At 47.0% G+C, this 60,262-nt stretch overlaps 5 protein-coding genes across 8 annotated transcripts; 4 read left to right on the top strand and 1 right to left on the bottom strand.

The window, feature by feature from the left end:
* Nucleotides 1-284: 284 nt before the first annotated feature.
* PUSL1 (pseudouridine synthase like 1) lies at nucleotides 285-28,576 on the top strand. 2 transcript variants are annotated; one of them, XM_074924886.1, is made up of 8 exons: nucleotides 285-409; nucleotides 1,583-1,640; nucleotides 8,799-8,986; nucleotides 15,739-15,888; nucleotides 18,094-18,267; nucleotides 22,841-22,895; nucleotides 26,771-26,933; nucleotides 28,018-28,576. In XM_074924886.1, the coding sequence occupies exons 1-8, from the start codon at nucleotides 390-392 to the stop codon at nucleotides 28,047-28,049; spliced, it is 840 nt and encodes a 279-aa protein (XP_074780987.1). In that variant the 5' UTR covers nucleotides 285-389; the 3' UTR covers nucleotides 28,050-28,576. The 2 variants fall into 2 exon arrangements, with proteins under 2 accessions (XP_074780987.1, XP_074780986.1); XM_074924885.1 differs by having other exon boundaries at nucleotides 285-448.
* Nucleotides 28,577-28,761: 185 nt separating this feature from the next.
* On the top strand, nucleotides 28,762-36,261 carry LOC141969295 (lysophosphatidic acid receptor 6-like). The gene is made up of 5 exons (XM_074924910.1): nucleotides 28,762-29,022; nucleotides 29,428-29,559; nucleotides 30,000-30,144; nucleotides 33,246-34,495; nucleotides 35,219-36,261. Exon 4 carries the CDS (start codon nucleotides 33,424-33,426, stop codon nucleotides 34,492-34,494), a length of 1,071 nt encoding a protein of 356 aa, XP_074781011.1. The 5' UTR covers nucleotides 28,762-29,022; nucleotides 29,428-29,559; nucleotides 30,000-30,144; nucleotides 33,246-33,423; the 3' UTR covers nucleotide 34,495; nucleotides 35,219-36,261.
* Nucleotides 36,262-36,711: 450 nt separating this feature from the next.
* INTS11 (integrator complex subunit 11) lies at nucleotides 36,712-49,004 on the bottom strand. 3 transcript variants are annotated; one of them, XM_074924906.1, is made up of 18 exons: nucleotides 48,897-49,004; nucleotides 48,516-48,693; nucleotides 47,537-47,634; nucleotides 46,543-46,616; nucleotides 46,099-46,327; nucleotides 45,882-45,980; nucleotides 45,749-45,783; nucleotides 44,943-45,081; nucleotides 43,699-43,763; nucleotides 42,860-43,049; nucleotides 42,078-42,161; nucleotides 41,656-41,745; nucleotides 40,912-41,074; nucleotides 40,139-40,246; nucleotides 39,513-39,574; nucleotides 38,539-38,681; nucleotides 37,719-37,848; nucleotides 36,712-36,900 (listed from the first exon to the last, which is right to left on the bottom strand). In XM_074924906.1, exons 2-18 carry the CDS (start codon nucleotides 48,541-48,543, stop codon nucleotides 36,835-36,837), a joined length of 1,803 nt encoding a protein of 600 aa, XP_074781007.1. In that variant the 5' UTR covers nucleotides 48,544-48,693; nucleotides 48,897-49,004; the 3' UTR covers nucleotides 36,712-36,834. The 3 variants fall into 3 exon arrangements, with proteins under 3 accessions (XP_074781007.1, XP_074781008.1, XP_074781010.1); XM_074924907.1 differs by having other exon boundaries at nucleotides 48,904-48,983; XM_074924909.1 differs by having other exon boundaries at nucleotides 48,912-48,972.
* A 77-nt stretch (nucleotides 49,005-49,081) lies between these two features.
* On the top strand, nucleotides 49,082-51,011 carry CPTP (ceramide-1-phosphate transfer protein). The gene is made up of 2 exons (XM_074924931.1): nucleotides 49,082-49,207; nucleotides 49,284-51,011. The coding sequence occupies exons 1-2, from the start codon at nucleotides 49,095-49,097 to the stop codon at nucleotides 49,804-49,806; spliced, it is 636 nt and encodes a 211-aa protein (XP_074781032.1). The 5' UTR covers nucleotides 49,082-49,094; the 3' UTR covers nucleotides 49,807-51,011.
* A 2,424-nt stretch (nucleotides 51,012-53,435) lies between these two features.
* Nucleotides 53,436-59,912, top strand: TAS1R3 (taste 1 receptor member 3). The gene is made up of 6 exons (XM_074924930.1): nucleotides 53,436-53,676; nucleotides 54,885-55,185; nucleotides 55,870-56,649; nucleotides 57,021-57,224; nucleotides 57,533-57,653; nucleotides 58,216-59,912. The coding sequence occupies exons 1-6, from the start codon at nucleotides 53,498-53,500 to the stop codon at nucleotides 59,100-59,102; spliced, it is 2,472 nt and encodes an 823-aa protein (XP_074781031.1). The 5' UTR covers nucleotides 53,436-53,497; the 3' UTR covers nucleotides 59,103-59,912.
* The last annotated feature ends 350 nt before the right edge of the window (nucleotides 59,913-60,262 follow it).

Raw genomic sequence — 60,262 nt, 5'->3', positions numbered from 1 at the left:
AAAACCTCCGGCAGGGGGTGAGGTGTCCCCGGGCCGGGAGAAGGGAGGCGCAGAGCCCCGGGCCGACTCTCCCGGGCCAAACGCCGCCCCGGAGCCCCGCGCAGGGCTCTGAACCGCTGCCGCTGGCCTCCCCCCGCGGGCCGGCGAGCCCCGGGCCCTGAGGCCCCGCCGCCACCACCGGGGCCCCGGTCGCCGCCTCAGCAAGGCCGCGGCCCTTGGCGGGCCCGCCCAGCGCGGCGGCGGCGGCGGAAGCGGGCGGCGCTGGGCGGGCCGCCGGCGGGAAGGGGCTGAGGGGCGGCGGAGGGGAGCGCACAGGGGCGGGAAGGCCGCTGGTGGCCGCCCCGCGGAGCCGGAGCTCGACCCTCGCCGCAGGGGCGTAGGCGGCAAGGATGGTGTCTCCCCCAGCCCGGTACCTAGTGTTGTTTCAGTACTTGGGCAGTAGATATAGGTAGGTGCCTCGGCCGCCCCGCCAGCCATGTGCGGCGGAAGGAAACCGGCCCCGAGGGGGCTTCGCCGTGGGTGGGGACGGGAGAGCTACGAGGAGGCGGCTGAGGGGAGGGATGGGCGAGTGCGGTGGTTTGGGGAGGGAAAAACCCCTTGATGAGTAGGTGAGAGCGGACAGGGGGCTGGGCTCTGCTTTCTTGTTGTGTAGAAGCGATAGGAAGGGGACGGCTTGGGCAGGAGATGCATAAAATGGGCAGAGAGAAAGCAAAGGAGGGGGAAGGCGGCGAGCTTGTGGTCTGAGGCCGGAGGGGAACCAGCCCCTGTGCTCCCTGCAGCGGTGGTACCTGCGCTGCTGGAGGGAGGAAGGCAGAGTGATCTGTGGGCTGAGGCCTGCAGGACAGGAGCTGAAGTTGGGTGTCCCCAGGCCTTAAACACCCCACGTTTGTAGCTCTGCTTGTTTACATTAAAAAGAAAGTGTGTGGGAGAATTTGTGCGGCTCCAGCTCCTGGAATTGTGCCTATCTTCATGAGGCTTTTACAGAGTAAAACCGTCATACGCCAAAGCGCACAGTTCTGCAGTGCACGGGCTGTATCGCTGTGGGTACTGACCTCAGTTACTCTGAGTAGTTACTGGTAGGTTAGGTTTAGCCTTGGGATATATCTCTCAGAACTTCATCAGCATTTGTGAATGGCTGTGACTTCTGTAGTAGAGAAGGAAGCTCATCACAAACCACCTTCATGATCTTTTAGTCCCTTCATGACCTCCACAGGGCCTGGAAGAAAGGGGCCTGCAACTGGCAACCAACTTCTGGCCCTGAAACAGTTTCTTCTGCAAACTCTTTTCTAGTGTGCCTTATCTTCCCATCAGCCTCCACCTGAAGGGCTAGTCCAGAGAGTAACATTTGAAGGATGTTTTTTATTTCCAGCCTCCTTTCTTGTAAATAACCACTGCATCTATTTTCCTGTCCATTCATCAAAGTGTTTGGTCCCTGCAAATTCTGTAAAAAGATTCAGGTTGCTCAATAGCTGGCCATTTGATGACTGTCCCCCATTAACGTCTGGCTGTTTTGGTGGACTCTGTGTCAAGTCCTTGGGTCTTGACACATATCAATAACTATTGTATTTGTTTTGCTCTGCAGTGGAGTTATGGAGACTTCGAATGATCAGTCAGTGATTGGAGTCCAGAACTATTTGGAGGTAGGTCCTTGCTAATCATAGTCATTAAAACAGAACTTCAAGGGTCACATTGTTGAGCTACAGATATTATCAAGGATAAATAATATTTTTAGATTGACAATAAAAGACACTTGCACATACACTATAATGTTCAAAACAATCAAAGTGCTTTAGAAATTATATCAGTATACAGGTGGAAGAAATAGATCAGGGTGAGGTCGGAGACGTTGAGATCCTGATCCTGAAAAAGATGTGAACCCTCTAATGAGACTTGAAAGTGGGGCGTCTGAGTTCAGAACTGTGATTCTGAGAGCCTCAGCTCAGGTGCTGCCCCACATGAAGGTACTTAAGCAGGTGAGCTTCATTACACTTCTGGCTTTGCCTCCACTCATTCTTAGAACTGCCTCTGCACTGAGCAGGCTTAGCTGCTTTGCTTCTAGTTCACGTCTAAGTCTGTTATAGATTTAGAAACTAGATGCTGCACTCTCTGGGGAGAGCATGCCTCTGATAGACATTTTTGGAACAAAGCACAGCAGGATATCCATTGTTCCAGAAAAAAAACCCAAACCAATGCTTAGTTTCCATTCTTCTGGAGTTGTTCTAATATGCTGGGGAAAAAAAGGTATGAGCCTGTTGTCACTGTTGTTCTTGTGCTGCCCCAGAACATTTCCCAGAACATAAGGATGGCTTCTAGGACCCAACTGTTGTTTGGGCTTGGAGTGAGTGCGCAACAGGAATGCAAAAGGCCCACTATTAGACCAGCGAGTAGAAAGTGGGTCACTTGCATAGAGGAAATACTCAGCACACCTGGATGTTTGTGTAACCCAATTGTAGTTTAATTACAAGCTGCTGTTGAGCTGCACATTTGATCCGTGCTGGTGAATCCCATGTTCCTGTGGAGGGCAGGACTTGAAAGGAAGCTATGTCATTTTTCTCTCTTAGAAGCATCATGTAATAGTTCAAAATGCCCGTCTAGGAGATAAGAGATTGTTGAAGAGATTGAAACCGCTGTAAGTCAGCTCACACCTTTGTATTAATAGCCAGCCGCCTTGTTACTCATCTCTCATTTTTGGGCTGTCCGACCTGAGGTCACCAACCGTGGCAGTTTGAAGGTTGTGTGCCCACCGTGCTTGTTTGTGATAGCCTGTGCTCTGCCTGAATTACCTACATTAGCTGAACTACATCTCGGGAAGGACAAGAGCTGGTCCAGGAGCTGTCCCACCCAGCCATGCTGTGACCATGGCCAAGACGTTTCCATGCTGTGTCTTGGTTTACTGAGGAGGGTGATTAGTTCCTGCGTGCTCTCGCGAAGGAGGCCGCAGAAGGAAACCGTGATGAATTCTGGTTTGAATAAGAGTTCTCAGGGTGTATTTGTATGGCTTCTTGCCTGACACCATTGTGGAGAAAGTGTATAAATATTGTGCAGATCTTGAAAGAAGAGCCCCAAAGGACTTTCTATCTCATTTATCTAATCCTCTGAACCATCCACGTCTCAGCCCCAGGCGCCGGACTTTGGGTGAGCCCAGCAGTTGTTTTACATTATCCAAGGAACTTTGTTTTAACAGGCGAATGGGTAGGATGGGTGATTAAAGGAGAAAAGAAGAAGAAAAAAAAGAAAAAGATAAACTTATTTGGTGTTGTCTTTTCTCAGTATCAGCACTTTGCAGGCCAGTTCTGGGATATGTGCTTTGCTTTCATGTGGTGGTATTGATGCTGGGCACTGCTGAGCAGGGCTGTGTCTATTAGAACCACATGGGAAGTCTTAAAGCAGCTTTAATAGAAAACTTCTGGGGCCTGTAGGAATTTATCTTCCTTCCTCCATTTCTGTGCAGCCTTGAACTTCACAACTTTCCAAAGCCAGGAAGGCAACTGAAGGGAAGGGCAAAATTAAATCTGTAATGAGATCCTTATTGTATGCTAAATATGTTCAGACATTTGTTTGCCGTTACAGGCAAGCGGATGACCTGTGAGGTGTAGACCTTGTGTTTCAACAGCTGTGTAATGGACTGGTTTGTGAGTGTGTACTGCAGCCTGCTGTGTGATAAAAGGTGAAAGTGCTGGACTGGGGCTGAGCAGAAGGCCTGTCTGAAACCCCTTGTCCCTGTAAAGCACTGTGTCACCCAGGACATGGAAGCTTTTGTAGTCCTCAGTACTGCTATGTAACAGAGCCCTGGGACCGTCTGGAGGAAATGGAGACTTGTTTTAGTTGGGGGACAGATGTAGATATTTGAAGGAGCTTTTAATATATCTTTGAGGGGGGTGGGCTTTGCAGGCAACACCTAATTTTTTTCCTTGGAGACAACGTATTTGTCTTGAAGCACTTGGAAGCCCAGCTTGCCAGTGATGGGTCCAGAACAAAATTCCAGACCTGGGTTGCCCAGATGGGGAAGTTTGAGTCCTGTGACTTGGCTTCCCTCCAGTTCCACGTGAAAACTTAACCAGATGCAGGACTTCATCCTCTCGTCTGCATTCTTACAAATGTCCCTCCCGTGGAGGGAGGAAGGTCTCCTGTGTAGCACCTTTTGCTAAAGTGAGTGGCTGTTGCTTGTGCTAACAGGCACCCTATGCAAGGCCTGCTAGGACCTACAGAATTAAGTTCCCTTTCATGTTTGGCTTGAACCATGTCCTGAGTGTGCTGTTTCCCATTGTGCTGGTGAATGCTGCCCAAAATTAATCTTCCCCACACGAAGCTATGTTTTGGCCAGCAGCCTTGTGCTAAGGCCAGATATTATTCCTCATGAAAGGAAAAGGGGGAATAGAAGAGTAGAGCAAGAGAACATACACAAACTCCTTACTATGCAAGGCAGCTTTGGTACAGCCTCCTGCTCTTGTCCGCACCCCCCCACCCCCCCAAAGAAAAGGAAGAAAGGAAAATGGACCAAGAGAAATGTCATCTTCAATCTCTGTTTGGATAATAATTTCAGCAGCACGAGAGACTGCTTTGGAAACCCTTTCCTCTAGCAGAAGCCACTTTCTCAGCTTTTTCTTTCAGGCTTTCACTTCAACTTTTATCTATTCCACTAAAAATGAGTTAAGATTTTTAATTAATTTCAGTTGACATAGCACCCATTGAGCCAGTGAGGCTGCGATGACTTGCAACCAGAAGCTTGCACGTTATTATTTATTAGAGCACAGCAAGTTATAAATTGTGCAGCATCCCAGGCAACACAGTACAATCCCTTGTGTCTGTGCAACTAACACCATTGTGCATGATGAAACCAGTAAGCAATCCAGCTGCTGTGAAAAAGAAATACACTTATTTTTCCCAAAACATTCCTAATGCACCGTTTCTCTTGAATGCACCTATCCACACTTGATTTTGCGAGTTCCTAGATGCCCTGTCGAGGTAGATGGCTGAGTATCTTGAGGATTTTTTTATTTAGACTTCAAGGAGAGAAGTGGATGAACTTCTGCTTCCTCTATAGGTGGTATACATTAATGGGCCTCTTCATCTTGCCTCTCCAGCATTTGTACAGAGTGAGAACTGAGCTGTGAGTAATAACAGCAATCTGGAGTGTGGATCCATATCATTCTGGCACACAACAGTGGAAATTTCTGCATAATTCAAAATATGGTAGTGAATGAAACCTGTTAGCAGAACAGACCTGCTGAATGCAAGTAATACTTTCCCCTGTATGGCTGGTGTGCGGGGTGTTAGAGATATGAACTGACACCCTGGGGTACTTGTTGCTGCTCAAAGAATATGGTCATCTGAAAAGACTAGGACTTGGGAAGTAGAGGCTAGATGAAAATGGGTGAGATCTGGTTCAGTGAAAGGCCTCCAGCAGGTGCCAAGCCAAGATTTCAGTGTTTGTAATGAAGGATATTTACGTGCTCTGTGGCTTAACGAAGGGAGCAGAGACCTGTGAGCTCTGAGCACGAGGGAGGACAACCCAGCTCCTTTACTCCTGGATCTTCTCTGTTGCTTTTCAGCTGGGTGCCCACGGGTAAAGTGCTTCTGCCTCAGTTTTCCCCCATAGGTATCCATGGATGATACCCAACAGGGTAGGGATCTGGATTAATAGCAGTAAAGCCGTTTGGGCTCCTTAGATGAAAGACCTGCTTATTTTAGGGACTTGTTTTTTCTGAAAGGGCAGGAAAAACTGGTTGCTATCCAAGCAGTTACTAAATGTAAATAATGCACCTTTTTTGAAATTCAGTGTGGGTGATATTAACAGATTAAAGTATACAGGCACCAGAAGAGGAAACTCTCAGCTGCCTACAGGCTCGAAGGATGTCTGAATGGTGCAGATAGGAGACATTTGCATAGGTGAAAGGGTCATTCCTGAACTGCCTGTGAAGAAGTTCAGCTTTTCAGAAATTCTTTCTTTAAGGAGATTAATTAGGATGTGGGGTATAAATGAAATATTAAAACTGGAAGCAGCAGTTGATAGTTTATTATCAACTGTGTGCCTGTTAGGCTGGAGGAAGAATTGACAAAGAAAGCTTTCAGCTTTCAAAAGTGAGATTTGTTGTTGATGGTGGTCACATTCCTCCTTGGATGCCCAGCACATACATCCTTCGATCATTTCTCCAGAGGTGTGCCTGGGAGAAAATGGTGCTGGAGAAGGGCAGCTGTGAAAATACCATTTGTTGAACCTGTCATTCAGTCCTGCACCTTTGTGGATTCATTGGCTCACTTGAGCAGGGGATGCAATCAGATTTGCCTTGGAGTCTGCAATCCTCTCTTCCTCTCCAGTCTGCCCTCCAACAGGGCTCAACTCCTGCTGGCAGAGGAGAAGAGATCCAAACAGTGTGTTCTCATCATCCAGCTTTGTTCAGATGCAGTGAGTGAAATGGGATGCAGTGTGGGATCCAAAGGAGTGCTGCATCCAAACTTCTCCAAGCCCATAGGAAGAAAGGAGGATGTTTTCTCCTGTTCTCCCTCTTCCCCCCTCTCAGCTGTGTTCCCACTGGCTGGATTTTGCCTGGTGAGAAAGGAGGGGAAGAAGAGGTTGGAGGAAGAGAGTAGCCTGCAAAACCCAAACCTATCTTTGCAGAAACTTTGCTCTTAAAATGCAGCTTCAGCTTTAAGACAAATTGCTGAGGCACAAGCCAAGGTCTACTGCAGAAAACTATTTAATTTCTGTCTGCTTCTTTCTGCTTAAGGGTGATAAATAAAGATTTTCATTGTTAATTGTAACCACATGTGAACTCCAGATAGAAGGATTAGGAAGGGGAAAAGGCTAGGGTCATTTTTGTTCTGTTTCCCAAGCCTTCCCCTGCAGCTTGGTTACGTTTTTTCCTTGCTTCCCTGTGCATTTTGATGGTACATTTCTGAGAGCCCAGAATCCTGTCTGCTCAAATAGTACAAGTCTGGAAGGTATTTGTGAGTCAGCAGTTCAAACTTTATTGACTCTTGGTACCAAATTAAAATCTAATAAAGACCACTGCTGGGTTCACTATGCAGAAGTGGAGATGGGAAAGAGAAGGAAATTTCTAGTTATTCATCTGGTTTTCTGCTTTGTTGTTGTTTTCCAGTCTTTCAGATATGCTTCACTCATCCCCTGCAACAAATTACATTGGATTTTTTTGTCTAAAGGCCTGTCCTCACAAAGAAAATGGTGTATTTTGCAGTGTTCCAGCAACCTGCTTTAAGACCTACTATGGTTTTAACATCGCATTAGAAACCATGGTATTCCAGTAACTTCTTGACCTACCAATGTTTGTCCCTTACCAAAACCCACCCTGGCTTCGCTAAACTTGGGCCAGTCTAGACAGGCCCTTAAATATATAGCATCTAATTAACCATGTTAGCATCTCTTTTACTCTCTTTCGTGTGTGCATCTTTATTAAAAGACACCAAATTAATGACTCATTTAGCAGGGTTTTATTTACTTTCCCAGCAGGAACCTGTAGTAATTCACCCAGTTGGTTTTCCAGCCCTTTGTTAGTGGGCAGAACGGAAAGGCAGAAACAGGGTGGGGACAAAAGCCAACTGTGTGGAGAGGAGCAGCTGGGAAAGGGGAACAACAGTCCTAGCTGCAGGTGGATTCTCCAGCAAATCCATGCCAAAATCCATATGCAGAACCTAGAGGATCTCAATTGTGGTCCTTCCCCTTGCGTTAAGAATAGTAAGTTTGAGTTTGCTACAGTACGGTTTGCTAACTAATTTTTAAAGTACATCTCAGCTGCAGAGTAATTTTAGGGCCTTTTGGATCTGAGAAGCTTGAACTTGACTGTAAAACTTGAACGCTGTGATGATGTAAGTAATGTTTGTCGTTTTCTGCTTTAGTCTTGCTATGGCAGAGGTCTTAGCGTGAGACATTCTCTGAATATTAAGGCAACTCTAGCTCCTGAAGAAAACAGTCTCTCAAGAATTAGCCAAGTTCTGCATTAATGCAACTGTGGAAGAAGCAAATATAAGGAGATTTCATCTCCTGGCTCTCGGTGGTGTGTGTTTGTCCTGTGGTTGTCTGTACCTGCTGGGATAGCTCAGTGTCAGCTCCTCAACTACTGGTGTGTTTTAAGAGAACTGTGTCTTGATTCTTCGATCCATTTATATTTCTCAGGGGGGGACTAATAAATGCATTACATCAGTGCTGTGCTACTCCCCGTCTGGTCCCCTGGCTCCTCCTCTGCTCTCAACAATTAGTGGAAGCTTGTTGCCCTCTGTAGCCCTGCTCCCATTGTGGATGGAAAAGAGCTTCCGCCTGTAGCAAAAAGCTGCAGGATTTTACACCATTCTGGCCTGCACTGGAAGCAAAGGATGCAGCCTGATGTCATACAGACATCCTTGCGTGCTGTTTCCATCCCTTTAAGGCTGGGGTTCTGCAGCTCTTTAAGAGCTGCTGAAGTAACGGAGTCCAGTTCTTAGCAGTAAATTGCAGTGTCTGGTTTAAATGGATAATTCTCTGTCCTCTTTCCCACTCACTCAATGCTAAAAAACAAAGGATAAGGAGATGAATTTTATTTTTACTTTGTTTTGTACATGTCAGGAGGCTCACATGGCGTTTTGGATGTTCTGTTTGAGATAGTTTCAGGACAAAAAGTGGGAAGCCACCGTCCTCCCCCACAGGTTCCTCCCCATCCCTTTCTTTGCAGCCCACAGTAAAACTCCCAATTATTTCTCTGTATGAGCAATAAGGAGACCTGTGGTTAGCAAGGAGGAGGATGTTTTTTCCTAGCTAGCTCAAAGTGAGTCCGCTCTTCATGATTCCATCTTGTGTTGGCTTTCAGAAGGCAGCGCAGAACCTAAAGCCCATTGTTCCCATCAAGTTCCACATCTCCAGCCGGACAGATACTGGTGTCCACGCACTCTGCAACTCCGCTCACCTTGACATCCAGAGGCCACCGGGGAAGCCAGCTTTTAATGAGAAACAGCTCATCTACAGTCTTAATTACCACCTGAGGCCTGAGCCAATCCGGTGAGTTTGGTGACAAGTCGATATCTTTTATTTTGCCCATGTTGGAGAGTGGAGACAATGCAGCAGTGATGTCCCATCATCACCCGCAAGACATACTTTCCCCTGTTATACGTGTTGGCAAACCACTCCCTTGCATGTGTGTTTCTGCTACTACCTGCCACGTTAAAGATGAGTCTTGTTGCCCCATTGTTGTTGTTAGGAGATCTGTGCTGGTACCCCTACAACAAGAGGAGTTGTGAGAGACTGGTGTCACCATGTAAGCACTGAATCCTCTGGGATGACTCTAGTTTCACACGTGAGCCAGAGTGTAATTTTCACTTCTGCTTTATTCCCCAAATTCCCTGTCTTTCTTTCTTTATTGAATTAGCAAAACCTTGTCTGCAGTATTGCCTCTCACCTATAACTATGCAAAAAGATGAAGAACAAGCAAACAAAATTGCTGTTAGTGTTAGCATAGTCAACTCCTCCCTTCCCGTATGATCAGCCTCCTTTCTTCCCTGCCAGACCAAGGCTACCACTTGACATGGTTTAGGGAAGTTACATCAAAAGCCTCAATTTAATATTTTTGTAGCAAGACTTGATACTTTACTCAATGGGATAGATCAAGTCCTTTCCATACTCTACCAGACTGCTAATGGTTAGGGAGAGTTGCATATAAATGTAGCAAGGAACTTGATACAGCAATCTACAGAGAGCAGAACAGCCATTTCTTCTCCCTACTTCCTTCTTCTTGTTAGAGTTATTACTTCTTGCAGAATTTCAGAGTGGGCTTATTTTGCATGTGAGTTAGGTCTAAATGCCCACCCTCAAAGTCAGAAAAAAATTATCATTAAACCAACAGTTTCTGTTAGGAATTTACATCAATTACATGAGTAATTACTATACCCTGTGATTTCTTCAAAAGATGGATTGAATTTCATGTCCTTTGCTTTTCTTCCCAAGCTGTTGTGCAGTTTCTCTGTCAGCTGTCAAACAGTTTCTGTGTTCTTCTCCAGACATGGGTGCGTTTTTATGGTTAAAGTGTAAATTGAATGAAACGGGGTTTTTAGATTAAAAGCCAAATCTGTGCTACGTCACAGAACCAACATGCCATTTGCCAGCAGCTGCTTTGCTGCGCTCTAGTCTTTCTTCTGTTCCTTTGTCTTATTTGCATAAACTAGAAACTCTTCAAGGCTCAGACTGTCTTTATCTGTACAACATTTGGCACGATAGGACTTGAATCTCTGTGCAGCACCCTGCTGAAGAGTGTGTCAAAGCACTTCAGAGTGTTGTGCAAGAAGATAGGTAATTTATAGGAGGTATTTCCGTGAGCAGAAGTTTGATGCAAGACGCCAACTGGTAATTACTCAGAGGCCCAGGTTGCTCTCTTTCATGTTACTGCAGTCTTTCTGATATCTGGTGGCATGAACATAAAGGAGGATTATGGAGTCAAATTCCCCATGCCAGAGCAAGAGCTCAGGACAAAAAAGCATATATGTAGTATACTCCTCCTTCCCACTTCACCCAGTCTGTTTGATTTTCTAATCTCTTCTTTGAGAAACAGAGCCTGACCCAAATGCTGACATAGCAAGGCCTGGGATTTGAGGACTGACATCATAGTTGGATCTCTTCTTGGTTTTGTAAGGGAGGATTCTAGTTCTCCAGGACTTGGGGAACAGTGACTCCAGTTCTAAATGTGCTCAAATAGTTTGGGGTCTCAGGAAGAGATGGGTGATGGTGTTCCTTTTTTTGCAGGAGGTCTTTCATGCGTGTTCCACATGCTGTATAAAGCAAAGAGTGCGTTAGTACGAGGTGGCTGAAGCTGTGGCATGCTCTGCAGAAAGTCTTGATCTGCAGTTCAATCAGCTGTTTTGACTTTTTCAAAGCCTATTGCAAACACCCAAACCTTAAGCAAGGGAAGGAATGCAAGGAAAGCAGTCCCAGGTGACAGAGACTTCTCTAGCTTTGATTACACTGGTGGCCATTCAGTACCTCTGGAAACCAGCCCCCCAGCAGTAGCTTGCTTGGAGTAACCTTAGTGCTGTGTTGTTCAGTAGTCCCTGACACAACTTGCTCCAGACCTGTTGACTCTGTGAATCGGGGATGGGCTGGATGGGTCAGCTTCTGGTCCAGTGGCTGTTCCCCAGACCATGCGCTTTGTTGCTGCAAGGAGCAGTATTAGGTGGAGGGACTCTGCCTCCAGAGTGCTGCTATATCATGTCTAGAGGGCATGTTGATTCCAGGGATCAACTTCCAACTGATGCTGACAGTCAGGAGTGTGTTGTGAGACAGCGGTGACTTGATGTTTGCTGCTGTAACAAGGTACCTGGTGACTGGGACCCCACCTATGTGCCTTCTGTAGGCCTGTGCCAAAGAAGCGTTGAGTGTCTGTAGCTCTCATGGCCTCAGGATTGGGTTTTTGCAGTGTTTTCTTGCAGTGTTTCTGGAGTTGTATGTCAGTGGTGCTTTGCATTTATTTAAATACAGCGGGACCTTTTATCTGTGGGCTCTCAGCTCAGTCACTGACTGGAGCAGAAGCTGCAGCAGCTTGCTTGGAGCCAGCTGCATTCCTTTATCTCCAAACAAGCTCCAGGGGAGCCATCAGAGGGTGAAGGGGAAGAGGAAGTAAAATCCTTGGAATCCGAGCTCAGGAAAAGAGGGCAGGAAGACACCGAGAGCATCTTATTACTAGAGGCACATAGTTCCTGTTAGTGGCTGGTTATTATGTTAACTGACTTCTTTCCCTGGATGTTTACAGTTCCTTTGACAGCCCTCAGACAGTTTTGGGAAGAGCACAAGGCCACCCCGCTTTTCCCCTTTGATCCTAACGGTCTTCTGCCTGCCCACATTAGCTTAGCTGTTGCTGTCCCTCCATGAGACCCTCTTGCAAGGCCTTGGGGTGGGTGAGCTCAGTCTAAGGGCAGTGTGAGATGACTGTTAAGCTGCTTGGGCTTGATACAGAGCGTGGCTGCCATTAGAAATGCATGACTGTCGGTCCCCAGAAATCTGTAAGGGAAATTTCTCTTCCTCCCACACCTTATTTGCGAAAATGTGTTTTAGCAGTTTGCAGGGTTGGTCGAGTCTTTCTCGGAAAGCAAAGGTTTCACAGTGGGTACTGGAAGGAAAAGCAAATACTGATTTCACTGCTCTTACTCCACAGCCCACGGACAGCCGTCTGGTAGCAAGTCAGATCCTGCATCCCAAACCCGAGACTGCGTGTTAGCCCAGTAATATTGGATTGACAGTTCTAGCTTACAAATCCAGTTCTTCCGTTGGCCTCTTAAAGTAGCAGCTAGATTCCTCCGCAGTGAGAGGCCAGAACACAAAACATATCTCCCAAGCTAAGCTGTGTGCTTAACATCTGTGAACTACTGTCCCTTGATAGTTTTCACCTTCTTTGACATCTGTGTAAAGAGTCTAATGCAGCTGCTGTGGGATGGGACTGGAGATGATTTCTTTCCAGACTGCTGTGTCAATTTAAAAAAAGATTCTGAAATAGAATTTGACTTATGTGGAGTTTTGGTGGTTATTTTTGCTTGGACTGAAAACTAGGTCAGAACCTATGCACCCTGGAAATCAAATCCTTTCTGGATATTCTAGCAGTAACAGGGAACATGAAGTAGGTCATAGTTTTCATGTCCTTCCTTAAAAGGCTAAAGCAGCTGTTTGGGAGTCAAAACTAGCTGATTTTGCAGCCAGAGGGTACCACTGCAATAATCAATCTGTTCTATGTGTCACCAGCCACTGAATCTCAGTCTCTCCCCCCTGAGTTTAGGTTTGTAACCTGTGAGCTGTGTTGTCTAGCTTTAATGGACTAAGTTGTCCTAGAGAGCTGAAACCACTGTTGTGACCCTGCCACTTCCAATACTAGTAGCCATACAGACACACAGTTAGAGCTGGCTTTGTGATGCCTTGACTGATCAGTCCAAGAGCAAACAGGATTGCTGCTGAAGAAAGATTTAAGTTAGTGTCTCCCAAAGGAGGGAGCAGCGGGATCTCACAGACGGGAAAAGCTTTTTGTCTCGCGCTAAGATCTGACGGGTACATATCAGGAGGTGATGTCTTCTGGTAGAATGTCGTACAGTCCTGATCCGTTAGAGTTTGTCAGGGTGCAGTCAGCTCTACTTCTCCTTCCTCCCTTGGACTGAACCTGTTAAAAATGGTTCAGCTGCTTTCCATTAAGGAGCTTGGTGACAGGCATGAGTCTTAAGCGTATTCAGCAACCATCCCTCCCTCTGTAAATATTACTTTGCCAAGAAGAAATCTCTCCTGATGCTGAAGAAAGTCAGCACTTTCATGTGGTTGCAAGCAGGGGGTGATGGAGAGAGGGATCTTTGTGAGAACACATTATTGTCGATAGAGCTTGGAAGGGAAACAAGATTCCAAGCTGGCTGACTGTATCATCAGCAATAATAACCTTCTTTGTAGCATGATGTGTCTCTTCTATCAACCGATCTGTCTTCTAGATTTGCAAAGCATATTTGAAAGGATCTTGTCCGCAAAGATCAGAGTGTATTTGATAGATGGGGTGACTTTAGGAGGACTTTGCTGTGGTAATACAGTACACTCACACCTTCTATTACTGTTTTCAGTTTGGTAAGCACACAGTAAAAGATGTCTGAGTGACAAGACAGAGGTGGGATTCCTCCCACCTCCTGCAAATTGGCATTTAGTTTCTGTTGTCCATGGAGAGAGAGGGATGTGCTTCTGGAGAATGTCCTGTTATCTAATACACTGCCATTTCTAGGTAGATGTCTTCAGGATTTTTTACCTTCAACCTCCTCTGACATTTAGACTCTGTTGAAAAGGTAAAGAATGCCATGAGTCTTTATTTACCAGCAGTCTTTCAAAAAATGGGATCTTAACCAGGCCTGAAATGCAGCTGCTGGAATAAATGCTGGAAAGACATTCCCAGCTAGAAAGAGCCTGTGATAGCAATTACATTTGCTGGAAGAGGCAGGAAAGGATGCCTGCGCTGAAGAATCATGTGAGCATAAATAGGCTCTTCTGAAAGAATCACTCAATCAGAGGGAATAAAAGGATAGTTATTCAATAAAAATCACTGAGTGTTAACAAGAGAAGCTCAAGATAGATGAAATGCTTGTGGAGGCATGTAGACAGAGGAAGATAAATGTAATAATTGTATTATTGTCTTTAGAAGAGGCTGGAGGTCCTAGGTTCAAACTCCCGTGCAGGCCTGGAGGATGTAGTTTGCATTTCTATTAGGAGTTTATAGCAGTGGAGCAATCTCCTGGGTTTGTTATTGAAAATATGTGTGGAGGCCTGTGGCTCAGCTTTAATTTCTTCTTCTGTGGTCTGAGCCTTTGAGTCAAGGGATGTGAGCCAGAGGCACTTGAGCTGGCAAAAATCCTTGAAGCACCAACCTTTTTTTAAAGTAAATAAATAGGTTTGTCTATTACTGAGTCCCAAATGGTATCATGTTTTTTGGCTGCCCTGCGTCCCTTCACTATGCCAAACTCCAAAGACAGAAAGGCACACATCAGGAGAAAAACTCCCTTCTAAGGAGAAGGTATCCTCTAAAGTAACACCTGCAGAGAGGTTATGCCTGTGTAATAGTGACTCCCTGCTGTCTGGTGTGTAGCCAGTACTCTGGGGTAAGGGGAAATCAAATCCAGTAAAAACTGCTGCTGACGTGTTCAAATCAGTGATAACACTTTGGGGGAGGTGCAGAAACACAGGGAAGCTCTGTTTTCTCCCTTGACAGAGAGAAGGATGTTCCCCTCTTGACAGCCTTTGTACTGTCCCTTCCGGCAACCAAGCTGTCTGTGTTTGATGGTAACGGTGGCATTGGCTTAGAGAAACAAGGCGACTTCTCTCTGTCGCCGATAGAAGAAAACAGGAGTTCAGCTGCCTTCTGGCTGCTGCTTGAGTTAACTGCCCGGAGTCAGTGGAAGACGAGTAGACATGAACATTCCCAAAAGCTGTTTTCTGCACACGTGAAATGCGTGGGTTTCCAGGAGGTCTCCTGCATGCAGCATTCTCCTGTTTTCAGATGGACTCAATCTAGGTGGTGGTGGGATGCACCTTTCTTACCATTGCTGCAGCAAAGTCCTGTTTGTCTTGGAGGCTGTGGGGGGACATGGGAGGGAAGTGACTTAGTTTCAGCTGTCTCCATCTGCTACAATGATCTGCAAGGCTGCTTTTGAGAGTGAGCACGGAGGTATCTGTTGTTGGGGGAGTCCTTCCCACTTGTGTTTGGGAGCGTGGTTCTGCAAAAGCAGAAGGACGTGGTGTTTGTAAGGTGTGCTCCTCAGCTGGGGATGGAGTCAGCTTGCTGAAATTGCTGCCTCTCCCTTTAGGCCTGGCTAGGAGCCCACGTGCCCTCAGCTATACAGTACAATTTGATGGACTGGGTGAGGTGTTTGGCTTCACTATGCGACAAAGAAAACGTACTATCAGTTGCCATTTCTCAGCTGAAGGACTGATCCATCTTAGCCTCTTGTGATGGTGTGAGCATCCCCAAACAGGTTGATAGGAGACCCACAGTCATTTTCTCTGTGTATTTGGTGACAGGTGATGCTGAGGCTCTTCTGCCTTCTTCCAGTTGACAGGTGCCTGTGGCAGCCCACAGGTGCAAATCCTTGGTCACTGGTTAGTGACTGTCAGGAGAGAATGATAATTAATTATCAGTGCAGTTTCTCAAAGAACCCATTGCGTGTTTCAGTTCCCATCTATGTGGTAACCAGGCAAAAGCTTTTGAATTATGACATGGCATTTTTCTCCACCTCACTCGTTGTCTTCTGTCCTAACAGCATTTTGAATGCCTATCGAGTGACCAATAGCTTCCACGCACGTTTCTCTGCGCTGTCAAGAACCTACGTTTATCGGGTGTTGATGGGCTGCGCTCATCACTCCGAAGTACCCGTGTTTGAAAAGGATCTCTGCTGGGCTCCTGCGGGTGGGTAAGTGTGTTCCATTAAACCCCACCCCGGGGAGCTACCTCCGCACTCTGGAAAGGCTTGGCTTTTTGGGGGAGAGTAGGGAGGGGGCAGTTTCCACATGTGAGACCAGATTTCCCGTTCGTATTGACAAGATTTCCCTGTTGACATCAGTGCAACTGCACTACGTCATGTTCATCAAGACCTGAGACTTACAGCTCTCTTTAATGGTGCTGTCAGTTGTACCTGTGATAAATGTGCTTAGCACTGCCAAAATACTCAGTGACTCTGGGGAGGGTCCATCACCAGCTCTGTGTGTCCCTCCCGGTGGAAGTGATGGATGTTTCCTCAGGTGACCTTGCCAATTCATACAGCAAACCCCTTTGGACAGCTGACTGAGGGAACAGTGCTCTGATATGATGCAGACAGACAGAATTGCATTGCACAGCAGATCTCGGAGTTCTAGGTGTGACCGTGCAGGCAAACAAGAATGACGACTGAGAATTCTTTTTTTATTTTTTCCCCTAGTGCTGTTTCTGATAGTGACTGCATGTAAATCTGCTCTCTCATTCCCATTCTGCGTGCCTGTAAGGGTTTGAATAGCGAGAGCCAATGACTCTGAGCAACCCTACAATAACAAACCAGTGTATCTAGCTCAGTATTCACTAGCTGCTGAGTCATAACAAATCAGTGCTTGTATATGCAAGGGAAGAAAAACAAATTCAGTGCCATTTGAATAAAAAACAAAAACTTAGGACATAATAAACAGTGGGTGAGGAAAAAACAAACAAAACCCAGAAGATAATTTGATCTTGTCCTTTTAGTTTATATTGCACTGAGATAAACATACATTCAAGAAAACTGGAGTTTTCCACAATGTTATAGAAAAACAGATTTGTAGCCAGTTGTGGTAATTTCATCACCACTATTGGAATAACAATTGTGGGTAATGGAAAAAAATGTAATCTCAACTGTCCTAGCAGAGGAATAAAGATGACATTGTCCTGACATTAAATTGCCGACTTTCTTTTCTGTGGGCTGTGGAAGGGAAAATAAATATGAAATTGCAAAATTAGATGTTACGTGTGCAGTGTGCCTTAATCTCGGGCTTTGTGAAATAGCATTTAATTTAGTCCAGACACTGCGGTTAATTTTCTCAAATGGCAATACCACATAAAGGATAGGGTGAGCATATTAGAAATTCTGAATGGGAGGTGTCTTACGAAAAGGTGGGATACTTGGGCTGCCAGGAGTGGAGAAGCTCACAGTGTGTGCACTACTGAGCACATCTGGTGATAAAACACATAATACACATTAAACTTCTGTAGGCGCTTGAATTACCAGCCAGGTGTCAGTGTGAGCGGGATTCTGTAAGTGCTAGTCATTTTTTCTTGAACACAGTGAAAAAATTCAATGATTTTGGAAAACCTCATCTTGATTTTTCTTGTTTTCTTCAGAAACATTTTGACTTCTGTTAAAATCTAAAAAAACTTAAGCCATAGATCACACATAACTTGCTCAGGATTTTCTTGTGAAAAGTTTACAAAAATAGAATAGAAATAAGCAAATATATCAGTAAATCTCTCTAAATTCCTTTGACTGAGAATATTTTGAACAGACCCAGATACTTCAACTGAAGAAATCTGAATGACATTTGACGTTCTGAGTGGTACCCTTGGCCCTTTCTTCTCTATCTCCACCTTGGGTTTACGCTGGCTTCATCTCTGTCAGTTTGCTCACTCATTCCATTTCTGCTACTTCCTCATTTCATATTCTGGCTGTTGCAAATCCAAGGTTTGGAAAATCATCACAGCGTTTGATATTTTCTTACCTGCCAACATCATTCTCAGTTTATAAGATCCAGATACCGCAAAGGATTTTGGTTCTCTTGCCCTACGCTCTAGCCAGCAATTTGAATGGAGTTATTCGAATTGAACTGTTCTAAGAAGCACAGCAGGATAAAGGTTGTGTAAAAGTGTGTGCTTGCCAACCCCTCATCTAGCCTGGGAGTTTGAATACCTTCAGACCTCGGGTCACTTGGCATCTTGGTTTGTGGTTTGGGCCATTACAAGACAAACTTCATCTTGCAAAATGTGTTTCCACAATGCTGAAATGTTGACTCTGCGTGCCAGGTTTCAGCCTCTCGTCAATTAATCGGACTTTGACCTACCTAACGAACTTGGTCCCACCTGATGCCCTTTACCTTTTGCTCTGCATGTTTCATTTCAGCCAGCTGAATGTGCCTGCCATGCGGGATGCAGCGCAGTTCCTGCTGGGAACCCACGACTTCAGCACCTTTCGCTCGCTGAACGCCGAAACACCTTTTCATTCTCCAGTCAGGACCATCTTCCAGGTAGACATCCAACCCACTTCTGGCTTCCTGTCCCACCACTATGAACAGAGGTGAGTGCCCAGATACGCGGGCGAGGAGCTGCTCTGTGCTTGCTTTGTCTGAAAAGCTGCTTTCCAGCACTGCTTTGAGAGCTGACCTCCTGCTCGCTGTGCATCGCCTTCGCGGGCCTGTGATGGTGTCAGCAGGGTTCTGCCCAGTGACAGCTTAGAAAGGACATTTCTTTCCCTCTCCTCCCCAGTGTCCTCAGGGAGAAAGATGAGCAGCAATGAGGGCAGGGAAACTGGTCCAGTTGTTTGTACATTAAAAGGCAGGATGTTATAAACTGGTGTATGGAATCTGGCACAGAGCAATTCCTGTGAGGTGCTTCCAGCATTTACACTCATTTTGGTTGCTGAAGACCAGCTCTGCCAGGGGATGGGATTTTTTTTTTTTTTTTTTTTTTCCCCTCCTGCTGCTGTTCTAGCTTTGCCTAAAGGCTGCAACTAGAAGGAAAAAAACCCCACCCAACACCAAGGTCACTGCTGTAGCTATGCAGATCTGCTGGGTTCACATCAGTAACTCCTACTGTCTTCCCAGGGGGTGCTGATGACAGAAAGTCCAGTATTCCTCAGTCATTACATAAACAAAAGATTGTTGAGTGTCAGGTTCTTTCAGGACCAGGTCTTTCAAGTATTGAAATTAAGTGGCTGAATATATTCTCTCTGTAGCAGAAACTGAAGTTTTTCCCAGAAAGATCATGGGTATTTATCATCTGAACATGGCTTTTGCATTCACGCTGGCTTCTCTCACAGATACGTGGCTGTTGTGTTTCAGCTTGAAAGCAAACCTTGCTGTTGTCTGTCTCCAAACCACATTTTCCTGCTTTATGATTAGGAGAAAACCCTTTTTGTAGTTTTCCCCAATGACCCTCCATCAGGTTTGAACCCTTACCGAGCTGTCTGTAACAATAAGTGCCATGCTGTACACTTCAGCAGTTTGCAGATAGCCCACTGTTTCTTCACCACATCTTAGAACGGTGTGTTTTGCCAGCAGTAGTGTAAGATAAAAACTGAAAAGGAGCTGAAAAACCAGAGAGAGATCTGTATGCTCTTTTATCTGTATGCCCTGGTCTTTCAGTTCCTCCCATCTCTGACTCCTGCTGTTCCCGTTCAGCGTTGGTGCCTGGCAGCACAGAGCCACGTTAGAAAGAGCCACCCGCTTGGGTATGGCACTTCCACTGCTTCTCTCTGCTGTCTGAGCCCAAGGGCGTGGGTGGTTAGTGCCAGATGTAAATGCCTAACTTCCCACCTTCTTGCAGCTGAGAAACACCATCCCATGGGAAAAGGAAGGCTGGAGAGGAAGGTGGGTGCTGTCATGTGGCTGCATTCCTGATCTTTATTACTGGGTTATCGTTGCTGAATGGAGAGTGTGGCCTCCCTCCATCAAGCGTGCTTATGCTTGGGGACACAAGTGACAGTGAAATGCTTCAGCCACAAGATTATCTTGTCCTTTATGATTTGGTGGCACTGTAAGTGGCAGCATCCTGAGCTAACCTGAAAATAACTGTTGACAGTCTTGTCGACATCACCTGTGAGTGCATATGGACCAAGTTACCTTCCAAATCCAGACCTGCGACTGACACTTGACTGAGATTTAATATGGATCAGATCAGAATTGCCATTCTTTGCATAACTTGCTGCATAAACCCATCCCACATGAGGCCAGAAACAGCTCATGAGAACGAGCAAACCTAAAAACTGGATCAAAAGCATCAAGCTAATTGCTGATGGAATATTTTTGCTTTTGGTGACACATGTGGTCAAACTTGTGTTTTCTAGCAAGTCATTTTTATAATTTGTCAATATTAATTAATTTAACAAATGTTTAGGCTGAAGGGGGTGGCTTTGAGAAGCTTTGTTTCAACGCATTAAAATGGCATTTAACTATCTTAGAATACTTTGTTAGTGATAAGCACCACCATGAGTTTTCTGATCTAGAGAAAATAGTTGTGGGGTTTGGGTTTTTTAATTACAGTGTCCTAGTTACTTTTAATCTGTAAAACTCTCCCAATGGGAACAGTTGCAGTCATGGAGCTCGGTGGTTGGTTGCCCATTCTGCAAATAAGACAGCAAACAGGCCTGAAGTGCATCTCTATTTCTTCACTACAGAGGCAGAATGAACTGTTCCTGCAATGAAAGGGCTGGGATAGCAGTAAAAGCTTATAAATAGATATTTTTCTTAATTTCTTTTTTTCTTTAGCCTAATCTAAGGACGCTTATTTTCTGTTTCAGAGGGAGGAATCCACAGAATGATAAACCATGCTCTCTTAGTCAGATAATGCAGCTTTTCTTTCTTGTTCTTTCCTTCCTTTCTGAACTTAAAGCAATCTTCTGAATTGACCACTTGTCTGTTTAAAAGGCTAACTGTTAAAGTGATTCCTCCCATCAAAATTAGTTGCTCAGCAACAGTGGCAGTGGAGTTGGTGTCCCATCCTGAATGCTAAGGATGTGTTCAGAGACTTAGCCCCATCACTTATTCCTAGGGCGTGATTGCTCTGTCGACTGTTTTCAAGCAGAATATGTATTATTCATTGCAAGGTGCTGGCTTCTGCTGCTAAGTAGAAAAGGACAGCTGGATTTTTTTGCTGGTAAGCGAAATTATCTGTGAGATTGACAAGAAAAACAACGTTTCCCATTTAAAGAAAAATATCTTGCTCTCTTTCAAAGTTTACAAGATATTTTTCCTAAGTAACCCATCTTTTGTAGCTCAATATATCTTGTCAAGACAACTGCGATGACAGAATCCTGCCTAAAGAAGGTGCATTCAGTTTGATGAGAGGGGGATTTGTCCCTATTGAAAAAAAAATTGTCTCTTTTGTTTAGGTAAAGATGCAGTGGGTAGGGACAGACGTGTCTGCATGCCACCACCTCGGGAAGGGGGAGAGCAGGCTGTAAGTGAGCGATAGAAACATTGTCATTTCCTGACACGAAGAGGAATCCGGGGGCAGGAGCTGCCTTTGCATACATCAACATACATGATCGGGAGGGCTAAAAGCAGTCATTTCCCTGTAAATACTGTGAGAAAACAGCTTGTGGCTGCTCCCTGTGATGACATTTTCCTGCTGGCCCTGCCCCGATGCCCCATGTGGGCCGGTGAATCGCGTTGGCCCTGCTTCACCTCTCTTCCGTGGTTCCCAAGAGCTGTCCCCTCTCCCAGGGAATGGGCAGCCCCTTTCCTGGTGCTCCAGTGTTTCCAGCAACCCCCCCCGACAGATCTGTGCTCTTCTCATAGCTGATTCGAGTCTCCACAGGCCTTTGATAGCCAGTTACTGGGCTCACTGCAAGGGAGGAGAGGGTTTGCATGTAAAAATCTGCTTTTCAGGGTTATGCATGGTAAGCTTTGTCTCTCCTTGCTGTAGGAAAGCTGTGGGATGTAAGAAGCATTTATAATTAGTGACTTTGTTTATTTTTTGTGGTTATTTTATTGTTCCTTTTATCAATGTGACTTCTAGGATTGCTTGGTAGCATGAAAGTTTGGGGATTTCAGGTACCGAAGTGAAAACCTGCTCATTTTTGTGCTCTGATGGCATATCTGATGTATGATACGTGTGTGTGTGTTTATATATATATATCTAACATGCATATCAGACTTTTGATTTGTAGGAGGGAAACATGCATATAGGTTCTTCCTTGCAGGACTGTTCCTGAGAACAGGTTTGCGTTGGGTTTTAGTGTTACAGCTGGTACTGGAACATCAGCAAAACCACACAAAAAAAAATGTAGAAAGCAACTTGGAAAGATCTAGCAGAGGATGCAGGGGTCAGTGAAGTGTTGGAATAGTTAACCTCAGCTGAGTTCTTATAAGGAATATTGGTTACTACCATAAAGCTTTCTGGAAAATGGTATCTGTGTGAACAGACAGATTTGGCGAGGGGAAAGGATGTCTTTTTGCTGAGTAGCATCCATCCATCCATCCATCCATCCATCCATCCATCCATCCATCCCCAAATACTCACCTGCTGTTTCCTGCTCTGCTCGCTCTAAGCCTCGAGTGCTTCGTTGCCTGCCGTTGCTGTGTTCTGGTGCTGGATTCCTCAGGCCTGGCCGTGTCCTGACTTGCTTGTCCTGGCCTTCCCAGTAGCACGTGGGTGCCGCAGTAGGCACTGCTGAGTGTTGAAATTCATTCTGCAAAGCCTCAATAAGGACCACGTGGCGCTCTCAAGCCAGCTCCAAATGAAATGGTAGAGTTGTTTTGTTATGGCTGGTTGTTTCTTCTTTTCTCCAGGAGACACCAGACTGTGTTCCTCAAATCAGTAGCTCCTTAGCAGACTGCTAAGCTGCACCTTGGTTTATGTTGCCCTTTCCCTTTTATTTGAATGGTGTAAGGCAGCCGGAAGATCAAGCCCCATAAAACTAGGTACATACAAAACAGACAGGAATTGTTTCACCCCAGAAAATCTCTGCATCTGTGTAGCAAATGAGCAGTCTGGTGTTCAAAAGCTCATGGGGCTGTTTCAGGTTAATTGGAGGCTCTGCAGCCTCTTGTTCATTCTGCTCATGTTCACCTGTGATCTATATTTGTGGGTAGAAGAGCCATTTGAAAGGTGATTTTTAAAGGCTTTTTTTTTTTTGTTCCTTTCTCTAGGGGACTGGAGTTTTGGGAGTTGAAGTTCAGGAGCAGATCATTTCTCTACCGACAGGTACTGTTTGGTGCTGCCTTCAGCGCATACTTTGCCTCCAAGAACCAGTATCTTTATTGCTAGAACTATTGACCAGTTTAGCAGCGTTGCATGTAGTGCCATCTCTGTGGCAGAGCTGGTGTTACAGCTGTGTCACACACACAGGGACAGAGAGGTGAGGTTCTGTATTTTTTGTTTGATCTGGTAGAACCAGAATTTCTCAACTTCGTGTCTAAAATGAATGGCCAAAGTCACAGAATTGTGTGGGAGGATGGAAAGTTTTGTTTTCCACAATCTTTGTCTTTGCAGTCTGAGTGGTAAAAACCAACAGACATATGTTCTTGCTCTGCTGAATGGCACTGGGCCCAGCAAAGACTGCCTGGAATTTTACTTTCTGGCTTTGGAGCATGAAGTAATTCTCAGTGTTGCACAAAGGAGAGATGGGAAGACCTGATTCAGCTATGCAGGCATGACTGCAGGATTTTTCCCTCTGCCATGCTGTCTAGTCTCCACTGGGTTTTCTTTGAAATAACTCCAGTGGGGTTTTTGCTGCTATCCTCAGGGGAGACAGCTCTCTCCACAACTTAATGGATCACCTCATTAGGAAAGAGTTAGCTGTTCTCATTCTGCCTATCCTGGCCATGGTCACACTCTGGAGACAGAGAATAGGCAAGAGAGGGCTTGTTTTTTGGAGGAGAGAGGGGGTGTTTTGTGGGAACAGCAAGCAGCTATTTTTTATTCTGTTTTGACAAACCAAATTTGTTTTTATCCTGTGCCAAGTTATGCTCTGTAAGCTCTCTGACAGTGGGTGTCTGGATATGAGCAAGGGAAGAACAACAACATGCTTGAGAAGGGCTTGATATACAGCAGGGGTTTGCTTCATCAGATGCTCTTGTGACACGGAGAAAATGCTGGTGACCCATTTAGTGCATTGGAACGGAAAGGCTACTCGGTGATGCTGTGCAAGATGAAGAGTTACCCATAATATTCGGCCCAATGCCCTCTCTGCCTTGCAGTGAGCGGGCAGGCTGTGGTGGAGCAGGAACAGGCTGTACTCGCTGAGCTTGTGCTCTTCTACCTGAGCATCTGCTTCTGCCCTCTATTGTAAAGAGGAGACTGGGCCAGCTGGCCCTCAGATCTCACCTCGTATCCCTCTGTGATAGGTATTGACACTTTTTATTAGAGAAAAGGGTTAAACAGCCCCAGAAACTGTACATGTATATTTTTGCTGAAGACCATGCAGAAGCGGGCAGACACCAAGCACACGGCTCTTTCAGATGGGCACTATTAGTCCACATTTACACTAGCTAACTCTCAGCGTGGAGACATCAAAGCTAAAGTCACAGCATACAATGACCTCTAGTGAGGGATAGATAAAATAACATACGTCAGGGATCTGTGCTGCTTCTCTGTGCAGCTGCTCAAAGGCAGGCTCCTGGCACTCCGCGGGGCAGTTTAAGATCAGAGCACACAGGCAGAGACAGTGCTTGCCCTTGGATAAATATATCTTGCCTTGCTGGACCTGTCTCGTTAACGGTGATAAACATGATTAGGTTGCTTAGTGGACCTTGGTTTAGCCTTTTGTAAATGTTAATGGATCAGAAGCTCAGACCGATGCTGCGTCACAGCGCTACATTTACGTTTTTGGAGAGCTTGATGTGCTCTGAAAGGTCATTAATAGGATGAATGTTTATTTAGGCCGAATGACTGATCATGCCTGTGCAAGTGGGAATCTGTTCTGGCAGCAGCCCGAGAAGGTGAATCAGGACAGTGTCTGCTTGACCAGTTTCCCTCACGTGGGCTGGTGCTGCTGTTGCCTGTAAAATCTGAGACTGGGGGATGGCTCTTCCAGTGTGGGCAGAGAGAGGCACCTGGGATTTGGTGGCACTGGGGGGCTCACCCCCGGCCCGTGGCAAGGGCTGAGCTTCAGTGTGGCTCCTGGGTCAGACAAGACTCGTGTTCCCCGAGGCAGTGTGAGCTCTCCTGTGCCAATGAGCACAGGCAAGCCCAAGCAAAGTGCTGGCAGGTTCTGGGAGGGGGCTCAGCTCTCGCCGGGCTGGACACCGCCGGCCTGGCTGAGTTCATTGTGTTGTGCTGTTTCTTTTCCCCTCAGAGAGGCATTTCTCATGATGGGGCTGCTCATACAGCCTTTCACTCCAGTGGCACAGGAACAGAGCCTGCCTTTCTTTGAGCTTTATTTCTTGTTGAACAAAAGCTTGAAAAGGACTGCCCTTCTCTGTCTTCATCCTTTGTTTTCCTGAACCATCCCTAGATGTTTCTTGCAGAAGCTTTTTTGATGCCCATGGGAAGCAGGTACTGCCTGTATGCTAGTCTCTCTAGGAGAACCTTGCTGGGAGCACTTCTGGCACAAGCTGAGGGGCTCTTACTGACCAATTCTTCCACGACAGCAGCTTCGTGAGGCTGCCTTGACATAAGAAATCCTGGGAAGATTAGTGGTCAGTACTCTGCCTTCAGAAAGATGCCTTCAGCTTGGGGAACGGGGTGGAGAGAACCATAGGCACCACGCAGGGGTGTAGTAGCTAGCTTGTCACAGGGAGCTGGCATTTGGTGTGCAGGTGGCATTGGCAGATACAAGTCCTGGCCCTCCCGGAACAGCGTGTCTTCAGGGGACACAGAAGGGTGTTTTTTCACCAAGAGGATGCTGTGGTGTGAGGGGTGTTTATGCAGGAGGGTGAGCACTGTGGGGTGTGAAATTTGTGTGAAATCTAACGCACTAGACCTGGAATTGCTGCGTGTGGAGGGAGGGAAGGGAAGTTGGGACATGCAGAGGTGTTTGAAATACCAGTTTGCTGCACTGGGGGGATGCTGTCTGGTCTGGGGGCCTGTCCTATTTGGGGGTTTTTTTCCTCTTTTTTTGGCTTTCTGAGAGAAGCAAGCTCCTACATCACCCCCACCTGCAAACAGTGTTGCTTGTGTACTAAGAACCTGTGAGCTCAGCTCTCCCAGCAAGTGTGTGAGCTTCCTGCCACAGAGGGATGTGTGGGTGCTGCTGCTGTTTCTGAAACCATGCCCTGCTCAGCTCTCTTCCCACATGTGATGAGAACAAGCCTTGCTCCAAGGCAGTGCTGTGTACCTGGAGATCACTGTTACAGGTCCCCTTCTCATAAATCTCTTTAGTTGTAGAGAGGGAAGACTTTTTGCTGGTTCTTTCCCCTTCCCTACCATCAGCTTTGGTCGCTAGAAGATGCTGTGCCTCTGCACGTTGCGGACAGGCTTAGCTGCTGCGTGTTATTGTGTCACCCCAGTCTGTGCAGAACCTGGGCAGGCCGCGCAGTCCCTGCTGTGAGGGGAGGGAACACCTCTCCTCCACAGACTGGGGGGTGACTCTGACTGCTGGGGCCTGCTCGGGGTCTAAGGGAGTGTGATCTTTCTGAAGAAATAAAGCGAGCGCTGGAAATGCTCCTGGAGGTGTGTGGTGCCAAAGGCATACGGGGGGCAGCCAGGACTGGGCCGTGACTGGGGAAACTTCAGTGGCACCTAAAACAAGGGTCAAAACATTTGTTCTGTGGGGAAGTGCTTGTTTCTTTCTTAACACCCAGCTGGACTAGGAGCAAAGGGCATGGGCACAACTGATAGTACTAGGAACAGTAGAGGAATACCAGAAGTTGGGCTCCTTAGAACTGACTTTAATAATAACGATGTACCCATATTCAGGAGCAGGCTCATGTTAAGAAATCATGGTGATATCATTCCTTCCTGAGTGACAGGCACTGAACTCTCCCATCAGGTTTCTAGCTTGACTTGCCATCAGTAGTAACTGTGGGCTGTTGAACAGCACAATACTGCTGATAGCACGAGTGCACGACTCTGGACAGAACTTCCTAATCTCTTAAGTTTTACAAGGGCAGCTCCTAAGCTGTGTTCTCTTTTTCCAGGTCCGAAGAATGGTTGGGGCTCTAGTTGCAGTTGGCCAGGGGAAGCTAACACCTCATCATATAAAGGAGTTACTGGAGAGGAAAGACTCACGGGCTTTTCCACCATCTGCCATGGCTCCGCCATCTGGACTCTTTCTAAAATCAGTGGAATATAATGAAGCAGGTAGGTGAACTCATTCTTTTTGTAGGAGGCAGATCTATTACTTATTACTGAAGGGAGCAGCAATGCCCATGGTCCTCCTTTCTGTGCTGTCTGACCTGTGGTTCACAACTTTGACACCCACATCATAGTGACTGCCCTGGACTGTAGAGGTGTTTACAGCAGTTGCTGTGGAAAAAATGTAATAGGAGGAAACCTACTAGAAAAAAAAAAACCACTTTTTTTTTTTTCTGGTAGGTTTCCTTCTCTTACTTGCAGGGTAGTAAAAGACAAATTGTGTTGACAGTGACTTCGAGATTTCACGTGAATGACACTTTAAATTCTCATAAACTCTTGTTCTGTCCCTGACCATGTATAAAGACCAAATGTTCTGTGGTGCCACAGATCCATTTCTGCTCACTCCCTTCTCCTCTGGTATTTATGAGAGGACTGTACAGACTGGGGGACAGACACCAGATCATCCTTTTGTTTATGTGGTGGCTCTCTTCATTTAACAGCATCTGATCTAAACTATTTGTTTAGCTTGGGGGAGGTAAAAAAAAAAAAAAAAAAGGCAGGGGAGGCAAATTTGCAGAAGCTAGCAAATGGGTGTTGCGGAGGTTTGACATCCCTGCGAGCGATAGCAGGTATTTAAAGCTGCAAGGGTGGATCTGTCTCTGGTTAACCCAGTGCCTGTGCAGTGTGGGTGCACAGGACTTCCCACCACGCTGCAGACCTCCTCCAGGCTGCTCGTCCCAGCCAGCCCACAGACCTCCCTGCGGGTGGGCTCAGCCCACGCTCTCCCCTGCCGCCGCGGGGGCTTAAGGCCAGTGGAAGGGGAGCACAGAGAGCCCGGCCGGGACGGACTGTGGTTCTGAGCACTTGCCCTGGCCCTGGAAAGGCACCTGCTGCTCCCTGGCTGTGGCCCTCGCCAGTGGCAGAGCCACCGGTGCCAGTGGCAGAGCCACCGGTGCCAGCGGGGAGGGACCCCAGGTAGGAAATGAAGACACAGATTTTAAGTGCTTTCAGGTGGTTTCAGTGCCTTTTTTTTTTTTTTTCCCCCAAAATCAATGTTTTCTTTTTTTCCTTTTTTTTTTTCCCCTCTCAGATTTGGCCACTACAGTTGCCCCGGGAGAATAGCAGCTCTGTGGGATGCATCGTGTTGTTGTGGCTATGTGATGGAGGTTTGCCAAGCACTCTACACACAGCACACGGTCTTGTCTCAATAAAAATCATTGACTGGGACTGTCGGCATCTTCCTATCATTTGTTCTTGGCCTCTGAGACTGCCAAGGAGAAAGGAAGAACAACTCCATGCTGCTTTCAGATAACTGCTTTTTTTTTTCTTTTTCTGAAACTCTGGTGCCTGCGTCTCAAACAGGAGGAGGAAGGAGTGGGGCTTGGGTTTTTTGAGTTGTTTGGTTTTTTTACTTCGTTCTGTGGGGTGTGTGGGAGGGATAAAGGCTTAGAACAGAGGAGAATGTAGCGTTTCCTCTCTGCCCCTCTCCCCTGTAACCCTGCCTTCGTGTGGTCGTGCAAGGGACAACTCTTCCTGTTTGATGCAGTGACTTAAAAACCAGCCCTTGAAATTCCTCACCGTTCCCTCTCCTCATCAGCGGTCACTCCCTGCTGAGCTGCCGTGGTCTGTACCCTCTCCTGTTCCCTGGTACAAAGTCAGGGCTGGCGCTGGGCTCCGACCTGCTTGTTGCCACCTTCTGTTCTCCCACAGTTGTTGGTGCAGTGGTGGCACAGAGCACGGTGCAGCCTGGCGGCGATCTGAGGCCATGGGAATCATGGTCTTGCCTGCTTGCCCAAGCAACAAAATACACATTGGGTAACTTGAGGGTGTTTTTTTTCTCATGAACAACACCAGAATGTCTGTCTGGTTTGGTTATAAAACGACTGTTAGAGTGCCAGGTTACAGGAAAGAGGATGGAAACCTTGACTTCTGAAGTTGACAGAAGAGACAACACCTGGATTAAACAGTGCCACAGTGGAAGCAATGTGCAGCTGAGATGCCTGGTACCACCATAATTAATCTCCCCTTTATCTGCGAGACGAAGTGCAGAATTTGAGACAGCCAGTTTGCCAGAGCAGACAGCCCACTTGATCTGGTAAGAGGATGTTCTTTGTTATGTGGCAATTCAAAGTGGTACAGACTATAGCATTCAGATAAATGAAGAATCTTAATAACCTTGAGAGACTGGAGTTTCCAGTCTCTTGTTTGTGTGATGGAGACCCACAAAGTAGACAGCGAGGGAGGCAGCAGTTCCTTTTGCCCTCTCTCGGGGCCACCCTTGCCTTTGGCAGTGGGAGTTAAGTTAGTGGTACAGAACACCAGGACAGCCTGTTTCCAGGTGTCCCCTCACGAGAAGTGACCCACATCTTCCCTGCTCTGCTCCAGGTAGCAGTTTTGCCAGAGATCTACTTTAGAGAGCAGGGGAAGGAAAGGCCGAGATACTTCTGGCTGCTCCTCCCTTCCCTGGAGCACACTGACTGCTACCTGCTTTATTCCGCAGGGACTGATACCCAAAGACAAGGACAGAACTTCGGAGCAGTCCTGGGTCTCTGCCATGGAAAAGGAGAGTTGTGGCTGCTGTGGTGCCTGTTTGTGCTTTCCTGGCCCAGCCCTGATGTACAAGCACCCAGAGGTAGGGACGCTGTGACGTGCTGCCCTGAGCCCTCGACCCACGTGGTGGGGTTTGTCCGTCTGCGGGCCAAACCTTTACGTGCCCAGATGGCTCCAGACAGTGGTTTTCCTGGATGGGAATGGCAGCGAAGTGTTGCTCTTCCTCCCTTTGCAGGGAAGTGAGAGCGCAGCTGCAGGCCCCTTTCAGAGCGTCCCAGCCTGAAGCTCTGGCACTGGGTTCCAGAGAAGCTGGTTTTGCTGGGCCTGGAGGGGCCCTGGGGTGCCCTTGAGTGGCAGGATCGTGCCTCCCTCATGCAGGGGGGACACACAGAGAGAACTAAAGCTTGCCCGAGTGCTGGCTGCTTGCTGTGCCCTCTCCCCAGTTCTTGTGGGGGGGCATGAGCTCTGTCTCGATCTGGGCAACAGCTTTTGATCTTGGCTTCCTGTGGTTTTCCTCTGTAGAGCGCCGTGGGAGCGCTCTGCGGTGTCTTGCAGGGCTCTGGTGTCAAAACCCTACGCAGAGGAGCTCAGCACTGACCTTGCAGCTGGGAGGGCTCTTTAGAGAGGCTGCAGCTCTCATCTGCACCTTCTGATGACCTGAGCTCTGGTAAGTTAACTTCCTAACTCAATTTATGATGGGTCTTTCCAGGGCAGAAAACTGAACCAAAGACTAATGCTGTTTGGGTGTTAATCAGGTTAACTGGTACTGCAGGCTCAGGTATCCCTGCCTCTTTTTTTTTTTTTTAAATAGTCACAGTGCAAAAATATCTGCTGTCGATGTTTCTGCAGGTATTTCCTAACTTCTGGTTACAATAAAAACTAATCATGCTTATGAGCTTGTTACCAAATCCAGTAAGCCAGGTTCAGCTGTCCAGCCTGTAATCTCGAGGCAGCCTGACTGCCTAACCCTGCTCTTACCACCAAGAACTGCTGTGGGGTTTTGCTTTGTTAAATCCCAGAGCAACTGTTAACAATAAAGACATTTAATTAAAGAACATGCTCTTAGCATCATAAACTGCACCATCAGTAGAGAACTTCTGTACAGACTTCTAGTCTGAATCATTTTGGTGATGTCCATCATTAATACCTGGTACTTATTACCAAGTGGTACTTAGCATTCTTTTCCTTTTTATATCGTTGCATTACTAATTCTTTTCAGTTGATCCAATTTGGACATCTAATCTATGGGGAGATCTGTCTTTCTGCTTGTTTGACAGTGACGCTTTAAAACTAAACCCAGAAAAACCTCACACCTGACCAGAGTTCAAAGGCTCAAGCCTGGTTTTATCTGAACGCATTTCTAATAATTTAATGAACTCAAAATCCAGTGGAAACTTTGCTGTATGCTTTTATGTGATTTTTGTAGATCAAATAACTGTACAGAAAACAGAGCACCCCCACAACCAAACAATAAAAATAAAAAAAACAAACCAAAAAGCCCCAACCCAAACACGAAACCCCCCAACAACCAGGGAAGCAAAGCTGACTTTGGAATTTGATCGGTCTCCATACTTCTAAAATGGTAGACAAGTAAATGGTACATTGTTGTAAGAGATGAAAGTGGCTACATACTTGGAAAATATGTGTTCAGATGTAGACTGTCAGTTCTGTTATTCTCACAGGAAATGGAAATGTTTTCAGACAGGTTGAGGTACACGGTGGGGTCCTGCAGTGCAGATGTAACTGTTTGGGACTGGGTGGAAGACGCTTGTCAAAGATTTGTAAAATACTCCATGTCAGCGATTTATTATTCACCCTGCCCCTTCTGCTGCTCCTTACTTCGGGTGTGGTTCAGCTAAATGGGTGTTTGCTCCTTGCTGGGCTGTGCCTGGGGGTGGGAGCGCTGGTGGGCACACGCAGCTCTGCCCAGTGTCACCAGTCACCTCCCAGCACTCGAGGGACTGATGGTGCTGCCGTCCCCTCCACGGACAGGAGACGGAGTGTGGGATCCTGGGGGATTCAGTGAGGCCGCAGGCGCTGAAAGGAAACGGGGTTAGTGCAGTACCGCGGTGCAAGCAACTTCTGGGCCCTCCTGGGGCTTGTAACCGTCCCGCCAGGGCGCGGGTGGAGCGGGTTTTAGGCAGCCCTTTGGCAGAACCAGACAGAAACTCGTGTCTGGCTTCTGCAGCCTTGGGACAAGGTAGGTGCTGGTTGGAAAAGCTGGTTTTGATGGTGCCTTACCTGATGGTGCCTAGAGATGTGCTCGCTGTGCTCATCTGGGGAGCAGTCCCTGCCTGCCTGGCCCCAGTTACAGCCCTGTGCTTTGAACCTAGAAAAGACATTCTGTGGCTCTCCCCTGGAAAAACTCTGGGATAAAGGTTGTTTCAAGTCTTGTGCTGCTTCAAGTTGTGGCTTAAGCCAGGCCTGGTTTAGTATTCATTTTCCTGTGTGCATACAAGCCTTTGCTGTTAGGTGAAGCAGGTACGTGTGTTTGCCTACTTAAAGTGAAACCTTTTTTTTTTCTGATCTTCCAGTTATCGAGTGCTTTTGACTTAATAAGATAAACAACTATTGGGAGGAAGTGTGATTTTCAGAGTTTCCTTCGGAAAGTACCCAACAACCTTTGTATTTTTGTGCTTTCAATGGCCCAACTTAAGGTACCTTGTGCATATTGTAGCTGGGTTTAATCCTCCACTGCCTTTAAGGGCTTCTGCTTAGGTGTCTGGGTTTGGCTTAGTGACTCAGATTTCTTTTATAATTGATGGAGAGAAGCTGCACTGGTGGAAAGCAGTTTATTGCCTACGTGACGAGTGACCTAAATGAGAAGAGTCCTGCTTGCACAGAGCCTCTTTCCTGCATTTCAAACACAAAATCGAGTCCTTTAGGCTCCCTTTGTAACCGAGTGGTGGTTTCCCTCTGCAGTGTGTGTGCAGAGCAGATTTGGGGTGCTGTAAAGTCGCCCAAGAGCTTACACCGAGCCTGGCTCAGTGTCAGCTGAGGTATGAAAGCAGGTGGGAGGATGGAAAAGCCTCTGTGTGTGCAAGTGACTGTTCCGAGACCCAGCACATCACATCCGAGGTGCTGAACCTTCTGTTTACTGTTGTTACAGCTGTATTGTGCTTTCTACAGCATGTAGCTACTACACCGTGTAACACACTGCTGATGGCCCCCCCTAAATGGAGGGGGTGGTGCTGCTGCTCCATGATTTGATCAACAGCTCAGTACAGATGCCAACTACCTGTTTCAGTTCTCTGCTTCAAATACCATTTCTGAACTTTAACGGGACAGTTGCACACATGCTCTTTACACAACTGCAGCAGCAAGGTTAAAAGGGTTCAAGTCATCAGCACTGGCTTATCTGTCACGCTGGAGTCACTAAAAATGTCCTGCTTGTGCTTTTGCCACGACAGCTTTTCTTGTTCCTGGGAAGGCTGCGCAGGCGCTCGCTGCAGCGCTTTCAACACCAGAGTAACGTCACACGAGTCTCAGCAATGACACAGGAGTTCTGTCAGGGCTTAGGAATGGGACATGAGTTACGGGCCCTCCAAAGGTGCATCCCTGCCACAGTTCTGTACTGCTCCCGCTGCTGGCCCAGCCTTAGCCAAAGCTACAGCCCTTCTCTGGGGCTTTTTTTGGGGGGGGGAGTGAGGGGAATTGTGCTGCTATTTCAGTACCGTCACCTTGTGATGATTTTAATGCCAGTAAATACCGCCTGCCATGTAAACTCCAAATGCTTGTGGTCTAAAAGTGATTCATTCTCCCTTACAGCAACACCCCTTTCCATCTGACTGTACCAGCAGAGACCCCCTCCCCGAACCACAGACATCACCAGACCCGACAGCAGCTTTAGCACTGACCCCCGTGAGATGAAATAAACCTCCTGAGGTAAGGGATGGCTTAAGACTTTGATCCCGTTGCCGGCTATCCCTGCGCTCCAGCAGAAATCATGGCAGGTAGTGCCTGGGCTGAAGGAGTCTCCAACGAGACGGTTGCCAACGGCAGCTCAGAGCTCAGCCTGGAAGCAGACTTCCAGTATTCCTTGTTCCCGGTCATCTACAGCATCGTCTTCGTGCTGGGGCTGGTGGAGAACCTCGTAGCTCTGTACCTGCTCTCCTGCAGAGTCAAGCACGTGTCTCATTCCTACGTGTACATGATTAACCTGGCTCTGGCAGACATCCTGTTCGTTTGCGTCCTGCCATTTAAAATTCATTACCACCTGAACCAGAACAACTGGCTCTTTGGGGACATGGCCTGCAGGGTAACCGGGACTTTCTACTACATCAACATCTGCCTCAGCGTTGCCTTTTTCACCTGTATTTGTGTCGACCGCTACATCGCGGTGCTGCACCCCTTCACCTACATCCAGATCCGGGTCGGCCACTACGTGGGGGTGGTGGCCGTCCTGTGGGTGGCTGCTCTGAGCGTGGCGGTTCCGCTCATCCTCGGGGGTCCCCTCCACAACAGCGGTGCGAGGAACACGGTAGCGTGTTTTGAGAACTTTACCACCACGAGCTGGACTTCCCGCATGGCGCCTTATAACATCCTGGCCTTGGTTTTTGGGTTTGCGATCCCGTTTTCCATCATTCTCATCAGCTACCCTCTCATCGCCAGGAGGATTTCCCGGGTCAAACGCAGCGTTCGCAGGAGGAAGGCTCTGAGCACCATCTACCTCATCCTGGGCATCTGCACTCTGTGCTTTCTCCCCTATCATCTCACTCACTTGCTCTACTTTTTAATGAGAACCCAGGTCATCCAGAACGAGTCCTTCACCAACTTGATCTACAAACTGCGCAGGGTCACCTTGGCCCTCGTGAGCTTCAACTGTTGCCTTAACCCTCTCCTGTACTACTTCACCTCTTCCGACAAGCAGTGGCACTTCAGCTTCAGGTTCAGATTCAGGTCTAAAACAGTGTTCACCATCTCCGACCAGAAATTCGGGGAGTCCTCCTATGTGTACAAACTACACCAGCGAGACGGAAATAAAAATCCTAGAGATGGACTCAACAGATCGACCTAAAGTAAGTACAGTATTCATCTTCCCAACTGTTTCTTTGAAAACAAACCTGTGAAACCTACTATTCTTTTGTACAGTGGCCGTTACCTCAAGGCTGGAGGGAAACACCTCACAGGTACTTACTATTATTCTCATCTAGGACAGTCCCCTGGTGGCACACGTCGTGTTCATGTACCTGATGTCTTGGGCTCTCTGTGTTTCACCCTGGGCTGGGCAGGGCTCTCTGGAGCACAGTACAGCCCAGGGAAGAGTTACTGGAAAGAAACCAGCCTCCTACTGGCCACCGAGGCTGAAAGCAGAGCGGCTCAGCGCAGTCCTGCTTGGCTTTTCCCTATTTTGGCAGGATTTTGTGTGTTCTCCCTGGGGGGGGCCACACTGGAGCCAGCTGGGGTCACAAACTGCTTTCTGCCTCCATTCCACGGCCAAATAAGGGCCTCTCAGCCCCTGGGGAGCCGCTGCCCGGCTTCCCGAGGAGTTTTCAGCACAGAGTTTCCAGCTCCAGTTTCTGTGGACTGGAGCAGGACATTAGTGCAAATGCAGAGAGCAGCCCCAAGGATTTATCCAAAATTAACCCTGTGGTGGAACAGCAGGCAGCCAGGGAAGGTGCTGCCAGTGCAACCCCTTCCACTCTGCGGCTCTGTTCCTGTATCAGAGCTCTCTTGCCAGTCACATTTTGTGATAGAAACACAATATCTGACCCATTTCACCCTTTTTCTTGTATTAACAGAGCCACACTGCTTCCGAAAACTGCCAAGTTCTCCACCCTGTGGAACATGAGACTTTGGAGAAAATTTATCATTTGTGGGTTATCGGAGTCACCAGCACAGCACCGGCCTGGCTGACAAACCTGCTCTGCTTTAGCTAAGAGGATGTGATTTTTGGTAACGCATACACAGACTCACTGTTCAGTTCCTCCCCACGCCACCCCCAAACTTTATAAAGTGCAGATACACAAGGCTGGGGGCTTGTTTACCAGGGAAGGGGGTATCCCCATCCCAGCAACGCGCTGCAGCAGCACTGCCAGTGCCAGACGAGCAAAACACACGTGAAAAGTCACACCTGGACCTGGCCCACTGCACCAGGGCTTGGGTTATGCTGTCACTGGACTTGGACCAAGAACTGCCCCAGGCCTTAAAGGAGGGAGGAGGATTATTGTGGCAGAACAGTGTGGGGAGAGAAATAACTGTGTGTTCCGATGTAGCAGCTTCTCTTTACACAACGATGGACGCTGCAGCTTCTGCTTGTATTCAGCCAGTTTTGTGACAGTTTTCTGACAGCAGCCAATGCCACGGGGATTGGAAAAGCAGCAGCGTAGGTGCAGGGGCACGTTGGGGTCTTGGTTTGTGGATTACGATGGCAAACAGGGTCTGTACTGTGGAGTTACAGCCCACCCAAACCCTTCAGCCAGCCGAGCTGTACACAGCAAGCGCGGAGCTGAGGCTGTAGCAGAGGGCAGTGCTGCGCTTGCTCCGAGGGGCCTCACGTTCGTCAGTCACTGCTACACGCAGCTTGAGTCGTGCCCCCGACCCCTCCCTTGCTGCACTTTGCTTGGAGGAATTTTTAAATACCGGTTAGATAACCTGCACAGACTTTTCTAAAATATTGAAAAGGATGGTAATTCCTGTGTTCCTCTGCTTGACTGGGCTTGGTAAGCCGAGTGCAAACCCTTGCACTTGTAAAATGGAGATGAGGAGAGCCTCTGAGGGGGTAGTAGGACAAATTAATCTTTTACCTTCCATGAGAGACTGTTATTTTTGTCCCATTTATAGGGTATGGAAAAAAACTCCCAGCACTGGAGGGACTGTTCTTTCCAACTAAGCACAATTTTTTATGTTCTGGACAAAGAAAGACAAGTTTTTCTTAGAGACTCCATCCAGGAGTGCAGGCTTCCTGCAGCCTCCTCAGCTGTCACCGAGGGCAGATGGATAATTAAAGGTGTTACACTGCTGGTAAACAGCTCGCTTAGGGCTTTATACTCTTGCCTCCATTATACTTATGCTTTGCATATTCATTGTGAGGCTTTGAAAGCTCCTTGTTTCACTCAAGTTTTTAAGGGCAGTGAGCCGGGGGAGGGCAGGAATGACAAATCTCCTTTACCTTACTGGGTACCCCAGAGCAAGCTTCTCCCTCCGGAGGCTTTTCCAAAGGGGCTGCACCGACTCCTGGGGCAGGTTTCTGAGGGGGGAGGCCACAGTACTCTTGAGGGGAACACACAGTCACTGCAGCACCTGAACAAACACTCTAATTCCTTTGTTGAAACAAACCCAGAAAAACACGCGAACAATGTAAACAAAATAAAATAGAAATCAATCTCAAGTGCCACGGTGCCCACTGCTGTGTTGCTCACGCTGTGCTCGGGGGCAGCCCTTTCTTCAGAAGGGATGTAAGATAGCTGCCCAGCTCTTCGTCCTAGAGAGAATAGAGAGAAAGAGGAGGAAAGCAATCTGCTACTTGACTTTCCCATTTGTGGCAGTAAATTTGATTCTGGTACCTAGAGACTGAAGTAATTCCCAGCAAAATCTAATGTTAGCAGGGTTCAAAAAGGGAAGCTAATCCAGCTCACACAAATGCATTTCAAAATATCAGTGTAAAACTCCCACTTCTCAAAGTAGGTGTCTGAACTCGAGGCGTCTCTTTTGAGGAAAATAACTTTTACTTGAAAGCAAAGAACCATTGATTTTTTTCCTTTTTGTTTTTTTTTTTTTTTCTGCTTTGCCCTCAAGAAGGCATTTCCTTGCTGTAAAGATAGCAGTTAAGTATACTTTTGAAAGGAAAAAAACATAATGGCTGTCTAATCTTACCAATATTTTGTGTTGGCTAGCTTGCTGCTTGTTTGAATTTTTACACCTAAGAAATGTGATCTAAAACACCTCCACGCTGCCTGGCAGCAGTGATACACCTGAGAGGTTAGAAGCTGGATACTACAGCGTCCTCAAAACACACACATAATTGTAATTAACTGTATTAAGTGTAATTATTCCAGATCAGTTGCCTTGAGTTCAGTGGTCTCAGAGAAAACTTGACTCAGCAGAGCTTCTGTAAAATGGTTTGTACTCAACCTGAAATGGTACAGAAATGGCAGCGACTCCCCTCGTCATCTTCCAGTCAAACTCCTTCAAAACCAGAGCGATGAAAACTCACCCCCACAATATCCACCCCCTGATAGGACGGTCCTGGGCCGCCAGGAGTTTGATCAGTTGTTTGGGAAGTCTGTCCAGTATTCCTACCTGGTAGGTCCAGGATACGAGCAAGACTTTGGTGCCTTGATCCTCCGAGTGTGCCGTGGCTTGGATGAGGATGGACTCGACTGTTATAGAACCATCCGGGAGATGCTGCACTGAATAATCTTTCAGGACTCTGGGAAGAGAGAAGATACAGGATTTGTGTTGGATGGGACACAGGGACAAGCTGAAGGTGGGTCAGCCCCTGTATCTGGGAATCCCGACCCCGCTGTTACTACTTTTAGCTGTGTCTGAGCCAGCACCCATTGCCCAGAGAAGGGAGAAAGGGGCCGAGCTTGGTGCTTGTGTTAAATCATGTAGGATTTCTTTCTGGGCTTCACGATAGCTGTAGCTCCAGTCTGAACCCTACTCGTCCCATCTCAGCACAGAACTACTCACAGAATCCACCTGTGGAACAAAACAGCTTTAGAGATTCAGCTGCTGCAGCTTTTGAATTGCTCTGAGGCCTCCTGAGCCTCTGCTTGATGGTCTCACTCCTGTACTCACAACTAACAAACTGTCCTAACAACTGTGGGACAACTAGCAGCTGCAGCCACAGCAGCAAAGCAACAGAAGGAAGGTTTCAGGTGGACACTCGAGCTTGGCAAAGACCAGAGCTTGTCTGCTACCACAGTACGACCCCTGCTCTGGTGACGGTGGTTAAATCTGGATCTGTTGTGCCTCTGGGCTGCAGAGGAATCTCTAAACTCTGTGGGGCCGGACTGGAAGGCTGGAAAGGAGGAAGCACTTGTGCTGCCTCTGCTGAGAACGAGCTCAAGTCCATCCCACGGGGGGCAGAACCACAGTCGGGTAGGAGCAGACGGACCCTTTGAGGTGGTTATAGACACGAAGCACCGTCTCGTGTTCCTTCCGCGGGTCCTGGATGTGAACGCGGCAGGTGAAACGCAGCTGGTGCTCTGCAAGGCCCAGCTCCTTCAGCGCCTGCTCGGGCGAGACCAGGCGGAAGCTCTGCAGAAGAAAAGTACAAAGCCATTATAAAGCATTTCTGAAGTTTCATTCCTCCTCGTGGTCGGCTGCACACGGGTACGTGTCCATCCCTGCAGAACTCCAGCAGGTAACATCGTTCCTTTTCACCTCTGGACGCTTCAGTTACTCCTGCAAGCAGCAACAGCCAGGGATGGGCAGTGAACGCAGAGGCAGGACTGAGGCAAAACATCCGCCTAAATCATAACAGTTCTTTACTGCCCCAAATTGAAGTTGCTCTCTGCACGGAAGTTGGTTTAACCTGTTTATCAGGGGAATGAGAACTCCTCCCTTGACACCTTTCCCTCCTTGTCCAACAGACCAAGGTTCTGCCACCAGGCTGCTGCTTTTGATGTTTACAGGCACAGCGAAGCAGAAACCCCGTGGATCCACAGGCTGAAAACCAGAGTCTCCTCAGAACGGCTGCAGCTGCACACAGCAGGTTGCAGGGGGCCAGGGCAAACAACAGCCTTGAACAGAACCACCTCTTCAAATTTATCCATTCCCTGCGACCTCAGCTGTGGGCATTCATGAGACAGACTAGGAAAAATTCCACGCCCACACCACCCTGCTCACGAACACAAGCTAAAAACTCTGAAGTTGTGGGACTAGTGGAGACTGTCAGTCGAGACAACTGACAAGCTACAGAGTCTGTCTTACAGATAAATCTTCCCAGGTACAGCGTTACTGGGCTCCTTCCAAGAAACCAGGATGCTTCTCTTCGGTTTAGTTCCTGTTCACCCAGAACTCATGTATGAATGACGACACCCCTTGTACAGAGGACACAAGACAAACATTAAGAACTTTTTTACTTACATTATCCTTCATAATTAACGTGCCGTGCATTAGCTTTGGCTTCTTGACATCTGGTGCGAGACCTAAACCAAGGCCAAGGGAAGAGAAACATTAACGAGGGTGTGCTTACTTCTCACACAAGGCAACTGCTATAGGACTTCATAAATTGCATTTCTGAGTCTCTGCTGGGGTTCGGAGACTAAGATTTTAAATCTCTGTTCTGCCCATTAAAGCACATGGTGCTTAACCCACCACCAGAACTCTAGACATGTAAGAAACCATGCTCGGGAATACAGAACGACTGCCTCTCTTCCCGTATCGCTTCCTGATTTAAGAGGTTTTAGGTTTTTCTTAAAACTGGTTTTATAGAAGCAATTCCAGTTTGCAGTCCTAGCTAGTAAAAGCATACGTGGATTTTGTTTCCATAGTGAATGGGCAACGAGTAGCAAAGTAACGAGTGTGTGTGTATATGTTTTTAAACGTTACTGAACACACGTTGACAGGAAGACGTCTCAGCCACTTAAGGCTGATAAAACCTGTCCCTTTCCAGGAAGCACAGCTGAAAGTCACCGTTTCCACCTCCTACAAGTCCTGTACCGCAAGCGGCAGGGCCCAACAGCTGGAATTTCTGGGTGAAAAGCTGTCACCTATGGCGGTTTCTCTCTTGAGGAGGCCCAGGGAGATGTCCACGGGGATGCTGGGGTTGGTGAATATCGTGGTGGTCTCTCCGTTTGCAGGCATGTAACAGCTGACATCTGCAACAACAACCACGGTCAGGAGCAGCGAGAGGGGGTTAAACAGCAACTGCTGAACTAACAGCAGGGCTTGGGCAGAGCCCGGAAAGCACAACTGCTGCTGGGAGGGGAGGGGACAACCTCACCAGAGCCACCACAACCCCAGCGGGCAGCACCTGGCTGGCCTTAACGCCTTGTGAGGGGGAAAACGGTGAGATGGCAACAAAACTGTCCCCACTCTTATAAACCACTGCAAAGAAATCTGCAGACAGTAAGTGACCAGCCAGTCTTTCTCCACTCATCATTTAAGAGTCAGCTGTTTCCAAGGAATTAATTATTTTTTTGGCTGGAGCTCATTCCCCTGAACTGAAGTTGCTAAGTTATAATTTCAGGTGTACTTCACCTGCCTCAACTTCTTCTAGGGGTCTGAAGAAATATAAATTCAGTAAGTGCTGAATTACAACAATACAAACATAACAAACCCAACTTTTACTTCAAGCCCAAACAGGGATTAAAATTAAATAGGCTAAACGTGTTGAATTACAGAGAGTCGTTCCTTGAGGGTGACCAGTCCTGTAAATTCAGCCATGCCTAACTCTGTGCCGAGGTCCCACAGAATAAGTAGGTCAGACCTTTAATACCCTCCCTCCACTGCCATTCCCCCTCAGCAGCAGCACGATACGTACGAAATTCCTGTTCTATTTTCTGCTTCAGAAACTCCATTTTCTTTGCTTCCCCGTGGACCAGGAGAACGTTTCGTGGCTCAGCCTGGCGAATGAGCTGCATTATGCCCTTGGCATCCGCGTGGGCGCTGAAGGACATGTACTCCACCTGCATCTTCACTTCCAGCTGGGGAGGAGCGGAAAGCACAGGCTTTGTGACTCGGGGTGTGCTTTGGCCACGCGCAGACAAGAGCCAAACCGCCCTGTGTTTAGTTTTCCGGAAGCAGCAGAACCCCTCTGCTGGAAAATGAGGCTGCGGTGAGCCGCTTATCCACAGAGACTGAACATGATGCTGTACAGAAAAGCTTTCACTACCTTGCACGATCAAACTGCCAACTGCAGAGCACAATACTCATCACACATTTGCCAAAACGCCAAATCAGTACTTTGCTGGTATCAGTTTTTTAATATCCCTGTCTGATATGATAAAAAAATGATAAAAATGTATCATTTTTACCTATCTAACAGGGTCTAGTTATTAAACATTATAAATATAACCCGACAAAGTCTCATGGCAGAAAAAGACACACCATTGCTAACACAAAGGGGGAAAATAAACCTCACCTAGCCCCACTCCAAAGAAAACATGACTTGGGTATTTTCAATGTTGTACGTGGCACATTCCCATGAGAAGTGCGTGGCGTCTAACTACCAGCTAAAGTTCTGAAGAACTTCTCCCAAATGAGCCTTCTTGAAAATAAAACTTACTATTTGTCTCCCTTCCATTTCCAGCTTGCGCTGCCCGCTCAGAATCTTATGGCCTACAGTCCCCTGCACACAGTAGCCGGGCATGATGACCTGAGGAGGAAACCAGAAAAATGTCTGTAGCATAGCTGCTGTTAACAGAAAAACAGCCCCAAAGTCACACTGCTGCTGTAAGCGGGTGTTCTCCCCATCTTACATCTGTCCATCCCTCATGGGGGGGTTTGTTCTGCAGCTTGGGAACACCCACAAAAATGAAATGAGAAAGCAGACTGCCGAACTGTACACAGCACTGACAAGAATTAATGCCGGTGACAAGTGTCTTTGAAGCAGCTTCACATAACGAAAGCACTTCTGAAAATAAAATCTCTGGCGGGACCCCCGTCACGTTAACACAAAACATCACTCAAGGAAACAGAATTTCTTACCATATTCTTTTCATTCCCTGCCCATTTCCTGAAGATCTGAAGGGACTGTCCTGCATGAAGCATACCAGGGGTTGCAAACACAACCTAGAATTCAAAGATGTGCCAAGAATCACCACAGAATACAATTTTTTTTTTTCTCATTACTTGCTTATAATATATAAACACCCTAAAGCCGTGGAGGGCATCCACTAATACACATTACAGCACACTTACCACCCCAAAGCTCCAACAGGGATTTTGGCTATTTTTTAATTTTCCCACCTTGTCTAAATTTTCACATAAACAGAACTACCGCTGTAGGAGATTTCTGTGAGCATCCAGTGTGTCTGATAAAAACTCCGAGCTCTTTTATAACAGCACTATCATGCTCAAGATTCCTCCTTCAGCTGCTGCCCAATAAACCAGTTGGAAATAAAATCAACAAGAAGAGATTGTGCTGTAAAGGATCTTGTCTCCTGACAAGTCAGAAGTAAATACTGTAAAAATTGTGATTTCAATCAGGTCTAGAGATAGAGATTATATGAACATGCAGTCAATTTTTTTCATTTTCTCTGGGCATTCTACCTTTACTGATACAGAAAGATCTTTAATAGTTACACAGATAAAAGCATTCAGAGGACCCGGCCACAAAAGGGTTTTAGATGGGCAGCTGATGTTAAGGGGGCGTAGGACTCTCAGCTTTCACAGACTGCCTCTGTGCCTCAGCCAGGACCAGAGTGGCACAAAACCAGCCCCTGACACTCTGCCTCTGCTCTATTTGCATGGTGTTGATGCCCACCTACCATAGGCCCTGGGTTGTCTGCAAAGGCCCGATCGAACGCTTTGATGTGTTTGAATTCAAACATGTTCCTCTGCACAAAGGTTTTCCGAATTTTCTGATTAGTCCAGGTGATGAAGAGCTTGTAATAATGATTGGCCTTCTCCGTCAGTCCCGTGGAAAAGTAAATTGGAGCCTTCAAATTCATTCTTTCCCTGTAGAAAGCAGCGTTGCAGAGGCCAAATTAGGATCCTGGTTATCCACGCTGAAAGCCCACAAACCTACGGAATAGTCTCCAAAGATTTTTTTGTGCATACCCCACTCTGTGAGTTATTCTGTCAGTGTAACAATGATGGCACATCACTGCTCATTCACGTACTACAAAGCACATTGTAGCCCAGTTCTCCTCCTCGCCCACTACAGACAACTTCCTGCCGTCACAAATAGCAATCGTTTTGCTATGGGACATAATTAAAAGCAGTATCATTTGGTATTATCAAAAATGTTTTCACACAACGCTTATACTGAAGTTTAACACTTCTTGCTCCCTCCTCCCCCTCACATGAACAGTTTTACAACGTGGCAAAGACACAGTCAAGTTTTTTAATGGACAGTTGATCCTGAGTGTTTTGGGGAAGGAGTGGAGAATGACTTTGGATAAATGGTTAATTTAGTGCTTGGAGTCATTAACAATGCAAAATATACAGAAAGAATTAACTACGGAGCTGCCAGCACGGCTGACATACAGAGGAATACTAATGAGAAAACTTGTACTAAACAGACAGGAAAGAATCACAGAAACCTGCCAGGACCACAACCTGAGGACGAAAAGGAGGTGGTACCTGCACAGGAGACAGCACTCACCAGAAGGTTTCCAGTAAAATGCAAAGTTCCTGGGCACGTCCAAGGGCAAAAACCGGGATAAGAACCTGCAATTGAGGTAGAATTTACAGCATGGGAAACCCAAACAGCACGTACACGGCACTGCAGCACGATCATTTCTGAACAAGCCCCTCGGTTCCCTCTCGCTGATATTCTTGTGCTGGTCTGACTGTCACAGGGAGGTGTGCTGCAGTTCTGGGGTGGATGGCTCACATCTCTACAGGCATCCCCGTGGCTGAGCCCTCGGTCTGCACATGCCGAGAGGGGTCTCCAGCAGGCCGCGGTGTTGTGAATATCTTCACTTCTGTTCTCTCCCGGATAATACAAAAACAAGTTGCTGAGAGCAGCAGTTCTGGCATTATTTGTGGAAATGGGCACTAAGATGAGCGTTTCTGGCCTTGCTGGGGCAATTATGACCTCCGTCCCTTCCTAAATTAAGGTGACACTGGAGGAAAGAACACCCAGCTCTTCTGATTTTCAATGTTTTCTTCAGTCGGGTGCTGTCACGTGGCAGCAAAGAGAACACTGCTACTCCTTTGGGTTCCAGATTCAGTGGAAAGCCATCACCTGCCGCTTAACAGCACTGTTTGGCAAACCACACCCAGTACCAAGAGACTCACCCTCTTTTCCAGAAGCAAGCCAACATTTTAGCCCTTCTAAGACAAGACCAGCAAATCAAATACAGGGCTTGAGGTCCCAGGTGACAAACTGCTGTAGCTTTTAACCAAAATGTAGTTCAAGTTCTGCACGTGCAATCAACAGCCAGACTTAACCTTCCCTTTAATCAAGCTAAATGAACTAATTCCTAGGAACCTACGACCAGATCCTTCGCTACGGCCGAATCAGTAAAATTTTCCTGTGTTCCATGTTTCTGCTTTTAGTTCCATTTTCTGTGGGATTCAAATGTCTCTTTTGATAATGTCTCTTCCTCGGTGTGCTCTGGTGTTAATGGAAAAGAGAATCTCTAAAAAAAAGTTTTGTATTAGCAAAGACAGGGGCTAAGCTCTAAGAAACGGAAAAGACTGAAATTCTAAATCCTGTCCTCACCTGGCACCATTGAAGTGTTTAATATTCTGGCTTTTAAAGTACAGATGGAGTAACATAAAAATGCCTTTGGTTTCATGTAGTGGTGATACACGGGTGCCCAATTTATTAACAGTTACACAGCACAACAGAGCCCCAAAAGAGGGAAAAACCACATCACTTAGATTATCAAAGCACCGTACCTTCCCTCCTCTTTCTACAGTCTCATGAACTTTCTTCAAGAAGTCTCTTTCTCTGCAGCGTTTGGAATCTCTGATAGTTGTTGCATAGGTGGATTCAGTTATTAATAAATCTGGACGACACTTATCAATCCAGGCAGCACTGAAACAAAAGGAGTTTAAAAAGACCTCAATCAAGAGATGGTATCTAGCATTTCTGATCTGCAGGTCCCAAAGATGGGTGGAGAATGTCACTGTCTCCACTTGCAGACAGGACAGCAGGTACCCAGATGTCCATCAGCTGGCTCAAAGTCCCCTAGGAGTTCTTGTGGCAGCAGCAGGAGCCCTCCCTTTGCAGGCTCTGCTTTCTTTAAATTAATCCAGCTCAGGATAGAGACTACAGATTTTGAAATCCATTAAAAGATTATTCTAAGCAGCACGAACATTATGTATCGCTCATATACGCCAGTAAAACTAAAACGAACATTAAAAGTTTGTGATTGGCACTCCCTTAGAAAGTAAATACATTTAGAAGATACCACGACAATAAAACATTTCAAACATCTAAGTCTGTTACGTAGCCTTAGGAACAGATTAACATGAGTATACAGAAGAAGATTACACTCAGGTCTATCTGGAAGAATCAGTGTAAATCTGTTCATTCTCATAATTCAAAATTGCATTTATCCCTCCAGCAAAGACATCGTCTAATGTTCCACCTTCCTAACAAAGAGTCAGTGCTGATAAGCCCCTAGAATTAACAGAAGCTGTGATAAAATTTTCCTGTCAGAAATACAGACAGTTCACAGAAAACTCAGCTTCCTACTCACCCTAAATGTCTGTCTGGTGTCATGTTATAATCGCCCTAATGGAAGAAGAGAAATCTGTTAATATTCTCACAGTAACAGGACGGGCTGTTAAAAGGAGCTGCAGGTAGCTATAAATATTGTTGTCCATACTCACAGTGTACACAACGGACTCACATCCAACCTTAATCTGGAACATGGCTGCTCCCAGCACGTGGCCGGCGTAGTACGCCTTGATCTCCAGCTCCTCGTCCACCTGCACCAACGGGCAAACACCACAGTTTCAAAATTTTAGTTTCAAAACCTAAAATTGCTCTGCCTTCTACATCCACCCAGTTGGTCTGATCCAGGAGTATGCAGAAATGGTCCTTTACCTGAACTGTCTGGTGAAGATGCACAGCAACCACTTTCTTCATACAGTCTTTGATCATTTGGGAAGTGAAGAAGTTTGTTTCCCCTTTCTTATCTACAGTTATTTTCCTGTAGTCCTCCAGGAGGATGGGACAGATGGCCTTGGTAGGGTGTGTCATGTAAATGGGCCCATCGTAACCCACCATTTCACTGAAATAGGGCAAAGCTCCACAATGGTCCAGATGGAAGTGGCTGCAAGAAGACACAAAGGATAAAGGAGATGCTGCACAGGAAATTTAGCTCGCCTGGCTCTCGGATCTTCCTTCAGATCTTTAAAGCACTGCGTGACGTCGAGGAAACTAGCCAAAATATGAACGGTGAACTTCCAACACCCTTGGGTTGTAGGGTCAGCATACAAAGCTTTCCCATCTCCCACCTGAGTTCTGACAAGGAAGGAGCTTCCTCACCTGATGATCACACAGTCTAGAAAGTCAGTCAGCCTTCCGTTCTGAGTGATGTAGGAGAAGTCAGGAAAGCGTCTCTGCAAAGACAGGAGAAAACAGGTGATCCATGGCAAAACAAAGGCAGTTATTACTACATTACCAACCACCAACGGTGCAAACGACCTGCAACCCTGGAAATGCTGTAATCCACCTCCAGGCAGAAGTGCAGTGAGGCAGCAGAGGCACTAGTGTCAGCAGTAAGGGCTGCAGGCAACACCATCAGCATGTATGTGCAGAAGGAGTCAAAAGGGATGGGAGGGCTGCCAGAGGGGCAGGTGGGGAAAGCAAACTTGCAAATAAATAAACTGCAGACAAGTTTATCTTCAAAGTAAAACGGGTGACCAATGTGTTTTAGCTTACCCCAGGCATTAAAGCGGAAAGACTCCCAGCTTTTCTGTAATGGCACACTTGCTCTGTGTCTCACTAACTCCTTCTCTCTTACAGGGTATTTTTGCCATTTTTCCTTTCCTACTAGTATCAGGTGACCAAACATCAGGACTGTTTCCTGGTTTTCCCTCTAAAGCATGGGAGATGCATGGTACAGATCCCATAAGCAATCAACTGCCCCAAACCCAAATACAGAAAGACCAAAACCACCAGGAATGGAGCACTCACACCTTGCTTAATATTTTTTCAGAGTCCATAGCCCAGGGAAAGGATGGCTGGATGGTGGCACTTCACACTCCAGGAATACCTGAGGGGACACACCTCTTGCACAGGAGGATTTTGAAGGGGCAACAGTAGTTCGTTCTCTGCCATAACCCAGCTCCAGCAGCGGCTGATCCCACGCCCAGTAACACACACCTAGCTAGCACCACCCTACGCCACGTAAGATGGGTCAGGCAGCGTTCAGATAAAAGGGAACAGAGTGGAACAATGACCCAGGAGCCCTGCTGGGAAAGGCCTTACACCCTGAAAGCATCTCTACACCACACTCAGGCTTCTCCACAATACTCACGTCGTCGTTGTAGCCCATGTGCATCCCACAGTCAAGCATCACGTTTTTGCCAGCAATAGACACGAGGATACAGCTGCGCCCCACATCCTGGCCAGCTCCTGGGACCCAAGCCAAAGAAAGACAAGTAAGATATCTCTGGGAATATTTACAATCACTTCAGAGAAGCATTTAAAGGTCTGTACAAACTTCCTACCCTCTTCTGATGCAGGAAGACTGCCTCCTTTCTTCAAGCAAGCAGATCTGAGGGGGGTATTCAAGTGTGAACTGACTCACCCCATTCCCTCAGCTTCTGAGAGGCCCCTGCAGCTGCAGCACTGCATCCAAACCCCTAAGCAGTTCAGGTGCGGGGCACTTTTGTTCTCTGCCTGCTACTGTGTGATCGCAGCTACACAGTTTCAAGTAAGAGCAAAATAATCTCTTATCTGGAAAGGATCAGCACGGAACTCAAAGTTCCCAGAGCTCTGCACCTCCCCAGATACTCTGCCTCACAGCAGACCTCCATTACACTCCAGTTAAGTCCATACCCAGACAGAAAACTATCCCCCGGGATAAAGCAGTTCTCCTGCTCAGCACATACTCTGCCCTCTCAGTACATAAATGCATCTCAACTCATAAAAAAAAAAAAAAAAAAAGAAGAAAAATTTGCTTCCTGTGGATCTTTAGCACTTAAGTGAATACTCTATCTGTACTGCACATACAACACCTTTACCAGAATGTATTAATGAATCCTGTAATCAAAATAGTCTTATCAGACTGTTCAATTCTTACATGCTTGAAAGACAAAAGGACAATGACATGCTGACAAGAATCACGTTAAGGTGCTGCACAACTCTAACACGTGCTGCAGTACAGCACCACGACCAGTTTTTGTGGCACGGAAAGGCACACGTCTCCAGCAGTCTGAGACATGCTACTTCAAATGCTAAATTCTGAAGTTTTTCAGTGTTTTTATTTCAGGACCATTTCAGATTGGACTTACCCAAGGGAGTGACTTTTATCTCAGGCATTTTAACAAACTCTAAAACTCAAACTGCATAGCAAATTATTTCAGAAACAGTCTAACGAGGGCCACAATAAGAAGATTTAGCCGTTTCTACAGCTGCCATTTCAATTATTTTTCAGTTTCAGGAAGACTTAAGCAGCGGCCCAACTTCTCCCTAGAGGGAAGACAGAAAACACAAATCGGATCAACACGCGGACGGTTCACAGCCGGGATTCGGGCCTGCCTGGCTTCGACCACCACCCCACGGCCCAGGGAACGCGGAGCAGCCTGCGGCCGGGACGCAGACGGGGACGGCGGGAGAGGAAAGCGCTGCCGCTCCGCAGCGGGGCCCGCCGATATTTATTTATTTATTCATACCACGCACAGCGGCACCTTTCAGCGTCCCGGAGCGAAGGGTCCCGGCCCGGTAGCGCTGCCCGCGGCCCCTCCCGGCCTGCTCCCCCGCGCCGCTGCGCATGCGCGCCGGGCCGGAGGCCGCGCAGGGCCCGCCCCCGACGCAGCCGCGCCGCCCTGCGATTGGCCGGTGCGGCGGGTGACGCACGGCGGCGCGCAGCCATGGCGGACGCCTTCAGCCTGCGGGAGGTTCTCGCCGCCTTCCAGACGTGTGTGACGGAGCGGCGGGAGGTGCTGCTCGGGCCCTACCTCAGCGGCTGGCGGGGGCTCATCCGGTGAGTGCCCGCGGCGGCCGCCCCGGGGCCTGGGGCTCGCCGCCCGTTAACGCGAGCGCGTCTTCCCCGCGCGCAGGTTCCTCCACAGCCTGGGCGCCATCTTCTCGTTCATCTCCAAGGACGCCGTGGCCAAGGTGCAGATCATGGAGAGCTACTGCGGCGGCGAGCAGCGGGACAAGTACGTGTCGCTGCAGTCCATGGTGGAGTACGAGCTGGCCAACGGGCTGGTGGGCGTCCAGAATCGGTCGGCGGGGCCCGACTCCGGCTGCCGCACCGTCCTGCGGCTCCACAGGGCCCTGCGCTGGCTGCAGCTCTTCCTGGAGGGGCTGAGGACCGGCCGGGAGGACTCCCGGACGTCTGTCATCTGCACGGACTCCTACAACGCTTCCCTGGCTACCTACCACCCCTGGGTCGTTCGCAAGGCTGCCACGGTGGCCTTCTGCGCGCTGCCACCCCGAAACGCCTTCCTGGAGATCATGAACGTGGGCACGCCCGAGGAAGCGGTCGCTATGCTGGGCGAGGCCTTGCCCTACATCTGCGACGTCTACGGCATCACCCAGGAGCTCTTTGCCCAGCATAAGCTGCTTGACCTTCCCTGACAGGAGGGATGTTGAAGAGCCACAACACATCCCAGGATGAACGGGGTGAAACCCGAGCATTTCCACAGACGCACAAGCATCTGGTTCTCTGTCCACGGGCGCTCTCCCTTTCCTTTTCCAGTACGGAGCTGACAGGTTGGCAAAGCTATTCAGGATGTCTCACTTATATAAGAGAAAAAAAAAGTACCAATTTTTTTTTTTTTTTATGTGTATATATATCTGCCTGTGTGTAGAGCTCTATGGTAAGAGAAAAAACACTATTAATAGCTTTTTTAAATTCCTGGATTCACCTTCAACTCTCCAGCTAGTCTGGGAGGGTGAGATTAGTTTCTTTAAGCCAAACACCGCAGCTTCTGTGCATTTACACCGATAGCGAGGACCTCGTGTGACAACAGAGCTTTCAGATGGGGTGTCTGAACACATCACCTGTGAGCTCACTCAGCCACTTCTGTTTACAAGCTGCTCCCTTGAATAGATCGGGGAGGGGCTGCCCTCTGTTATCCTTTAACCTTGAAAATATAATCCCAGGTAATGTAGTTCTGAAAGGAAGCTCTTTTCTTTGCAGTCACAGATTCGTGATTGCTTCTGCTAATTCTGTGTCCCCTAGAATTAAAGCAGGAAATGGTGCTCTACGTCATTACTCTCAGAGACTTGTTTTTCCTTTGGATCCGTGCACGTTAAAGCAGGACCTGCCTTCTACGTAGCTTCCCCTGCCCGTTAATCTAGGCTTTATGCGTCTTGGGATGTTTTTGGTATGTCCTGCACAATCCTTTATATCCAGCTAAGACTGCAGACTGTACCTGATCTATTTGTCAGCCATGCTTCTAAATTGTGTTCTCATGATTTATATATATTTTTTTTAAAATTAATGTGTGAAATGCTCACAAAAATTACTTTTCTCACTGGGGAGCAATCCAAACTTGTACTGTAAGTCACTACTTTGTGAGGCTTATGGCTTCTATTGCAAATTGCTGTATATATACACACCAGAGTATCTAAAATGCAGTTTACTTAGCTTTCTGAAAGCTGAAAAAGCACTATATTGTTAGTTCAGGATGATGTGAATATTTGGGGGAGGGAGAATCCCACTGGCTGTACCATGTTTTGATTGTATCAGAGGGGATTTATTTGGGCCTATTGTAACACTGCGTGATTCAGGAAATCACAGCTGCCTCACAGAGGTTAACTGGACATTAAATTATGTGAATAACACGCTTCTGAAGAGTATCCTTTATAGGAATGCTTTCTGGTTTTGTGGTGTTGGAAAGAAGGTGACCTACAGTGCTACCTATTCATGTCTTGTCTTTTAACTAGCAGAGTCTTTCATTTACCTAGTGATCAGATGTGAAACCAGCTGTCAGGAGTAGCCCAGGTGGAGTTAGATGCTGTGTACTGAGCTCCTATTCTGGTTACTCGTATCTGTCAACACTATTTTTTCCCTGAATACAGGAAAGGGAGTTTCCTCAAACATCTGAAGTGCAGATACAGTTGCTGTACTTTGAAACACAAACATCATTCCCTTTCTGCTAAGACCACCTTAAAATTAAAACACAGTTCCGTAGGATAAATCCATATATTAAATGGCACAGTTCCATGTTACAACCACAAAATACTGTGCCTCTCCTGCTGTCTGATACAGATAGAGCTGGTATTTCATCTGTGTATTAAATGCTGTAAATTATGTCAAATAATAATGTGTCCAGCAAAAAAATATTCTAGATCTCTCGAGGTTTAATGCAGAAAGTTACTTTTTCTCCCATGTCACATTCTCAACTATTCCTGTTATGAGATAAACATTAATTTTGAAGATTATTTCAATTTTTGCCATTACATTTCCTCAGTAGGGAAAAAGCTCTGTTGTAACTTTACAGCCAGTCATTTTGTGCAGAGTGAGATAGAGCTTTCCCTCAGTCCACCTGCTCTCATTTGAACCTTCAGGTATCGCCTCATGGTTATTTTACATTCCTGGTGTCCTGCTCCGTCTCCAGATGCCCCACTGAGTGAAACTAAGGTCCCGCACTTGGCTTTGGGCAAGTTCAGAAACTGGCAGCGTTCACTAACGGGGCCAAATTCAGGAGAATAAAACCTTCACCTACAGCGACTGGTGTAAGCCAAAGCTGCAACAGCCTGCAGATTCACTAGAGGGAGTTTGAATATTTTGCACAAAAGTCTGTCACATAAACTGTCTCCTAAGCCACAGTAAGCACACATGATATCATGTCAAAGTACAGACAGGCATAAATAATTGCCTGTGTGTGACTTCTATACCAAACAGCTTTTTCTTCCCCCCCCCCCCCCCCCGCTCTGTGTTGTTGAATTTGTATTTACAACTTTTAAAAGGAAGTTCAAGCTAACACTAAAATACTCCATTGAGGGGAAGGTACCCTTACAAGGATGCCAGCATAACCATATCTACTATAGAAATCTTGCCTGAAGTACTGCTATACTTGGCTTTCTACAGTGTTCCTGGCTTCTCTTCACACATGGAAAAATATTTTCACCTTGTAGTAAAAGTGGTATATCACTTTGGCAGTATAAGCAGTTTTTATGATACAGTATAAATATAAAAGCCACTTAAATGCAGTACATTGAACCTCCCATTCAGAGCTATCCCCTTTTCTAAAATTCAAACGACAGAAAAAATTAAAACCATGACACAACCTAAATTACTGTGCTGTGGAACTTGTACCTAAACCGAAGTTTTTCAACTGAAGTTAACATCATAGCTCAGTGTGAAAAAAAATTGAGATCAGCCAGTAACAACTTCCTCGCTCACCAACCTTGCAATAGGGAGTGGCCTGCTCCAGGCAAGTTTTTGCAATTCAGTGAGGAAGATTTGGTTATCTCCACAGTCAGGTGACCTCTAATTTAAAAAAAAAAATAAAAATAAAAATTACTGCTGTGTAAGTGTCTTAACCATTACCCTTTAGTTCAGGCACCTCGACATATTATTCTGAAGTTCATTTAAAAATAAAGGCTGTGACATTCAGTGCAGACTGCTTCGAAGTAGGGATCAGAGATGGTGGAGGAACCTCAGATAACAGCAGGAAGCAAGGCTGGTGAGCAAGTAAATAAATTTTTTCCTCCTCAGCCTCCATCTGTCTAACAGTGTGTTGTGGTAATGGGCACCATTCAGCTTGTTAGAGTCCACATTCTCCCTGGTGATGCTTTTAGATGAGCAGCCTGCACTGACTGAGATCGGCTCCCAGCGTTAGATGAGTCACAAATCCAGTTTGCAAAAACTGTAACCAGGGACAGTTTCTACAAACACATTCCGTTACAGATGTTTCTGCTTTGGTTGGGCTGAGGAGGAGTTAATGCAAAGAGAGATGTGTCCAGATGAAGGTGCAGCACCTGAGTTTACCCCCTACCCTGCAGGAAGCCTGATTTCCAGAGCCCTGACGATGAATTAAGTCACTCTGCTCAAGGAAAGGCTACTCATTGAGTAAAGGAAACGAGCATTAGGCCAGCAGCTTACAAACAAATACACCCATAGGGTATTGCTGCGTATTTGACTATTGCCCACTAAGCGTAGAATTACACATTTGATGCGTTTTGCTAAACAAATTTTTCCCAGTTATTTTCCTGTCTGAGCTCTGTTTATTAAGGAGACTGGATCCCCTGCCCCTGTTCCCTCTCCCACATTCGCTTGGGGATTTCTTCGAAATATTTTTCCCAAATTAGACAGATAATGGTCCCTGACCTGCTGCTGTGCTTGAGCTTTGGTTATGCAGCAGCCCTCAAACCCACGTGCCTTTCTGCTCAGTTCAGGAGGCCCGGTGATTATATCATAGGAGGCTTGTTCCCTTTTGGGATGGACACCATAAACCTGACGGCACGATCAGAGCCCACACTAGTGGTGTGTGAAAGGTAAGAGGAATATTAACTTCATTAGTTCATTGAAGTGTGGTCACTCGGGCTGGGAAGAGAAAGGAAAAGTCCTGGCAGCAACTGATGGTCTCGCAGCCAAACGTTAACGGTGCAATGGAAACAGATTAGCTCTGAGGTGATGGAGTGCTGCTGTACTGTGCCATTGATTTCTGATCCTGAAATGGAAAACCAGTTTGTGTTTTCTTCACGCCACTATGCAGTCAAACTTCAGATGCAACCAACCCCCCATTCTGATGAAAGCTTTTAGTGGCGCTGAGCTTCCTTAGTGTTTGAATCAAACCCTTAGACAAAGGTGTGAATGTTGCTTTTGCTTTGCAGATGACACATTTTGAGACGCTGCTGTTGCCTTTTATGAGGCAGAAGAACACTCAGTGCTGTGCACAAGGCAAAGAGCAGGAAACTAAATCACCTGGTTCGTAGACTTGCCAGGGTGTGATCAGTATAACCTACTCGGTCACACCAAGGTGGTTCGCACCATCCCACTGCAAGCTACTTACAGCTCTTGTGATGAGGATGAAAAGCCACGCTAGTGTCCTACCTGCTGCTGTGGCAGCAGCAAAGCACACAAAAGCATGGTCCAAAATCTTTGCAGGCCATAAGGCAGGGAATATGCTCAAGTGCACTGAGCTATACAGCAGAGGAAAATCCCTGGAAGGATCTCTCTCCTGAATTAGCACAGACAGAACTTTGGGAACCACTGGTTTCATGGCTGAAGCACCCAAAGCTAAGCAGGAGAAGCGCCCAAAGCTAAGCAGGAGAAGCGCCCAAAGCTAAGCAGGAGAAGCGCCCAAAGCTAAGCAGGAGAAGCGCCCAAAGCTAAGCAGGAGAAGCGCCCAAAGCTAAGCAGGAGAAGCGCCCAAAGCTAAGCAGGAGAAGCGCCCAAAGCTAAGCAGGAGGTCATCTTGATCCTCACAGCAAAACATACAGGTCTCTCTCTATACCTCTGTTTCTTCTCCTGTGAAGCACAGAGGATGTATTGGCTGACAGACAGGGTTAATTAGATTTGAAAGGTGCTCAGAGCCTCTCAGTCCAAAATCTACAAAGGCCATGGGGACAGGGATGCTGTGCTGACATGTATATCTGGCTCAGCAACAGACAGGATGCTAAAATGTCAGAGAATGTGGAATAAACTGGCCACTGTAACAGCACTGATGGACCATGGAATTCCCCGTCTCCTCTCACCGCAGGTTATTTGTAGATGGGCTGATATGGGCTCTTGGGATGAAGTTTGCTATCGATCAGATCAACAATTCCACTTCACTTCTCCCGGGAGTAAAGCTGGGCTATGACATCTACGACACCTGCTTTGAGCCACTGGTAGCCTTACAGACCAGCTTGCCATTTCTGACCCGCAACGGCACGTCGGGCATTGGAGTACTGTGCAACTACTCCGACTACCAGCCTCGTGTGACTGCTGTGATTGGACCGCATAAGTCAGATCTCTGCCTGCTAACAGCCAAACTATTCAGCTTCTTCTTGATCCCACAGGTAAAGAAACTCTGGAGAAGCAGGGATTCTCCTTTCTGGTGGGGGGGTTGGACCAACAATGCTGTCTATGCTCTAAGTCTTTGACCCAGGATTTTTATAGTGCAGATTTCAGTCTTTCCTCTGCCACGGATTTCCTGAGTGATCTTGGGCAGGTCATTAACCTTCCCTCCTGGAACACACTCCAGTCCCAGAGAGAAGAGGGATAACTCAGGCTGCTCTGTGGTCCACATAAAATGGGAATAACAGAGCTCCCAGCGTAAACCAGGAGGATCCCATGAAAATCCATCCGTGACTCTAGGCACTCAGTTACCACAACAGAGTGAGCTATAATGGTCAGGGAAATTTAGCCCTGAGCTAAGACATTACTGAATCTTGGGTGTGTCACCCTTTGCAGAAAGTAGCTAATTGTCATTAATGATAAGGGCTGGTGTTGTGATGATGGACACAAATGGCAGTGGAAGAAGGGAGCCGTGTGGGACAGTGGTTTATGATTCTCTTGGTAAATGGAGCCACGATGGACCTAATTCTTTAGATGAGTTCTTCCTTCCCATGATCCTGACCCAGCATTTGTGAAAATCTAGTGCACTGGGACTAAACAAAGAAGGTGGAGAGCAATCTGGACTCTGAACACTTCCCTCAACTTTACGCTTTGTCTTGCTTTCTCTCTTACCCTCTACCTTGCAGGTCAGCTATAAAGCCAGCAGTGAGAAGCTCAGCAACACAGATTTGTACCCGTCCTTCTACCGTACTGTTCCCAGTGATAAGAACTTGGTGGAAGCTGTGGCCCTGCTACTGAACAAGTTTGGATGGAACTGGATTGCCACCATTGCAAGCGATGATGAATACGGTCGAGGAGCCCAGGAGCTCTTCTTAAGCACAGCTGGAAATCACAGCATCTGCATTGCATTTGAGGGGCTAATTCCTACAGACCTTACAGATTCCAAAGCCAAAAACCAACTGGAAGATACCATTAAGTTAATTAACAAGACCAAAGTCAACATCATTGTCCTTTTTGCCTTTAGTCAGCCTGTCCAGGCCCTGCTGGAACACAGCATCAGCATGGGACTGAGCAAGAAAGTCTGGATTGGCACTGAAGCTTGGATGTTGTCCAACATAGCTGCCTCCATCCCAAATATTCAGAGCATCGGGACAGTCTTAGGCTTTATTATGAAAGCAGGCACAGTCCCTGGCTTCCAGAAATACGTTGCCGACCTCTTCACCTCTGTTCAGCAGGATAAATTTTGCCAGGAGTCTAGAGAATTCCACCACCTCATGAATTCTGACGTGCTGGACACACACTGCAGAGAGTGTGACCACATCTCGCTGCAAGACGTCTCGTCCATGCTAAGCCGTTCGCTCGTACAACCCGTGTACGTCGCCGTTTACAGCGTGGCTCACGCTCTGCACAGAGCACTGGGGTGCACCCACCGGGCGTGTCCCAAAGCCTCCGTCAGGTCTTGGCAGGTGAGTAAAGCTCAGGGGCACAAACAGCAATTTTTCAGCCCATCTATGCATCAGAATTGCACACAGGCAGCCGGGGATGGGGGTTCCACTGCTCTGCGCTCCTGGCGGTGATAAAACCTCGGCAATTCCTTCCTGTCCCAGCACGCTGCATCTTTTCTGCTGCTGTGTTCCCCTCTCTAGGGCTGTGTTCTGGCTCCACTAATTGCGCTTGCTTGGCACCACAGGTAGAGCAGTTGATAATACAGCCCTTAGTCACAATCTCAGCCCACAAATGGGACAACTGATTTCAGCCAGAAATTACTTTACTGCATTATCGTCCTCCGCGCAAGAACATCAACTGTACCAATATTTACTGTCCATTTTCTCCTCAGCTGCTGCACTTCATGAATACTTTCCCGTTCAAGGTGAATGGCCAAAGTTTCAGGTTTGATCAATCCCATGGCACAAACACTGGCTACAAGCTCATATTCTGGTCCTGGAATAACAGCACCCTTACGTATCTGCCTGTAGGCGACTATGAAGAGTCCTTGTCCATCAATAAGTCCCAGATTCAGTTTTACACTGCAGATCAAAAGGTAAAAACGGTGAGAAAAAGCACAAACAATCACAAAATAAAGTTTTTTGCCACTTCACCGGGCCTGTTTGTAAGGAGCTCTTAGCCTGCGTGCTACTCCCACCAGATTCACGTGGGACGCAGTTCTTACTCCTCTGCAAACATGTAATCTATCTCCACTGTGCAAAACTAGAAAAAGGTATTCCCAGGATTTAGATTCAGACACAGGTTTGATCCCAGGGCAGCCCAGCCAATTTTTTCTAATTTGTTTAGCAATATGGTGCTTCTCCTGAAAGCGTTGGGCTGACTTTCGTTCTTCCTTTCGCCTAGGAGCCTACCTCAGAGTGCTTCAGGCATTGTAAACCAGGGCAGTTCAGGCGAATAAAAGGATTCCACCTCTGCTGCTATGACTGTACAGACTGTCCAGAAAACACCTTCTGGAGCTTTAAAGGTGAGAAATTCAATGGCTTTAACTGTCTGTATTATGTCTATCTGCTGGTTGAGGTCACACAGGTTCACAGAGCTGGCAACGATCAGATGTGAGCTCTTCCTCCACGAAGCACTGACAGTACAGAATATTTACCTCCTTTTTGTGCTGCTGTGCGTTACTCAGTCTTGCTCTATAGATCTTCGGTGGGGGACCTTCCTCTGTTGATCCCAAAGAAAACGTGTAAGGATAATATGTATGTTTTATCTCAAAAGGTAGGAGAGAGGGGTGTCATGAAGTTCTGGGATCTTTTGGAAGCTGGTCATCCTTCCTTGGGGAAGGGAAACAGCCAAGAAATATGTGGATCCTTCTCAGGGGAGGGTGGAGAAGCAGAAGGAAAAAAAAGAGCTTGAACTACCACAAACTCTGGAGATCCAAGACACAGAGGGAAGCAGGGGGAAGTAGGCAAAGCAGCACCCACACCAGCAACTTCATTCCTGACTGCTGCATCCTCAAGGACTGCCCGCAGCAGGGTGGCCGCACTCTAGCGCAGGGTGGCCCTCAGCGTCTCACGGCTCCTTTGCAGACAGCTCTGCCTGCACTCCCTGCCCAGAGCACCAGTGGGCCCCGGGGCGCAGCACACGGTGTTACGACCGGAGCGAGAGGTACCTCTTCTGGAACGAGCCGCTCGCCCTGGCCCTGCTGACGCTGATGTCCATCACCCTATCCCTGATTTGTCTGGCAGCAGTGCTCTTTCTGAAGAACCTCGAGACTCCCCTTGTGCAGGCTTCTGGAGGTAAACTGAACCTCTTTGCCTTGCTCATGCTCACGCTGCTGTGTCTCAGCTGCTGTCTCTATATAGGGAAGCCCAGTAACAACCTTTGTGTGATCCAGCAGATAGTCTATGCCCTGTGCCTCAACGGGTGTTTCTCCACCTTCCTCATCAAGTCCCTTGAGATCACCCTCGTGACAGAGTTCCCCCGCTGTGCCCCCACCTTCTTGCGCTGGCTAACCCAGAGGAGGGCCTGGCTCCTCGTCGCCTTGTGCCTCCTCAGCGAGTGCTTGCTCTGTTTCTGGTACCTTCGCTTGGGCCCCGACTATCTGGTGTCTGACTACAAGGCACTGCCCACTGAAATTCTGCTTGTGTGTAACACGGAGTCCTGGTTTGCCTTTGCCCTCATGCACGGCTACAACGGCTGCTTAGCCTTTGTCTGCCTCCTGTGCACGTTCATGGTCCAGACTGCTGGTAAGAAGTACAATATCGCCCGGGGGATCACATTCACCATCCTGATCTATTTCATCATCTGGATCTTCTTCATTGCCATTTTTGTCACGCTGAAGACAGTCCTCAGGTCTGTTACTCAGATCGGTACCATTCTGACAACCTGTCTGGGTATCTTGGGCATCTACTATATCCCTAAATGCTACATCATCTTGCTTAGACCTGATATGAACACAGTGGATTATTTCTAGAACTCTATCAAAGAGGAGCCTGAGGAAGACTCAATAAACAGACAATAAACCAGATCCCTTGTCACCAGCTCCTCAGTAGCAGTTGGCTCTATTTTAATGAGATAATTCTGTTTATGATGACTATAAGCTATGGTCCCAGACACAAGCACCATATAAAACACAACCCTATCCAGTAGGCTGGACACTAAGAGCAGAATTTTTAAGCTGCAAAAGCACAGGGCTCTACTCAATGAGCTACAGCAAAATGCCCCCAGCAGAGTAGTATCCACCCTCTCCGTACACAAACTGAAGCACAAGGAAACAACTATGTTCAGATCAAGAAAGGCTGACTATTTTGACTCTTAAATAAAAGACTGAAAGGCTAAGCAAAGCTTCTGATGACAAACATTGCTCTTTTTGTTCATGTCATCAGTACCCCGAGATAAGAACCATAAGAACCGGCCCTTACTCATCACTGAGTGTTGAAACAAAACACAAACAAGAACTTGCACTTCTCAAGAGATTTCACAGTTTCATGCCAAGTGAGACTAATTGTAGTTATTCAAGCCAGAATCTCAGTAAAGGTAAAACTGAGATTTCTTTTTCAGATAAATTATACTGTAAAAGTTTAGATATCCTAATGGAAATATTTATCAGATTTCACACTTCTTTTCAGTTTTGGTACCATTGTCATGAAACAAAAAGCTGAATTTTCCAAAGCCAACGTTTAAATTTTTAAATTTCTGTTAAGTAATGTGTTCTATAGAAAACATTTCTTTTTTAATTTTCTTGACTACTTTGTCACAAAATCTGTAGAAACCATTCTGATATGTAAAGGTAGCTGTATGCACAATATAAAGAGTGTATTACCCATGCAAATTTTGACTCATTTGTGTTTCATGAACATGTGCTTGCAAAAACATGGAAATAAGGACAAGTCACACGGAAATGTATAGCATGCAAATCACACTATTCAAAGTGAGAGCAAAACCACCCAAAGATCACCAGAGAGAAACATTTCTTACCTGGTGGGACATTTTGCATAGGGGACAAAATAAATCAAAAGCTTTGAGGAGTAAGAAATCTCTCTAATCTGTATTCATACGTGTTTCATGGCCCCTGTTCACTGAACAGCAGGAGAATCCTTAATGATTTGCCCCATTAAGCATCTGATTTACAAG

The sequence above is a fragment of the Athene noctua genome, chromosome 22 (assembly GCF_965140245.1).
Source record: "Athene noctua chromosome 22, bAthNoc1.hap1.1, whole genome shotgun sequence".
Classification (NCBI taxonomy): Eukaryota; Metazoa; Chordata; class Aves; order Strigiformes; family Strigidae; genus Athene; species Athene noctua.
The sequence above is the reverse complement of the archived record's forward strand: the minus strand, read 5'-3'. Positions and strand labels throughout refer to the sequence as shown.

What these genes read in the sequence shown, in the direction of transcription:
- PUSL1 (XM_074924885.1), top strand. Translation starts at nt 390, where the DNA reads ATGGTGTCTCCCCCAGCCCGGTACCTAGTGTTGTTTCAGTACTTGGGC. An exon ending in GAGTCCAGAACTATTTGGAG is followed by an intron (nt 1,641 to 8,798) that starts GTAGGTCCTTGC and finishes GTTGGCTTTCAG; the next exon opens with AAGGCAGCGCAGAACCTAAA. An exon ending in AGTGGAATATAATGAAGCAG is followed by an intron (nt 26,934 to 28,017) that starts GTAGGTGAACTC and finishes TTCCCCTCTCAG; the next exon opens with ATTTGGCCACTACAGTTGCC.
- LOC141969295 (XM_074924910.1), top strand. Translation starts at nt 33,424, where the DNA reads ATGGCAGGTAGTGCCTGGGCTGAAGGAGTCTCCAACGAGACGGTTGCC.
- INTS11 (XM_074924906.1), bottom strand. Translation starts at nt 48,543, where the DNA reads ATGCCTGAGATAAAAGTCACTCCCTTGG. An exon ending in ATCTTCACCAGACAGTTCAG is followed by an intron (nt 45,981 to 46,098) that starts GTAAAGGACCAT and finishes CCGTTGGTGCAG; the next exon opens with GTGGACGAGGAGCTGGAGAT. An exon ending in TCGTATCCTGGACCTACCAG is followed by an intron (nt 36,901 to 37,718) that starts GTAGGAATACTG and finishes TATTCTCTCTAG; the next exon opens with GACGAAGAGCTGGGCAGCTA.
- CPTP (XM_074924931.1), top strand. Translation starts at nt 49,095, where the DNA reads ATGGCGGACGCCTTCAGCCTGCGGGAGGTTCTCGCCGCCTTCCAGACG. An exon ending in GGCTGGCGGGGGCTCATCCG is followed by an intron (nt 49,208 to 49,283) that starts GTGAGTGCCCGC and finishes CCCCGCGCGCAG; the next exon opens with GTTCCTCCACAGCCTGGGCG.
- TAS1R3 (XM_074924930.1), top strand. Translation starts at nt 53,498, where the DNA reads ATGGTCCCTGACCTGCTGCTGTGCTTGAGCTTTGGTTATGCAGCAGCC. An exon ending in CCTCCGTCAGGTCTTGGCAG is followed by an intron (nt 56,650 to 57,020) that starts GTGAGTAAAGCT and finishes TTTTCTCCTCAG; the next exon opens with CTGCTGCACTTCATGAATAC. An exon ending in CACCTTCTGGAGCTTTAAAG is followed by an intron (nt 57,654 to 58,215) that starts GTGAGAAATTCA and finishes GCTCCTTTGCAG; the next exon opens with ACAGCTCTGCCTGCACTCCC.